The sequence below is a fragment of the Gossypium hirsutum genome, chromosome D13, assembly GCF_007990345.1.
Source record: "Gossypium hirsutum isolate 1008001.06 chromosome D13, Gossypium_hirsutum_v2.1, whole genome shotgun sequence".
NCBI lineage: Eukaryota > Viridiplantae > Streptophyta > Magnoliopsida > Malvales > Malvaceae > Gossypium > Gossypium hirsutum.
This window is the reverse complement of record NC_053449.1, coordinates 37433973-37506061: the sequence shown is the minus strand read 5'-3', so window position 1 is coordinate 37506061 and position 72089 is coordinate 37433973. Positions and strand designations below refer to the sequence as shown.

The following is a 72089-nucleotide window of genomic DNA, read 5'->3' as shown; positions in this document are numbered from 1 at the left end:
ATATGCTTAAAACAATATGTAAACCATGTAACTTAAAAAGAAGATCATCTCAAATGTTTAAACCATAAATCAAATTGATTTAATATTTAAAGATGTACCTTTTTTTTCTACGTTGAGCCTTGACGATTTTATCAAGAAGTAAACAAATTAAACTCCAGTAGTAGACTTTGAATCCAATCAAAATCTATTAATAGCAAACTTTGAGAGTGAATCTTATTTTCCAAGTGTACAACAGGTGCATAACCAATGACTTTTCATACATAAGTTTTCTCTCTTACAAGTTCTCATCAGTAATATTTTTTCACATAATTTTAATTGAGAATTTATTTTGAATACTGTAGAGTTATACTCACAGTTTTAAAAAAAACTTGCAACTTCAGATGCATCCAACCATAACGAGATTTAGATAGAATTACCATATTCTATTGCTCATAAGTAGATCTTTCACAGCCAAATGTTTTGCTTTCAACTCCTTAATGGGGATGATGACAAAAGTAGATCACAAAGATAGTCACAATTAATTCAATTTAATAACAAAAGTAATCAATAACTCAATCCTCCATTTTTTTCATCCTTTCAAAATAAATCTTTATAGCAATAGTGATTCATATGAAATATAATATTTTCTTCATTCACAATCTCAATATGATATCCATTATAATGAATATCTTTTAAAACTAATGCATTAACTATCACAAATTTTGTGCTTTTTAGATATTGATATATTAACTCTTCTGGAGCTGTCAACTAATTTTGTACTATAATCATATTTGTTTCTTTTAGTATCAAATAAGATAAATATTTTCTATCTGTAATGATAGAGTTTATTACTACATTCTCATATACTTCCACAAAGAATATTAACAGAAACAAAATATTTGGGCATATGCTGCATATGTGGCCAATAATCTTTCATATCACATTGATAACATAAGTTATCTTTATTCATTGAAGAACTATCTTGAGAACTCTCATTGTTCATTTATTTATTATCATGTTCCCACTTTTAGTGGTCCATGATTATATCTTTTATTTTCTTTATGTTTGCATTCACTTCAGGGAATGCAACAAATCTAGTAGGAAAAAATTCTAAACGCCTCCATTGATTCTTTATTTCATAATCACCATCGCAAACATATGTGGATTTCAAATCAGAATCTATCTATTCATGTTGTCATGATTAGTCTCTAGTTATAATAAACATGATATAATAAATAAATCATAGTAAAATATACCTGAAGATCTTTAACATCATCATCACCCACGTAAGGATTATATAAATTTCTTTGGATAATGATTACCCATAGTGCGCAGGCCTCAATTGAAGACTGAAATTGCAATAGCTCTAGAAGGCAATTGAAAACAACTTGAGCAGTAGATTTGGAGTGACCGTATTATAAAATAAAAGAGAATTGTGCTGATAACATGTTATAAAATAAAAAGACAGAAAGTAAAGAACAAAGAAAATAGGTGAGAAAAAGAGAGCGTATTTTATTGATCAATCAAAATAATCTAGAATGTTTCTCCAAAGTCTATATTTATAGACATAAGAAGTATAAATGAAATAGAACTCTACTTCTAATTACTATAAGAGTTTAAAGTACATTAAAATTTATTTAGATCTTGATGGACATCCACTTAATAATAAAATATTCATAACATTAATCAAATAAATGATATTTAATTTGAGAAATAAAAAAAATATTGAGTGGGATTAAATTCTAAAGTGTTGGGTCAAAAATTTAGAAAGCACATATAATTGGACCCAAATCCCCTCATATTACATGAGGGGTGACAACCTTGGTGTTATTATCTAGGGTGTTAACCAAAATTTTTCAATAGTTATCACATTAAAGTTCCTAGCCTTTGATAGCTTTAGTGAAATGTGGGTCGGACACTTGAGATTAACCAACCAAACACACTAGTGTCTTGCACTAGCAACACATTCATCCAAACACCCTACGAATAGGCCAAAATGCACTTATGTGCTATACCATAAGGCAACATGTCAAAGTCTTTTATCCACAATCTTCTATCACAAACGCATGCACTGACCCTCATGGTATGCTAATTGTATCCTATTGATTCTACTAAGCTTACAAAGGAAAAAAAACATACTAATTCATATTTATGCATATCACTAACTCATAACATATTTCATATTCACATAACAATTTTCATGAAATATCAAATTTCATATTATTTCATATATATCATAATTGATAAAACTAACGTCAATAATGACAATATAGAATGATCATAAATAAAAAGAAAAGAAAAATAAAACACAGATTTTACATGGAAACCCTTTTGGGAAAAAACCACAAGTAGAGAAGGAAAAATTCACTAATGTTAAAAAGTGAATAATATAAAAGGAGTTTTGACTACATCTATTTAAAGGTTGAAAAACCTTATTCTAATCACTGTCAAATAGAAGTGTAGTTCTATACGGATTCTAATTGTGTGACAAGGTCCGTACACAGATCCCCTTGTTTTACTACTGTATTTTATTTCTTTAACAAGGATTTGAGTCACACAACTCTAACAATAATCACACTTTAAATGCTCATTGAGTCACAAAACTCTAACATATCCACTTATCACATAGGTGAATCATATAACAGAATCTCATTCTCTTTCTTTCAGACACACACACATGTACACATGTGTACGTGTCTTTAATAACCATTTCACAACAGATTTTTATAGCCATTAATTGACAAATCCTCATTTACCACTTTATACATACTATCATTCTACCCCTCATACTAAATGTTCACATAACAATACTGGAATTAATATTTTATATAGCACATTTCTCCTTCCATTGCTTCAATTTTCACTTTTGCCATTATTTCATTTTGTTATATCACATTTTATAACTTGTTCAATTTTGACAATTAATTTCATTTTACTTCTTTTCATAATTTCTCTAATTATGACATATATTTAAAGTTCCCATAGCACATTCATACTTTACTCTTATACAAATAAAGTCAAGGCTTATTATTAACATTACTAATTCACTTATTAAATATTTCAATGCTTTAAGCAATGGGTTTTCACATTTTATTACACACATTCAATTAAACTATATATTCATTTAAATCTCATAATCTTATTCATTTTAAGAAAAGTTTGAAAACCCATGGGTTCTTACCTTTTGATGAACAAAAATCAACAAAAAGCTTCTCTTTTTCCTTCTCAACAAAGAAATCCCTTTTTTTGTTGTTGGCTTGAAGCTCTTGTTGACCAATTTCTCTTACTAATCACAAAAATATACACATAATGTTATTAGAACATGCTCAAGTAATTTTTATACACTAAAATCCTAAATAAAAATGGTGGATGTAGACACCTAATTTTGTTTGTGGCTTATGAACTTGACTTAAAATATCTCAAACATAATATCATGTTTTGGCCACTTACGCACATTTCAAACTATAGCTAGCATTCTCCCATGCATACCTACTGACCTCTATCGCACGTGTGCATAAAAACAAACAATTTTATAAAGCAATTTGAAATTACGGTGTTAACTGCAAGCGAACAGTGTTAGTTGTAATATTTACAATGTCAATGGAACACTAGAGTATTCCAAGGACCAAACCTAAGGGATTATTGGTAGATGTTTTTATCAAGTTAATTACAAGTTAATGAGTTACTAATCTAATCGAGTCGAAAATTATTAGTGCAAATTCCAAAATAAATTGTTTATAAAATAAATTTAAATTATAAATTAAACTAACTAATCTAATTTTGTTCCCTATTGCTTTAGACAATGTAAATGATAAAAAAATGGTCGATTAATTTGTTAATTGCTAGCTAAGCTAATAAACCTATACCAATTATATTGTTTATCACTCTTAGCTAAGAATCTCCTCTCGGTCTCATCTTAAACTAAAGGATACCACTTAGGTTCTCCTCTTGGTCTGACCTAGGCGTATAAATCTTCTTTCGATCTCACTATTCAACACAATTATATTGAACTATCTATTGATAAACTCTACTCTCGGTCTTGTTTATCTAGATTTTCCACTAGAGGTGTCAATTCTAGCGTATTAAGCATTGTAGACACCCATTTTGTCCGAGCCCATTTGGAGGCCAATTTAATTTTTTGTTCTCTCTTGTGCCATTTGAAGCCCACCCCGTTTTGGTCTATTTGAGACATTTTTTCCCTCTTATTTCCTTTTTGGGCTTGTCAAAGGCTTAAATTATTATTATTATCATCACTACTACTATTATTATTAAATATCATTATTATCATTTTTTACAAATAAAAAATATTAAAAATATATATATATACATGAAATGAAATGAAAGAAAAAAAAAGAGAGAGGAGGCTTTTCATTATTTTTGTTCTTAAAAAAAGGTAAAAAAAAAAAACACAAGCATTCTATTTCTTTTTTTTCTTTTCTTCTATATTTTTTTGCCATAGACATGTCATGAGGGAGCGAATTTTGGGCTCCGATGAAGGGGATGTCACCGGACCGTCGGTCCTCCGCCCTTAGGAGCCCCCAAAAGTCTCTCATTTTCCCTCTCATTTCTAAAACAAAGTTTTCTTTTCAAAAAAAAAAAAGCTTGATTCTAGGAAAAGTTTTGATTTTTTTAAAAATAGAAAGTTTAGATTTTAAAAAATAAAAATACGTTTTTTAGTCATTTTAAAGGAAAGTTTAAAATTTTAAAACAAAATTTTGATTTTTTTCAACTATTTCCAAATAAAAGTTTTAATCTTTAAGAAAAATAGTGTTTTTTTAAAAGGAGAAAGTTTAGATTTTGAAAAATAAAAATCTATTTTTTAAGTCATTTTAAAGGAAAGTTTAAGTTTTTAAAATAAAGTTTTGATTTTTTTAACTATTTCGAAATAAAGTTTAAATTTTTAAGAAAAGTAATGATTTTTTCTAAAGAAAACTTTGATTTTGCAAAAAAAAAAAATCCGGCCACCATATGTGGCGGCTCCACCACCGAAGGCTAGAGAGCGTTGGGCTCTCTGGTGGTGAAGCCATGGCCAACATAGAAGGAGGAAGATAAAGAGGAAGAGTTTTTTTCATTTTTCATTTTTTTTTTGAAAAAAATGAGGGTAAAATGAAAGAATGAATAGTTTTTTTCATTTATAGGTGCCAAACATGGGTAATTTTTTCTCACCCCTTACTTTTACAATACCGCCCTCACTCTCTGACCTATTTACACTCGTAATCCTTTTATTTTTTTTAAATATTCAATTTAATCCGAAATTTAAAAATTAAAAGAAAATTAATTGCTACACCAGCCATCTATCTTCTACATTTTTTATCTTTTAGTCCCAAAATCAAGCTATGCCATTCTGTTTCCATCTTCAATAAATTATTTACACTTATATCTTCCCTTTCATTTGCATTTATATATTTAATGTCAATTATGCACTTTATTTTAATGTTTTATATTTATTCACACTTGTATAATTTTTATTTATTTTCATGTCTATTTATATTTATGTTTTTTTTACACATTCCCCTTACATACATTTTAATATTATTTATTTATGTTACTTTGATTCTTTTATTGTATTATGAATAAGATGTATTATTGTTATTATTATTTTCATCATGTTAATGTCTTATTTTTTTTATTTAATCTTTCTTTTTATTATAGCTATTTTGAAAGAGTTTTAACTTTTCATTAACTTTAGCTAATTTAATTAATTTTCCTATTTTATTACTATTCATTCTAGAAGAAGGAACTTTAGGTTATTTTTCCATCTTATAATTGCTAACATGAAGTTAGTTAAGTAGGTATTATACTCTAATGAAACCATAAGGTTTTTACATTTGGATTTAGGTTAGTCTTTAAGATCTTACCTACCATTTACCTTAGAAAAAGTATAAATAATATGTAGGATTTTTTTAGGGTTTTAAACTAATTTTAAAATATCATATAGGATTAAAATCTTAAGTTAATATGTAAATATTCTTTAGGACTATATTCAAAATTAAAACTAAAGATTTTTGTAGGTGAATTGTAAATCATGAGTAGGTCTTTCTAAGTATTTTATTTTAGAAACTTGTTAAGAAAGCTAGTAAATGTTATTTAAGATTTATTATTTTAGGATTTTGATGAATTTAAATCTTAGATCAAGAATTTTAAAGTAAGATAAATCACAAATCCGACATAAAATACTTCTGTAAGATTTTGATAGGTTCAACATTATTAGTTAAATCAAATAATAATAATAAAGGATCGAATAAGTTATAGATGGATTTTAATATTTCTCTTGATTCATTGGTAATTTTTAGATTTTTTTAGAATTCTAAAATAGAATTAATTTTAGGAACTGAAGGTATTTTACTAGAACTATTTGGGTATCCTTTAGGGTTCCCGTTAAAACTAAAAATCTTTAATTTAAATTTCAAATTAGATAAATTTGGTGAACACATCTTAATCGAATTACAGCTAAACCGGAGGCATTTTCTTTAGAGTTTTTATTTAAGATTTCCATAAGATTTTAGCCTAGATTAAGATAATAATATGCTTAAATAAAAAAAACCTAGCTCCTAAGACCCTGTAGGACTATCCCCTGATAGGCGTTGTGGGGGTGCTATAACCTTCCCCACACATAACCGTATTCCTGAACCTGAAATTTGGTGATGAGATCGAGTCTAGACTTTTAGGATTTTTCGTAATATTAATTCTAGACTTTTAGACGATAGGTGGCTAACTTAAGTTTGAAAGCTAGGTTTTTTAGTATTTGTGCATATTAGATTTATTGATTCGTGCATTAAAATAATTGTCTAATGTCATTTTAAATTGTTGAATATGTGTTAAATATAAATTTATTTGCTCATTTCATTTATTTATCCTATTTTGACATGAATGCCAATGCGTTTGTTTATTCTTTATCGATGAAATTGATTAATATGTACATCGACTCTACCGTTGTAGGGCAGCTATAATTGTCATTTATGTTACATCTTGCTTTTGGTCCTACGCCCGGGCCTATCCTGTTTAGGAGGAGTAGCCTTAGGTTTTCATGTGGCAATATGTCACAGCATAAGTTTAAGGACTATTCCATGGTTAAGATGGACATAGATGTTCGTGTAAAAAAAAAGGTATTGTGTACGCTATGGAAGTCTTACCACCCAAGGGTCAATCCTTTTTAAAGGGGAACGCATCCATATAGATGTTGTATTTAAGCCTTGGGTTCCCCGTGCACTAGAGTCAGCCGTAAGCCAGCGTGTAATGACCATTTTAAATTTGAAGCCTAGACATAAAAGCCGTACCTTACCCCTCATAATAATACCCTATAAGACCTCATGAGCCATTATTCATATGTTTTGTGTTTGAATTTGTTCGCAATGCTTTTTGAGTTAATTTCACTTTTTTTTTCATTTGACTTTATTTTGTGTCTATGTCTCTCCATGACATAATTCATGCATCATGTAAATACCTAGGGAAGAGTGTCGCATCTATATTCGACATGAACACACTTCGAGAAGATTCAATTGTTCGGTATGGGGTAGAAAATATAGGGATAATAGCGAGAATGTTAGAGTATACTCAGAGCAGAGAAGGCGATTGCCAGATAGCTAGTTTTGACTCGAGCCTACCTCAGATAGTTTGCATGGACTATAAGAGGAATCACAAAGATGAGTTAAAGGGAATATGAAAATCATGGGATGAGGCTAAGAAAACACGCTTTTGGTACGAGAATGACAAGTAGCGATTTGCCCTATGGCAATAGGATCTATTAGGATTTTCTTGAAGTGTGAATGAAAAATGAAAAAAAAAACTTTGTAAGCCTAACAATTTTCGAACCTTCCATGAAAGAAAATGTTTTTATTCAAGTATATTTACGATATTGTGGCCCAATTTCAATCATTAATTCATTTATCTATTCATTCACTCATTCGCTCATTTGTTTATTCAGAAACATTATTTGAAAAAAAAAAGAAATAAGACCATTTTTTATAAAAAATCCAAATAATTTTCTAACTTTAGAAATAAATGCCATTTGAAAAAGGACCAAGGATAGCTCACCGGTTTAACACCCGCCTTGGACAACTGATAGCTCATATGTTACCTACTATCCTTGAGTCCTTCGAGATGTAATCGTTTTTAAGAGATTTTATATCAAAGTTTAATATCGTTTAGTTAATTTATTTTCCTTCAAAAATCCTTGTAATTTCTCTTTAACGAAATCTAATTTCTCTTTAATAAAATCAGATTTGGATCATGTCCCTAGTCACTTTTATTCATTCAATAGTTTTCATTCATATACCAATATACATACTCATAATTATTTCAGGGATATACCTCATGAATTGATAAATGATCCAAATGACGTCTTTGAATCAAATTCTCATAGTTATGTTCACTATAAAGATCATGAGACGGAAGAGGAGGAAGTTGTACCAAATGAGTTTTTAAGGCTAGTTGAACAAGAAAAGAAGCTTATAGAACCCCACTTGGAGGAAACAAATTTAATCAATCTGGGTGGTGATGAGGTAAGAAAGGAAATTAGGATTGGAACCACTCTCATGTAGAGCAAAGTCAATTGTTGAAGGATCTACTTGTTGAGTTCTCAAATGTGTTTGCATGGTCATACCAAGATATGCCAGGTTTTGACACCAATATCATGGAACACAAGCTACCTTTGAAATCAGATTGCAAGCCCGTATACCAGAAGTTGAGAAGGATGATGTAATAGCTTGATTTTCAGAAATGTTGAAAACAGTAGTTCAAAACCACCAAATTCGGAAAATAATCTCGTAATTTTTATTATTTAATAATTATTAGCCAAATATGATTTTTAAGAGATTTTTGAATTAGTAATTTGTGTTTTATAAAGATTTATTAAGTCAAGAAATTGAGGAAAAGAGGTATCGAGACCTCAATGTTATAAATCGAGTTGTAAATATTTTTATAAACATTTACGGATTGTCAATATGGTAGTGTTAAAGTTTCGTCAAAAAATTTTAACGTTTCAGTAGTCAATTAAATAAAAAAGACTAAATTGAAAAGATACAAAACTTGCTAAAGTGATTAAATAGCTTAAAAATTAAATAAGGATGGACTAAAAGAGTAAATGGACCAATTTAAGTGGCTGAGGCAGCATACTGTTAAAAAAATCAAAGATTTTTATGTATTTAATGACAAAATTGGAATTACAATAAAGTTTATGTGGCCAAAATTTATTTTAAGGATTTCAAGACCATTTCTTCTTGAACTTTCGGTGGGAAATAGCCATGAAAGAGGGTTGAGAGCTGGTATTTCATATTTTAACTTCAAGTAAGTTCAATTCTTGCTTTTCCCATGAAATTTTTATATTTTTAGACTTTTAGAATTAAGTCCAACTTAGTATTCTATTAGTTTTTGATTTTGTTGAAAGTTTTGGAAGATACCATTAATAAGTTCATATGATTTTTGTTATTTGATGATGAAATTGAGATGTCAATGGATGTTTAACGGTGTTTTATTAAAGAATGTTGGATGAAGACATGTTTTAGGGATTTAATTGAAAAGTATTGAATTTGTGAAAAAAAAAGAAACTTTGAAATTTCATGGAATTCATGGGTTGTTATTGATATGTATGAGAATGATTAGGCTTGTAACAATGATTAAATTGCAAGAATTTCATTTTCCGAGCCTAGGGATGAAATCATCATGTATTAAAAGTTTAGGGTTAAAATGGTAATCAATATTTTGCACTAAACAGTTTTAGGCAGCAGTAGTGGTCTAACTTTTAAAAATCACCAAAAATTTTGGGAATTGAATTAGAAGATGAATAAAATATGAAATTAAATCTTATTGAGTCTAGTTTCTCATAGAACAAACAGTGTAAGTAATGGAATTGTAAATCATGGGATATAATAAATTTTGTGAGACAATGTCAGAATGATTTTGGGTTCCCCTGTTCTAATTTTGGAAAATCATAAAAAATTAGAGAAAATAATTAGGTGCTTAAATTTATATGTTTTAAATTTTTAGTGAGTCTACTTTTAATAGAAACAAAAGAAAACATCATCCGAATCTCGTACGAGGAGATAATTAATTTTTAGTGAAGAAGGGTCGAAACTGTCAAACAGCAGAATAGGGATGACTTTAAAGAATACACTGTACTTATTGGCTAAACCATAAATTCTAAAAATTTTATGGTAAGAAGATATGTAAGACTAGTTTCAGAGGAATTTAGCGGATCTTAATTTGGAGTTCTGTACCTCAAGATAAAAATAATTTAGTGGCTATGACACGGATGGACAGCTTTGGATATACATATAAGTAAATAGGTAAATTATAGATCATGTTACTTATAAGCGTGTTATATACAATAAGGATGTGGAATGGAGAAGAGGGGGGAAATATATGAATGACTCGTGTATAAATTGGTCATATTCCCGATTACAATCAATAAACGTTGAATTAGAAATAATATAATGTTTTATTTCAAATAGTTATTATGAAATTATGATTATCGTTATGTTATAAAAATCGAATTGTAAGTTCATAGGGTTGAAATTCAATGATTAAATGTTAATTTCATGAATTATATTATGTATGATGAGATATATTTGTTGATGAATTGAGAATAAAATGGCAATGCGAAAATCGAATAAATGATCAAATTGAGCAGAACGTCGAATTTGAGTACTTTTAATCAGTAACAAGTGATAAGTGGTAGCTTTAGCTACACTTATCTGATCAGTGACAAGTGACAAGTGATGTGATATGTGAATTTCGTGTAAGACCATATCTTAGATATGGCATCGGTGTGATATGTGTTCCCGTGTAAGACAATAGCTGGGCTATAGCTTCAGTGTGTGATATCAGACGATGTACAAGACCATAGTTATACTATGGAAATGTGAAAATGAAGTACTCAATTCCGTAAGACGTTCTCTAATTTGTCAAATTGTTGTAAGTGTTAAGCAAATTTTATGTGATAAAACATATTGAACAGTGAAATTGAGTTCAATTATGTGATCTCATCATTCAGAAATTGTGATTGACAGGAAGAAATAGTGAATTGAATATGAAAATGTGAATAGAAAACATGAACTAAATGTTCATGAGATAAATGATGGCTCAATGTGATAGTATATGATGTTATCTAATGAAAGCCAAATTGAATTGTAGATGACTCGAATTATCCGAAAATGTTCTATAATATCTGGTAATGCCTCGAAACCCTATTTTGGCTATGAATACGGGTTAGGGTTGTTACAGATGAAGCCTGAGATGTTGTTGAAAATTAAAGAAGAGGTTAAGAAATAATTCGATGAGGGATTTCTGGAAGTAGCTAAATACCCAGAATGGGTGGCGAATATTGTACCAGTGCCTAAAAAGGATGGGAAAGTCAGAATGTGTGTCTATTATAGAGATTTGAACCGAGCCAGCCCCAAGGATAATTTTTTGTTACCTCATATAGACACACTGGTGGATAACACTGCAAAACATTGTGTTTCTTTTTCATGGATGGATTCTCGGGGTATAATCAAATCAAAATGGCGAGGGAGAACATGGAAAAAACCACATTCATCACGACCTGGGGAACCTTTTGTTACAGGGTCATGCCGTTTGGTTTAAAAAATGCTAGGGCCACATATCAACGAGCAATGGTGACACTATTTCATGACATGATGTGTAACATCCAAAAAATCGAAGGTTAGTAGAATCGGGTTTGTGAATCAAGAGAGAGTGGTCATGGCTTAATTTTTGAGATTATCTATGCATTTTTAGAAAATAAATGAGGTATTTATTTGTTGGTTAAGTGTTAGTGAAATGTTCCTTGAAACCCAATTTCAAATCCCTTCTCTCTCACCATTTTTATTATTTTGCAAATTTTTCCTTAAACCCTAGTTTGTAACATGTCTTATTTTTTAAAATAAATATTTTAAAATTATATCAAGAATAAGTTATTGGTTTGATGGTTAAACATTAGTGAATTTATCCTTGAGGTCCTAACTTCAATTCTATTCCCATACAAATAATTTAATTTTTTTGACAAAAACCCCTTGTTTTAATGCGTGGGCCATTCAAGCCTATTTAATCTAGGTATAAATATTAATTTTTCAATAATAATCAGCCTTTAATTCTCCTTCTAATTTCCCTAGTTGTTCGTCTCCCCTTCTCATTTTCATTGATTTTAATTTTTTTTCCTTTCCTCCATTGTTGTTGTCGACTACACCTAGTTTTACCATCTCTTTCTTTTTCTCTTTTTGCCACAAGATTTGTTAACGTATTCTCCATCATATTGCTGTCATTTTTACTCATTAAAATCAGCCCCAAATCTAAAATCTTGAACTCCAAGGTCGATCCTGAACATTGCCAAGAAAGTGTCATTGCCGTTTCTCTCGACTAGTTTGGGTAAGGTCTCGTTTTCTCCTCAATTTATTGATTAATTTTGTCAATTAAAAACCAAAATTTTTAGATCTGGAATTTTGGGGATTTTAAATGATTTTAAATTTTTTTTCTAAATTTTAATGAGATCTCAATCAGTTTTAAAATTCAGCCCCAATTTTGGCCACCACGGGCGGTGGTGCGTGCGCCTATGTGCAAGAAAGGGGGGTTGTTTTGTTTCTTGGTTCTTGATTATATTTTTCCAGCCTTAATTTGAGTTCTTGAACCCTCCTAATAATCTTTTAAATCCATTTCAATTAGGGAAAAACATTCTTGATCGATTAGCCATTCGAAACCCACAAATCGTGAAGCGTAAGTGCAATTAAGGGTAACTAGTTTGTTATTTCGACATAGTTTTTGGGTAAAGGTTATAAATTGATTAAATGAAGTAATTTAATAATTAATTAGCTACTGATTTTCCAGTATATTATTGAATTAGTTGCTGAGCCAAATGCCCCAAATCATCCGTAAAGGCGAAGAATGATTGTACATACGGTTCACATCGATACAGTGTAAGAAATCTAACTAGTTTGGATTCATAAAATAGTTATAATTTCAACGATCGGTTTGAACTCATAAGTGGGTGTTTGGAGGCTGGTTTAATGGTAAATTTATTGAATTTACACTGAATTTTGGTTTTGGTTCGTTTAAAGAATAATTAAGGAAAATTGGAAGATTCGCTAGTCTGTTACAAGGAAACAAAAAATAAGGTGTGGGTCCTAAACTCATAAAATTGTTTGAAAATGTTAAATATCATGTTATATTTGATAAATTAGATTGCTGATTGGATTGACTTAATAGCCAAATTATTGATTTTTTGAGTTGTCGAACCAGGTATGTTTCGAGCCTTAAAAGACTGACATGTTTGCAAAATTGCTAGTTTGATAGTATGAATGTTTGATTGAGTTTGTAATTGCATATTTGAGTTATGAGATATGAGAATGTTTGACTAAATGATACAATGTATTGAGATATTAAGCTTATGTATGATTTAAATGCATGAGATATTTGGTATATTGTATACTAAAAAGGGTGTTATATATGTACAATGAAAATCCAAAAAATATGTGAAATTAAACAATATTGATTGATACCAACACAATGGTAATTTGAAAGATTGGAAACTATTTCCATTTACTGAAAGTATGTTATTATTGAGGACTTGTTGAGCAAGTCAAATGAATGTGACAAGTATTGAGATATGATTATGTATGAGGTTGTATGACATATTGCATATGCATTAGGTTGGGACTTTGTGGTTGATAGAGGAGTTCCATGGAGTACCGTTGGCATATTAAGTCTGCATTATTCATAGTCAGTGCACTGTACCTGGAGTACCAAAGGGAATGACGATTTATCGCATTTTTATTGGCAGCTTGTCTGCATTTTTACTGGAAGAATTTTATGCATATTGTTATTGGTGGTTTAAACCACAACGGGCTTAAGCCCATAATGTTTTTGGAGTTCGGATGACGGGTTTTGGGGAACTCATGGTGTGTAGCGGATGGTATGTGTAGGAACCTTTCTGCATTGCATCATGCGCATGACATATTTGAATGTTATTGATTTATGCTACTATTATATTTTGTTGTACTGAATGGTGTCAGAATTAATGATACTCAAATGAATGATAACCCATGCTCATACATTGTTTGACATCGATATTGAAAATGACTATTTAATGATATGAAGTTCCGATGATGGTTTTGTATTCTTCTCTTAATGCTAATTTGTTTCACTGTATTTGATGTTTTTGTCTGTTTAAATATTTGTTTGACTCACACTGAGTTTTTCATAAGCTCACCGCCGAAAAGTGTTTAACTTTTTAGGTAAACATTGAAATTAGGACTGGACTCGGCATTTAGAGAATCACCTTGGACCTCGGACCATTTTTGATAAGTATTAATAAATTTCTATTAGTTTTGGTTTGTATTTTTAAAATTATTTTTGGTCTGTGGCTTGGTAACTTTTCATTTGGGGATTTTTTACATGCATGGATTACTCAAGCATAATAACCAGATAATACATGATATCGAGCTTAAGTAAAATTTTATATTGTTCCCCAGTTTCCACTACATTGCAAAGGAATCATTTTTGAAAAACAAATCGATAAGGCAACTAAGTTTCCAAAATGACTTGAAAAATGGTTTTTCCGCTGCTTTAGTTTAATATCGAGTTTTTTTAAAAGAAGAGAAATAAAACAACACTATCAAAAATAAAATGAATCCTAATTATACACAACCTAATGAATGAATGCTTTTAAGCTAACTCAAAGTACAACTACGATTTTCTGTAAAATGAGTTTATTTAAGGTATTCAAAAGTAACGTAAGTTATCTTAGCCATTTCGGTGGCTAATATAGCCTTCTCAATCTAGCCATAATGTCTAGGCTGGGTTCGGAAGGTTACATGATGCATAAAGAGATTGAAGTTTATGTTGTCGATATGATAGCAAAGTCCGATAGGGAGGAAAGTCATATGGAAAACCTTCGCAAACTATTTGAAAGATTGACGAAATACACATTGAGATTGAATCCAGCAAAATGTACCTTTAGGGTAAAGTCGGGGAAGCTGTTAGGTTTCGCAGTGAGTGAACGAGGAATTAAAATAGATCCGAATAAGGTTTGAGCAATTCAAGATTTGATAGCCCCTAAAACTCAAAAAGAGGTAAGAGGCTTTTTGGGATGGTTAAATTACATGTCTCGTTTCATCTCACAGTTGATGGATAAATGTGATCCCATCTTTAAGCTCTTACGTTAGGATAGTGATGGTGAATGGACTAAAGATTGTCAAAAAGCATTTGAGAAAGTAAAAGAGTGTTTGGCTAAGCCACCAATTTTGATTCCCCCGATGTCAGGAAGACTTTTGATTTTGTATTTGGTAGTGCTAAATAATTCTATAGATTGTGTTCTAGGGCAACTAGATGGTTCAAACAAGAATGAGCATGCAACCTATTATCTGAGCAAGAAGTTCACAGAATATGAAGCGAAGTATTCTAATCTGGAAAAGATGTGTTGCACTTTGGCATGGACTGCACGTTGACTAAGGTAATACATGTTGTATCACACCACCTTCCACATCGCAAAGTTGGACCCTTTAAAGCACATTTTCGAGAAGCCATCATTATCAAAGAATTGCTCGATGGCAAGTGGTATTTTCCAAGTATGACATTGTCTACGTGTCCCCAAAGACTATAAAAAGAAGTATAGTTGAGAAATTTCTAGCGGGTCACGCGAAAGAGGAATACGAGCCCATGAGTTTTGATTTCCCAAATAAAGAGATCATGTTAATTTCGAAGTGTGAAGAAGAAATTTGGAGGGTGTATTTCAATAGAGCATCCAAAATGATGGGGCTTGGGATTAGGGCAGTACTAATCTCCTCAAATGGCCAGTATTTTCCTGTTACAGATAAATTGATGTTAACCTATATGAACAATGTAGTTGAATATGAGGCATGCATTTTGGCACTTCAAATCGCCATTGAGAAAAATATTAGAGTTTTAAAAGTTTTTGGTGACTCAATGTTAGTTGTTTATCAAACATATGTGCATGGACTGATCAAAGAGTTTGATGATGCTCAATTTTGTCATTTGACAAGAGAAGAAAACCAGTTAGCAGATGCATTAGCTACTCTAGCCGCCATGTTCGAAGTAGGATCCAAAATAGAAGTGCAACCTGTGTACAACTAAGGGTCAAGGACTCGCCGGTCCACTACGCGGGAGTAGAATTAGGAACAGATGGGAAACCATGGTATGTTAACATTAAGCGATATTTGCAATACGAGTAATACCTAGATTGTGCCTCAAAAAATGATAAACGAATAATTAGGAGGTTGGCTATGGGTTTCTTCTTGGAAAGTGAGGTTTTGTACGACAGAGGACGTGAAAAAACCTATTGAGATTTGTCACCACAGAAAAGGCGAATCAAATAATGAAGGAAATCCATGATGGAGTATGTGAAGCACATAGTAGCGGACATATGATGACAAGGCAAATCATGAGGGCTGGATATTTTTGGTTGACGTTGGAACGAGATTGTTTAAATTATGTCTGGAGATGTCATAAATGCCAGATTTATGTAGACATTATTAATGCTCCTCCTACAAATCTTCATGTCTTAGTACCTCCTTGGTCGTTCTCAATGTGGGGCATGGATTTCATTAGCCCCATCTCAACGAAAGCACCAAATGGGCATCGCTTCATCTTTGTAGTGATTAATTATTTCACCAAGTGGGTCGAAGCAGGTTCATATGTTAATGCAACTCGATCGGTGATCTGTAAATTTATGAAAAAAGTCATTTGTCGGTACGGTTTACCAGAAAGAATCATCTCAGATAATGCCAAGAACTTGAACAATGCCTTAATAAAAAAGGTTTGCGCACAATTTAAGATCAAGCATCACAATTCTACACCATATCGTCCAAAAATGAATGGGGCAGTCGAGGCAACAAACAAGAATATCAAGAAGATCATTTCCAAGATAATAGAAACGTATAAGGATTGGTATGAGAAACTCCCTTTTGCTCTCCACGCATACCGCACATCAGTAAGAACTTCGACTAGAGCTACTCCATTTTCATTACTGTTTGGCATAGAGGCCGTTTTACCTATCGAGGTTTAAATCCCATCTCTACGAGTTATGAAGGAGGTGCGACTAGAGGAGGCTGAATGGGTGCAAGAGAGATATGAGCAATAGAAAAGAGAGTAGAAAAAGCATTTCAAAATTGATTTATCAAAATTTTTAATCCAATGGATTTTGAACTTAATTGAGGAAAAGAGATTAGTAGCTTTATGTCATGGCCAGTTGTATCAGCAAACAATGATGAAGGCCTATAACAAGAAGGTGTGACCAAGGTAATTCAGAGAAGGGGATTTGGTACTAAAGAAGACTCTGCCATATGTTCATGATCATCGGGGAAAATGGATACCAAAATGGGAGGGACCGTATGTGGTGAAGAAAGCTTTCTCTGGTGGAGCATTGATTCTTGTTGAAATGGACGGAGACAAGATGTCGAACCCTGTAAATTCTAATGTAGTGAAAAAATACTTTGCCTTAAAACCAAGCTTGATTGTTCTTAAAGAGTTATTCACATTAAGTAATATTGGCTTTTTTTGTTTTGCTTTTCTTTGTGCATTACGTTTGAGGTTACGTTTTGCTTTGAAATCTTGCATTCTCCTTAAGGTTAATTACTTAATAAGGCAGCCATGTTCAAAATGACGAATGGCATTTTTGAAATATCCTTCACTTGAAGAAAATTTCATCCTCTGTTAACCACTTTGGGCCATCTTGTTTGTTCAAAATTAACCCTTGCCGAAGGATCACCCTCTACGTTGGAGGATAATTTTTGATGTTTTGGGTATAGATTGATGATTTTACAACATTGTGAGACAAACATGAGATTATGCGTAATTCAAATTGAAAAGATGAGCACATTCCCAGGAATGACCTTTGTAATGAGATTAACCATATTTTGAATTGATAAATGACATTCTTTTGTTCTTCCTGTCACTTGGAAAAAAATATATCCCTTGACACCCCATTTTGAGCCTGATGTATCTTCTTTCTAAACCCTAATTAAAGTAATCCATCGAACATCATGGATTGACAAGAAAGATCATGAAAAATGAAAGCAAAATTCCAAATTCTTGACCTCATTCTGAAAAAAGAAAAAAGAAGAAAGAAGAAATAGGGAAAGCAGAAAAGAAACAAAAAGGAAAGGAAATAGGAAGGAGTGAGAACGAAGAAACATGATTGAGAGATGGAAGGACCAATCAAAAATTCAAAATAACTCCTCATGGTTTTTATACTCTTTCATATAATATATATTTTATCCTTGAAAATCTTTCTCTGATTGACCCTTAATCCTCAGACCACGTTACAACCCTTAAAAGACCATTTTGATCAAATATGTTTGTTCAAATCAAGAAGTTAATCCTTAGAAAATTGTGATGTCTTTAAAAGCATAAAAGAGGGAGATAAACTCTAGGGTGAAAACTCAGAAATGAGTAGTCTAGAGAGATTTCTAAACAAAAAAGAAAAAAAGATATGAGATGCCCTGAACGATAATGAAGATTTTCAAAAGAAATTTATCCTTCGGTATGAGCCCTGAAGTCATCTATTTGAGCCTATTTTATCTCTTTCTTTGGCACCCAAACTCGAGCCGACACTATAACCTTGGAACAAGTTCTGATTGCTCATGGCCAGTTTAAATTAGGGAATTAATCTACTTGGAGAATGTAAGAGTCTATAGAAAGAAGATTTTGCCTAAATAAAAAGAACAACAAAACAACAAAACAAAAAAGAAACCAAAAAATAAAAAAAATAAAGAGAGAGCAAGAGAAAGGAACTATATTGAATAATATCTACTTTAGGACACAATTTTGCAAAAGAGCATGGTACAGGGTTCATAGTCAAAACAGTCCAAAGCTTCACGAGAATTAACAAGTTGACTCTCGATGCAAGAAATTTATGTTTCAAGGGTGGATTTATTGAAATTTGTTGTACCAAGTTTGTTAATTGAATTATCATTTAAGAATTTAATTTATGAGTCATAAAATCAATTTGAAATTTGTTAAGGTGATATCCCATGAAATTTGATTTTCATGATCTGTTGTGTGTGGATAGAGATTTGATATTTTTCAACCTAAAAACATGATTCTCAAAATGATTATCTTTTATGAAAATTTCAAGAAAGGAAAAAAGGAAAGCATTCATTGCATTTAGAGGCCCATTTACTTTTCATTGCATTTAAAGATCTAGGTGTGGAGGTCCATTTACTTTTCGTTGCATTTAGAGGCCCAAGTGTGGAGGTCTGTTTACTTTTCATTGCATTTAGAGGACTAAGTGTAGAGGTCTATTTACTTTTCATTGCATTTAGATATCCAGGTGTGGAGGTCCATTTACTTTTCGTTGCATTTAGAGGCCCAGGTGTGGAGGTCCGTTTACTTTTCATTGCATTTAGAGGCGCAGGTATGGAGGTCCATTCACTTTTCATTGCATTTAGAGACCTAGGTGTGGAGGTCCATTCACTTTTCATTGCATTTAGAGACCCAGGTGTGGAGGTCTATTTGCTTTTTATTGCATTTAGAGGCTTAGGTGTGGAGGTCCATTTGCTTTTCATTGCATTTAGAGGCTTAGGTGTGGAGGTCCATTTGCTTTTCATTGCATTTAGAGACCCAGGTGTGGAGGTCTGTTTAATTTTCATTGCATTGTATATGAAGCCACAAGTGTTAGGTCTATTTACATTTCTTCTGCATTTTCATTTCAAAGATTTAGTTGTGAGGTCTATCTTGTTTCACTCTTCATGTTTTGATGATTTGGTATATATTTTTCTAGTTTTAGATAATGTAATATGTTTTGATCAATTTTAATTTTGGGAATTGCAAAAATCTGTTATTCATTTTACTGCGATGTTGAATGGAATTTGATAATGGTTAGGTATCTATGTCTTTGTACTTTCCTTGGTACGCAAGCCACGAATAAAAATGGCAGCTGTAGACACCCATTTTGTCCAAGCCCATTTGGAGGCCCATTTAATTTTTTGTTCTCACTTGGGTTGTTCGAAGCCCACTTTGTTTTGGTCTATTTGAGACCTTTATTTATTTTTTTCTCTTCTTTCCTTTTTGGACCTATCAAAGGCTCAAATTATTATTATTATCATCACTACTACTATTATTATTAAATATCATTATTATCATTTTTTACAAATAAACAAGATTAAAAAATAATATATATACTTGAAATGAAATGAAAGAAAAAAAAGAGAGGAGAGTTTTCATTATTTTTGTTCTTAAAAAAAAGGTAAAAAAAAACACAACAACTACAAGCATTCTATTTTTTTTCTTTTCTTCTAATTTTTTTTGTCATTGACATGTCCTGAGGGATCGGGTTTTGGGCTCCGATGAAGGGGATGTCACCGGACCGTTGGTCCTCCACCTTCAAGAGCCCCCAAAAATCTCGCTTTTTCCCTCCCCTTTCTAAAACAAATTTTCTTTTTTTTAAAAATGTTTGATTTTGGGAAAAGTTTTGATTTTTTTAAAAAAAGAGAATGTTTAGATTTTAAAAAATAAAAATATGTTTTTTTAGTCTTTTTAAGGGAAAGTTTAAAATTTTTAAAACAATTTTTTTATTTTTTTCAACTATTTCAAAATAAAATTTTTAATCTTTAAGAAATATAGTTTTTTTTAAAAGGAGAAAGTTCAGATTTTGAAAAATAAAAATCTGTTTTTCAAGTCATTTTAAAGGAAAGTTTAAAATGTTAAAACAAAGTTTTGATTTTTTTTAACTATTTCGAAATAATTTTTTGAGTTTTAAGAAAAGTAATGATTTTTTTCTAAAGAAAACTTTGATTTTGTAAATAAAAAAAAAATTTGGCCACCGTACATGGCGACTCCACCACCGAAGGCCGAAGAGCCTTTGGGCTCTACGATGGTGGAGCTATGGCCAACATAGAATGAGGAAGATAAAGAGGAAGAGGTTTTTTTTTCTTTTGAAAAAATTGAGGGTAAAATGAAAGAATAAATAGTTTTTTTTCATTTATATGTGCCAAAAATGGGTAATTTATTTCCACTCCCTTACTTTTTAAATTTACAAAAAATACCCTTTTTTTTGCAACACCGCCCTCATTCTCTAATCTATTTACACCCGTAACCCTTTTATTTTTTCAAACATTCAATTTAATCCGAAATTTTAAAAATTAAAAGCAAATTAATTGCTACATCAGTCCTCTATCTTTCACATTTTTTATCTTTTAGTCTCAAAATCAAGCTATGTCATTTTGTTTCCATCTTCAATAAATTATTTACACTTATATCTTCTATTTCATTTGCATTTATACCTTATATATTTAATGTCAATTATGCACTTTATTTTAATGTTTTATATTTATTCACACTTGTATAATTTTTATTTATTCTTATTTCATTTTTATTTATTTTCATGTCTCTTTATATTTATGTTTTTTTACACATTCCCCTTACATACATTTTAATATTATTTATTTATGTTACTTTGATTCTTTTATTGTATTATGAATAAGGTGTATTATTGTTATTATTATTATCATCATGTTAAGGTCTTATTTATTTATTTTATTTAATCTTTCTTTTTATTATTGCTATTCTGAAAGAGTTTTAACTTTTCATCAACTTTAGCCAATTTAATTAATTTTCCTATTTTATTACTATTTATTTTAAAATAGAAAATTTTAGGTCATTTTTCCATCTTATAATTGCTAACATGAAGTTAGTTAAGTAAGTGTTATATTTTAATGAAACCATAACGTTTTTATATTTGGATTTAGGTTAGTCCTTAAGATCTTACCTACCATTTACCTTAGAAAAATTATAAATAATATGTAGGATTTTTTTAAGGTTTTAAAATAATTTTAAAATATCATATAGGATTAGAATCTTAAGTTAATATATAAATATTCTTTAGGACTTTATTCAAGATTAAAACTAAAAATTTTTGTAGGTGAATTGTAAATCATGAGTAGGTCTTTCTAAGTATTTTATTTTAGAAACATTTTTAAAAAAGCTAATAAATGTTATTTAAGATTTATTGTTTTAGGATTTTGACAAATTTAAATCTTAGATCAAGAATTTTAAAGTAAGATAAATCATAAACCCGACATAGAATAATTTTGTTAAATCTTGATAGGTTCAACATTATTAATTAAATAATAATAATAATAATAATAATAATAATAAAGGATCGAATAAGTTATAGATGGATTTTAATATTTCTCTTGATTCATTATTAATTTCTATTTTTTTTTAAATTCTAAAATAGAATTAATTTTTGGAATTGAAGGTATTTTACTAGAATTAGTTAGGTATCCTTTAGGATTCCCATTAAAAGTAAAAATCTTTAATTTAAGTTTCAAATTAAATAAGTTTTGTAAACACATCTTAATTGAGTTACAAATAAACCGGAGGCATTTTCTTTAGAATTTTTATTTAAGATTTCCATAAGATTTTAGCCTAAATTAAGACATTAATATGCTTAAATAAAATAAAAACCTAGCTCCTAGGACCTCGTAGGACTATCCCCGGATAGGCGTTTTGGGGGTGCTACAATCTTTCCCACACGTAATCGTACTCCCGAACCCAAAATTTGGTGATAAGATTGAGTCTAGATTTTTTGGATTTTTCGTACTATTAAGTCTAGACTTTTAGACAATAGGTGGCTAACCAACCTAGCCCTAATTGGTTAGTAGGGACTAGAGGTGAGCAAAATTCGATTCGATTCGAAAAAGTTTAAAAAAAATTCAAACTTTGAGTTAATTGAATCAAGTTATTCAAGTTAACTCGAAACAGAAATTTTAGATTTCGAGTTCGAGTCGAGTTGAATTTTTACAATTTGAGTAACTTGAATAATTCAAATAACAAATTAGTATAAATACCCTTTTGGTCCTTATCAATTTTTAAAATGAGCAAATTGATCTCTATCTTAACAAAAATTACAAAAAAAAATCAAATTAATTTTCAAAAATTGAAAATAATTTTTAAAATTTAAAATATTTATAAAAATTCTAAAATTTGTTTTTTAATTATAAATTTTAAAAAATAAAAAACAATATAAAAAAACTTGAAATTTTAAAATTTTAAAAATTTTATAAAATAATAATTTTGGAATCTAAATAAGTGATTAATGATTCAAGTTTATCATACTAAAATATCTTTTATTATTATTATGCTTTAAAAAAGTTTTCAAATATATATGGTTTCAAATTTATGTGCTCTAACATGGAAATAGTTATATTGTAACAAGATTTTAATTTAACATTATCAATTTTTCTAATTTAACTCGAAAAATTTCACTCGATTTGACCGAATGCTCACACTTAATTCGAGTTATTCTAAAATCCAAATAAGAAAAGGCAAAACTACTCCGTTTAGATAAATGTTTACCTAGTAGTCTTACTTTCTTTCCCGAATCGCCCACTTTCCCTTTTTTTCATTTACTCAATAATCGGTCCATATAAATGCAACATTAAGTATAAATAATAAGCTTTGTTAACTCGACTCAAAATTTTTTGACTCGATTCGACTTGATTCAAAAAATTCAAATTGAATTCAGTTGCTAAAATAGGATTCGTCAATTCAACTAACTCAAAATTTTTTGACTCAATTCGACTCAAATTGATCGAATACTCACCCTTAGTGGCGACTCTACGTAAATTTAGGCCTTCCATGTCTAGCATTGCTTACTAGGCCCCTTTACCCTTATGTAGGCAACGTTATGACAAACATTTCAATATAATTGAACAATCAATTAATCAAGCATAAACATGAACTTAAGCTAACAAATAACTAACCAACCAACCATCAAACAATTTAGCACATAATCAAACTTAAATTCCAAACAAACATTTTATCAAACACATGGTAGGCATAAAATAAAAGTAAAGAGTTTGAGAAAATGCTCATTTAATTGATTGGAATTTGATGAAGCCCAAGAGTTTGATCCTCTCCCTTTTACATAGTCTTCAACAAGAAGAAATAAAACAATAAAAAGAAAATCTATTCTAAAAAGAAAAGAGAAAGCCTAATTTAAAGAAGTGAAAAGAAAAGAAAAACCCTAATCTAAAACTATGAAAACCTAAGAAGAGTGTTCAGCCACCAAAATCTCTAAAAACAAACGCTTATAAATTTGTATTTATAGCGTACAAACATTTAACCTAGCATTGACCATTATGCCATTAAATGAAAAACAGACTTAAACTTGTTGGACATAAAATTGCCCCAACAATTTTTTTCTCTCGTTAGGTAGTGGTATCGCAATACCCAGGCTTAGGTATCAAGATACCCATAATAGTCTTAAGATTGAGAGTCTTGCGGATCTCGGTATCGTGATACCCACTACTCGGTATCGTGATATCTCTATAGTTGGCCTCAATTTCCTTCACTTTAGCACTATTAGGGGTATCAAGACTTTCATGCTTTGATATAGCGATACCCCCTTTTAAGTGATATTTTTTTCATGTTTGGGCTATTATCAGCTCCCTACACCACTTAATCTCACTCTTAGGTCCCCTATGGTACGATTAGCCAATCTGGGTCTAAAAAATGGTATAAATCTAACAAAAGCAATTTATTAACAACAAAAGTAAAAATCAAAAAAAAGAAAAGAAAAGACACATAATTTACTTGAGAATAAGCTCTTTAAATGTAATGGAGAGCCTGATTTGATTTATCAAATGATGACAGATCACATACCAAGTCACTTAACTATGATATAACATATACATACCAACTTATACTACTTGTATGATGTCCAAAAGATAATATACATAGTACATGCTAAATAAGCTAGTGTGTGTACATAACCAAAATGGTTCGAAGTGTAGCATATATATTAGCTTTAGTATGACTTCGATGATGCCAGGTTCAACAACAATCTTCATGAGTCGATCCACAACTTACAAAAGGAAAAAAAAATTCACACGTTAAGTGTTATAACATGCTTAGTGGTGTACCAAATAAAATCCATTTTAGCCTTTTTTTTTCTTTATTATCAAATATTGGGGTTATAAAATACAATTAGTGAATTAGCCAACTTTGTATACCTATTTAAAACCATCACCAATTCTTATCTTATTGAAATTGTTATTACTCAACTTCCTAGGAGTATTTGATCTTGTTCCTATACTCAATTATATCATTAGATCTTGCCTTAGTTATACCTTTTATATTATGAGTTCCAAGTTTATCTAGCACTTACTTAAGCCATACCAATTTCATGTTTTTTTACCATACTTAGCATAGTCACTAATCAATTCACTTATACTCTTGTTATCCATTAACAATCTCATTTATCACTATTTACTCACATACCAATTTTTTACAACTTATACAAGTGTTTATTCCTTAGCTTATTATCCAAATCCTTTATCTATACATATCATTCTAATGGTAATAACATATTTCAGTATCAAAATCAATCATTTTTACAATTCAAATCGTAGCATTAGTAAAATACAAAAGAATTTTGGAGTCGAATATATGGGAATACATACCTATCCAATACTGAGGTTGCTGGGAATTTCACTCACAACCATCCAATACAAAGATATCTTGGGAATTGCCAATCACAATCATTTGGTGGTGAGATTTCTAAACACACCCATCTAGTACAAAGATAAGGAGTTTTTAACAATCAATGATCATATGCAGTACTACTAACCTTATTGGCATGGTAACTATATATAAAACTAATTCCTACCAATTTTATTAGGTCATTTTACAATATCTCAAGGTTTCTCATGTTAAGAACATAATCACATTATTTTTATTTTTGCATAGAATGCTCACTTATAATGCATTAAATGCATAAGGGGGTCGCAATATTCAAGTGTTTTAATCCATTGATCACACATTAATTCACTTAATTAAGCTCATATTCTTCATATACAATCAAACACTTGAAGGCATCATGTTTAACACATATTTTGTTAATGGCTCATTTGTTCATTCTTCCTATTAACCTCGCAGAATTTTCATATTTTCATTACAAGTCATGTTCTTTCATAGCTTCACTTTCCAATAACTTGCCTCTTTTAAATCCTTAACCACTTAGGCATTTTACGATTGAACCAATGATATCTATTATATCTCCATACATAATATAATGTCATAATACTCATCACATATCACATTATAAACTTGTTAAGCTAGCCAATTTTAATTAACTCACCTTAACTAAGTGTCTATTCAATTTTTTAGTTTTCATGCCATTTATCGTGCTTGTTAACCATATGACTTGGTCGTTTAATCAAGTAAAAGGTAAAGGGGAATTTATGGAGCACTTTCCAAATCTCCAAGCTTTGCAATAGAGGGTAAACCTTCAATCACCCATTCACTTACGGACTTTATCATTTCCCTTGCTTTTTTCACTTTTCTCTACAATTTTCTCTTCACAAAACACATGTACAAAAATAATCAACAATCATACCAGAGTAGATAACTTGAATTATAACAACAACTATATAAGTTATGCATGAATGTAACTTAACCAAATAACTTTTGTAACACCCTATACCCAGCTCGGTCACTGAGCCTGAATATTATGATGTCACACCACTGTCACACATCACATACATTAGCATGGTCCCATTATTAAGCAAACATCTTCCATTTTAGCTTTCGTAATAATTATAAGTCATACGTATTCCAATTGTCATTAAAACATGCTAAACATTTTTTAAGCGAACTTAAAATGAAAGTTAAACATGATTATAGACCACTAAATAGAAATTCTAAATTATTCACATAGGTATCGATACTGAATAAAATGTATCAATATTTCTCTCAAAAGCTATCGATATTGTTTTGAAAATCGATACCAAAATAGCATTCTGTTTCTCATTTAAAATCAAAATATTAGAAATTATTGGTACATTTTATAAAGTATTGATTATTTTACCTCGAGTATCGATACTCGTGATATGGTATCGATACCAAATTACGTTACTGACTTTACGCACTTTAAAAAATCATGAATGTATCATTTTTAAAACACGAATATCAATACCTCTGCTTTAGACCACAAAAATTCAACAATTTAAGGCATATAATCCATTCAAGATAATAACTACTCAACATGCAACTTTTACCTTATCAAGTAATTACCAAAATGACCACAATAACAGTTCAATCATCGAAAACATGTCTGAGTAAGCAAATGATATAACAATAACAATATCCATAAATCCTAAGAACAAATAAGCTATGAAAGTTATATATCAAAACATTATGACAAAGTTCATGCAACAGTTTTACCACATTATTCCACATCCACTAACTATACATACAATTCATGGCACTTCAACATAACAAATATTCAAACCAAAACAATACCAATGAAATAATTGTAACATCTATCAAAAGTGCTAGAAAACTAAACCCATAAAATTTCATGAGGACCACAGTAATAATCGATCAAAGTCTATAATTATAACATCTATCAAAAGTGCTAGAAAACTAAACCCATAAAATTTCATGAGGACCACAGTAATAATCGATCAAAGTCTAACCACATTGCCTTATCCCTACAGTTCAAAAAATAGTATTAATACCACCTATGCATATACTAAAGCCTAATTTGGATCACTTCCTTGGTATCCCCGCACTGCTCACACCGCAAACACGAAATATCACAATGGTTAGAGAGAATGGGCTTAAACAAGCTTAGTGAATGTCAGAGTAACCACAAAGTATACACAAGATCAAAGGTTAAACAAGAGCATACTACAACACGTTCACAACTATATTCTAACCAAGTCACAATAACATATTTACGCTTCATTAAATCATAAAACTAGCATATACTCTCACGTGCAACTACACTAAACTTATATACAAATATTTCATTTTACAATAATTCATCAAGACTAAAAATCATATACGTGCTTTAGTAACTCACAAGTCTAGCTTATATATGCACATGTATTCAAAAGTTAAATGAAAATGACCCAAACCACAATTACATATACAATTTATTATGAGAACATACTAACATTTTCATGAAACTTAAATAGACTCATTTAGCATATTATTTACTTGTTTATGCATCCATCTCACATCGTATTATCATAATAAATAAGATCACATTTAAACAATAATTTAGCACTTCAGGCTATGAAACATAAAAGTGGGCTCTATCACCACACATTGAATACACGGATCTCCAACACACCAAATGACTCATTGAGTCAAACATATCCCAAAAGTGTAGCACATAGCTAACACTCTCCAATACACCAATATATCCCGGTGAATGGAGCTTAACTAACATTCCTTTATCTCTCCAAACTATCTCGGGGCCTCAATGTCTAAATCACAAAACACAAGGGTGAGTACTCATAATCCTATGGTATGCCAAATATATCCAACGATTTCAAAAGATCACAAGGCCAAAATATCCACAATTATACATTTTTAATTATCGATTTAATGCACATCATCTCTGTTCATATTCATCAATTTACATAAAAAAAACTTGTACACAATGCATGCTTATCGAATTCACATTTAATTGCACTTTAAGTGCCACAATAATGGTCATTGAGCCATCACATATATCACATACAACTATTCTCACATATTACCTGTCATAATAATATCACATTCCACAATTCAGCACATAAATACTTACCGAAATTTCGCTCGCTTTCGCTATATATTTGCATTATTATCATATCATTATCATTGTCATTTGACATGTATATCACGCCTACAACACAACACAATTCACAATAGTCATCACACATGTCTCATATCACAATATCGCATCAATAATAATTAATCCATAATTATTCACATAATAATATAATTTGCCAAAATAAAGCAAGGTAAATATAAAGCTTACACTCGGAACTTAGGATAGGGGTTTAGGTTATTCCTAAGCTCCCAATTAACACTATGAATAATGTCTATAAGTAACGATTCCAAACACTCACCGTTCGTGTTTTTGCCTAATCACCGAAAGTTTAAACTAGTTTTTCCTTACCTTTATCTTTACTCGTTGAAGGTTCTAACAATTCTGAAGCTTCAAAAAGGTAAATCACACAACAACACAATCAACAATCAAACAAAGACTCACTTGAAACAATCAAAACACAAACTTAAGCTAAATTCTCTTGTAATCGAAACCTTCGACATAGCAAACTTGAAATTCAAATATCTCAGTTTATACTCTTTTTTTTGCCTAAAATGAATTCCATTCATATAATTATTCACCTATAACAGATTCTCAACCTTTAAACTATGCAAAACTACCCAATCCATGGTATCAAAATTTTTTGACATGTTATGGCAATTTTCACGAAAATTCATTAAATCCTTAGAAATCCTTAACGAAACTTCAAAGTAATTTTTGAAACCTTCTAATCACATCAAAAATAATTGAAAAGCACTTTGAAACCACGTCTTTATTCAAAATCTCGAAATCCACCATTAATAACCCAAATTTTCGCTTTTATTTGAAACATGCGATTGAATGGCTAAAAAATCTATTTAAAAGACTAGATAACATTAAAAACTAGTAAGGAATTGAATCGTTACCTTCGATGGAAGAAAAACAAGCTTTTGGTTAAAAACCCCAAAAACCCACAAGCTTGAGAGATGGCAAATTAATGGTGTTTTGGGTGTTTTTCTTGAAGTTCTATGGAGATTTATGGCTTGAGTGATGATAGAAATTAATATATTAAAGTTTAAGAATCAAAATTGTGTAGGAAGAGCTTTTGAAAAACAAGGGATGACCACAAAAACAAAGCCTGAAGAAACTAACGTAAACATGTAGGTGGGGGAAATATTAGGTTGATTTTTAAAATTTGGTTTAATTGCCTTATAAATACTCAAAATTTAGATCATTTTACAAATCAGTCCTTATTTTAAAATTGAAATTCGTTTCAATAATATTTTCAAAAATTGATTTAATCTTCTAAAAGCTATAGATGAAAACATTTATGGTTCCTTATGCTATGAAATTTCCAAGCACACTAGAGTTAAAATCCCCATTTTACCCTCGAAACTTCTAGGCCCAATTTTGGGGTGTGACAACTTTCTTACTTCACTCTCTTAACACTTCCACCTGAAGAACTTAACTTCTAATTTACAAATTGCTTCAATTCAAACATCTAACTTATAGGTATTAGATTCTAAGAGAGTTTGGTGACAAGATTTGACCATGATGTTTAATAAAAACTCATGAATTTTGGGCAGAATAGCTTACGATTTGCAAGGGTTCTCCATTTCTCTACACTTAGCTAATTATGTGAAGAAGAAAAAATTTAGAAACCTTCTCCACTTTTCCATTGTCAAGTCTCATAAGTTCCAACTTATTTTGATAAATGGTTAGACTCAAGTCCTACTAAATTAATGGTAATCCAATGGCTTAAAATCCATCTCATATTCCCTAGTTTTATTTTTTTGGTGAAAAATGATAAACAAAATTACAACTTAAAAACTACTAGGAGACTCTAAAAGCTTTGTGTTGTTGGATAGCCATAATCACCAAATTATGAGGTACTTAAAAGATCTGAAGGGAAGTCTGCCAAGAGAGACTAATCTTTGCCAATTGATCTACAATTAAGTTACACTCCTTAGGAACATACTTAATTTCCCACTAACCTTCAGAGCGCAAAAACCGTTTAACTCTTCTGAGCAAGGTAATATTGGAGTCCACTGATTCCTTAAGAATCCTGACTTTCTTGTAGCTATTACATAATAAAATGAGAATTCTATCAAGAATACCCCAAAGTTCTACATCCAAAAGCGAAAATCTGCCCAAATAATGATTCAAACGCAAAATCTAATTGCCAACCAGATCACGAACCACGCCACCCGCAGAAGTATTTCAAGAAGCTCTAGCCACTACTCCATTAGAAAATAAATAGACCCAATTATCTTCACAATGATAGTGAATTTCCAAATTGGGTGAATTAGGCTTGATCCAAAATTTCAAATTGTTAACCCAACACAGAAAGTTTTTCATAACATCATAAGCTATCCAATTGATGTTTTAGAAGATGAAAATATTCATGTTCTTCCAAATTCTCCAAGCAATTAACCCAAATAAGCATGACCAAGTAATTCCCTTATCCTCTATCTTAAAATGACAACAAAGATTAGTGGAAAACCAAATTTGAAAGGAATGAGAAAAAAACCTAGGTTGCTTCTCGGAGGGACTACAAGCATCCAAGCTTCTTTAACTGTTGAACAATCTCAGAGAACATGCATAATGTCCTCAGTATCCTGACCACATAGAAGGGGCACACTATTTTGCCCAATTCCTCTCCTAGCGCGTTCTGAATTAGTAAGAAGCCTCTACTGCTTGGCCACAAGCCAAAGAAAAAGATGAAATCTCTGTGGGCCTTGATATTTCCAAATAGGCTTCCAAATATCATCTTTAAGACCCCAAGAATCTTTTTTTAAAGCCCAGTAAGCACTACGAATAGAAAAAGACCTTGAACTAGATTGAGCTCTAATGATCCTATCCTCACCACTAGTAGAATGAGGACGGGAAATACTTACTATACGCTTTATCATGTCATCAGATAGCCAAATACGAAGCAAATCAACATTCCAAGAACCATCAAGAAGAACCTAATCCCTCAAAGTACTCTCCAAATCAAGGCTTGCATGAGCTGAAACATAAGAAAAAAGAAGGCCAACATGTGGTACCCAAGAATATTTCTAACCACGAATTGTATAGCCATCACCTACAGACTACATGTGATTCCCACAAAAAAGGGGGCCACACCTTTAGAGGGAACGCCAAAGATGAGAGCATTGATTTTTGTGAATAGAATCTAGAAGCTAATTCTTCCAACCATATTTCAAGCGAAGGACATGAACCCATAAAGCGTCCTTTCTAGAGACTAGGTTGAACCCAATTTTCATAAGGAATGAATTATTTTGGTCTTGAAGGTGCCGAAACCCAAGGCCCCCACGAGACCTAGGCTGACAAATGGACTCCCATTCTACCAGGGCTATTTTTGGATATCCAACAGAACTACCCCAAATGAACTGCCTTGCAATCCTCTCTATCTCATCACACACAACTTTTGGGATTAACAAAGACTACATGAAATAGTTTGGAATAGCTAAGAGAACTGATTGGGTGAGAGTGACACGTCCCGTAAATGAGAGTTTTCTAGCTTCCCAATTTTGAAGTTTATGCCTCACTTTATCAACCACAAAATTCAAAGTACTTTTAGTAACACATTCATGAAAGAAAGGCACCCCAAATAACTTCCTAGATTAAGAACTTTCAGGAACCCAAAAAACTGGCTAAGCTGGTCACACAAACTATTATCAACACCTTTGGAGAAATACATGTTACTCTTTCTCGCGCTGATTTTATGCCCAGAAAAGTCACAGAAGTGCTTAAGGATTTGCTTTAACAAAAAAACTTGTTCCTGCTTCGCTTTGCCGAAAATGACAAGGTCATCAGCAAAAAAAAATGAGATAAGGCTGGCCCCAACCTAGATAACCGAATCGGATGCCACCTACCAGCTGTGATTTTTAAGCAAATAATATGACCCAACCATTCCATGCAAAGAATGAAAAGATAAGGCGATAAAGGACACCTCTGTCTAATCCCTCTCACAGGCTTAAAGGACTAAGACAGAACTCCATTCCATAAGATCTGCATAGAAGAAGAAGAAATTACAACCATAAGCACCTTTCTGAGGAACTCGAGAATCCCAGCTGCTACAAGAGACGCATCAATAAAATCCCAACTAATCCTATCATAGGCTTTCTCTAGATCCAACTTGATGGCCATCCAATTTCTACCAACTCTCCTACTACGCTTTGGATGAATGAATTCTTGTGCAATAATGACATTATCAGAAATGTTACGACCAGAAATAAACCCCACTTGCTCAGGTGATATATAATTCGAAAACACCACTTTAAGTCTATTAGCGATCACCTTTATCACCAACTTATACAACAACGAACAAAGACTAATTGGCCAAAATTGACTGAAATCCTCCGATCGATCTTTCTTCAGAATAAGCACAATTAGAATGTTGGTAAGAGCTTCCTCAATTCTATTACCAGCAAAGATTCCCTGAACCCATTCACAAACTGCCCCTCCAACTAAGTCCCACTGACTTTGGAAAAAATACGCATGGAACCCACCACTTCCCAAAGCTTTCAACGAAGCCATGTCAAAAAGGGCCTTATTTATCTCTTCATTTGAAACTAACTTTTTAAAGAAATTGATATCATGCTCCTTAAGGTGGGGAAAGATATTAAAGGGAAGTTCACTCATGGGGGTTGGGATTTCACCATACAATCTCTCAAAGAACCTGATGGCCTCATTACTAAGAATATTCTGATCAGAACCCCAGTCCCTGCTACTAATGTGTGTAAGGCCATACTACGATTAAATTTCCTCCTTTGCACTGTACAACTATGAAAGAAATTGGTATTGCGATCCCCAAACTAGAGCCACTCACACCTAGCTTTTTCCCTCCAAAAAGTTCCTCATGGTTAAGCACACTTTCCAATTCATCTCGAACCTCTATCTCCAAGTTAACTAACCTATTGGAGGTCGACTGATCCATGGCCTTTTGAATGCTTGCAAGCGATCTCATAAGGTGTCTTTTGTGCGTGCCTATAAGCCATATACGGACCTGCTCCATTCTTTGACATGTGAGGTAAAATTGTATAAAGAATCTGCCATGTTACCTGAAAACCTCCACTTACTAGAGACCAAATCTTTAAAATTTGTATGCTTTGTCCATCCTACAAGAAACCGAAAAGGTCTCCCTTTGGGAATACTGAATTCAGGATTAGGTTTTAGAAGGATGGGCCTATGATCTGATTTAATGCACAGAAGATGATAAATGAGACTATGCGGAAAGGATGAAATCCAAGTATCATTAGTTAATGCTCGATCTATCCACTCGTGCGTATTACCTCTTTGCCAGGTAAAGGAGGGTCCTATGAATCCAAAGTCCTGCAAATTATATCTATTACTAGTAGAGTGATCACTTTTTTTTATCCTTAGGTGAGAGGATAGCATTAAAGTCACCCATAATCAGCCAAAGTAAAGGATCGTGAGGTAAAACCTCCATTAAATCAGTCCAAAGAGACTTCAGCTTAATTCTCTCAAGACTACCATACACAAAAAAGATAAAAAAAAGGAATTAGTGTGAGTACTACCATGAACACGAAGAACCATGAACTGGGGATGATTATGAGTAATGCTAATGCAAATATTATCCTTCTAACCAATCCAGATGCCACCTGTAAAACCAATAGACTCAATGCGGTGAGAAAAGTCAAACCCAATTTATCAATAATAGAATTAGCTTTTTTACCACTAACTCTTGGTTTCAGCAGACACGCTATATTCGGTTTATGCTTAAAATTATACTCACGAAAAATGCAGAGAAATTTACTACTTGCACAGCCTTGACAATTTCAAAAAAAAATTGATAAATTTAAATCCATGATAAAAAATAAACAAGAAAAGAATTAAAAAAAAAACCCAAGAAACCTTACTGTCCATAGCTTTAATAATCATTCCTGAATTCTTTTACCAGCACCTGGGTCAATTGAACTCGAATCAGCACTTCGTAATGCGGAAACAGACTGAGCCAACCTAGACATAGAATCACTCAAAGAAATTTTAGAAGAATTTCCAATTTTAAAATTATTCCCTTTCCCATGTGTAATTTTTTTTATTTTCCTTGTAGCCCGAAAGCCCCCATCTTTACTCCCTAATATTTTCCCCGAACTCTGAATTTTATTAACACCCGAAGCTGAAATAGTGACCCCTCAATTGAGCACCATCAGTTGAATCTTTCTCTTTAAACAAAATAGCAGTATGCCTATTGGGGTTTAAACCACCAAGGGAATCAACTACCTGAACTTCGACCGACTCTGACAACGAAGAAGTTGGCTTGGTTGACAGAGCTGGGCCACCATCTTCACTCACCTCCTGACCTACAAAATTAGATTAAAGCAAGAAATAGTCATTGGTGTTCAATTGGAATGGTTAGTGGAAGCTTTAAAAATCTCAGCACCAGTCGAAACTTTAAAAGCAGAATCATTGAAAAAGGGAAAGAACTCCCTGATTCGTTATTTTGAAGAGCAGACTGTGTGTAATAAAGGTCTAACACGCCGTTGGGCTGATTCATTGAGCTAATCGATGGGTCCATAACAACCTTGAGAGCTGTGGATCCGACTATTCCAATATCAAAAGCAGGTTCAACAGGTGTTCAGCCCGCTAAGGCTTTTACTTCTGGATTTCTCCTTTGTGGGTTTAAAAGCCCATCCCCTTAATCACTTATTCTATCTCCCACCGATTGCTCAATCCTCATTGACTCAGGGTTACCCCGTGTCTTAAACCCCTGTTGCCCAACATTCTCTCCAGCCTTCAATTTATTCTTAAAACCAGCCAACTTTCGAGTATCTTCCTTATTTAACTTATCTTCTAGATCAACCAAAACTTCCATATTAACTAGAGAATCAAATCAGGAACCCGATTTTCCTTTCTCCATAAAATCCATTTTTTTAACATTATTATTCCTAGAATTATGCCTTACTTTCCTTTTGACCACCATCCATTGCTCGTAAATAGTGCCTTCCCTTCCACTTACAGCCTTTGTCAGAGTAGTACCCTTCTGATCCTTCCTCACTGCCGAATCCGATTGCGGCGAAGCACACAGCTCTTTGGTATGTCTGTACTTCCTGCAGGTAAAGCAAATCGTAGGCAGTGCTTCATACTCAAGTTTCTTATGTATACCATTCACAAGAACTTAAGCGATCATAGGCTTGTCCAGGTTGACATAAACAGCCATCCTGGCGAAGCGGCCTCTAATTCTACTGTCGATATTGAAATCTAACCAAACAACCTTTCCAATGGTCTCTCCTATTTCTTCAAGAATTTTCATTTTGTATAGAGACCCTAAGAGGCCTAGTAACCGTATCCAAGCCATCATCATGCTTGGGTATGGTTGTAAGGGGTTTAATTCTTTGGTCCAAGGTTGAACAGTCAGATACTGACCATAAATCAGCCAAGGACTCTACGACGGAACTTTTGCATGGTCATCGATGGACTAAAATTTAGCCAGAAAGTATCCATTCTCTATGTCCATAAGAAGGAAAGGCTTGGAGGGATTCCATAATCTACTGATTCGATTATTTAAAGCCCCATACCCAATATTCCTACCAAGTAATTTCAAAACAACCGTGTGTTCCATTTCTTTGAATAAGATTTGTCGAATCCTCTCTGAGAAATCAATAGCAGGTATTCCATTAACAATGGATCTGTGAATATCTCCTTCCAAAAATTCCAGATCTTCATCAGCACCAGCACCAGAATTATCCAACCCCAACTTATTAGATGCTCCAGATTTATTCCCCAGAAGTTTATCCTTCCAAGCAGGGATTTAAATTGCGGTTGCGGTCGCGTTTTCGGTCGCATTGCGTTTATCGCGGTTGCGGACATAACGGATGCTATTGCGGTCATTGCAGGTATCGCGGTCGTGAATTTTACATTACTTATTGTGTATTGCGGGTATAGCGGGTTTCGGCAGTAGCGGTTTCGGACGGTGCCGCTACCGCTATATAACGGCCGCTATTTCGGTAACGGACCGCTATTTAAATCCCTGCTTCCAAGATAAAATTGGACTCGGACCAGATTCAACCAACATGTCAGTGATTCCCTCGCCATTCCTCTCTTTGAAATGGACTTTCTTTGTATTACGATCTACATCTGTCCGAGAACCATCACCATCCCCGATTTCCAGATGAGAAATGTTATAACCAGAGTTCAAAGAAATTTCCATCTTTTTTTTTGTCATTTTTTCCTATTGCAAGGGCACTAGTCGAAAGGAAATTCCTAATTTTCTTTAAACCAAAATCATATTAGATATTCTTATGTAATGTGTGACACCTTACACTCAACCTAATTGTCAAAACCAGATGTGTGACATCAAATTACATCATCAGAGCAACTCAGACTATTCAATCCATTATATAAAATAATTTGGCATTCAATTGCAAAAAAGCTCATGAAAATTACTATTCATTATAATGTCACTTTAATTTCATTAAACTTTACAATCTTTTTAAATTGGTGTCATATAAAAAATTTCGAACTTTTCAATTTAAATCCATGTAATACTTCAACTTATCAATTAATACTTTATTAATTTATCATATAACAATTACTCACTTAATGTCTCATCAATTTCATTTAAACTTCTCTTACATATTAGTAATTCCATCTCTTATATCAACTTCTTAGTGTTACAATTTTTCTATTACTTTCCTCCTCCTCCTCTCCATTCCACATTCTATATATACATGTATATGTATATAATAATCTTTGGCTTATAGTATAGCAAACCTGTATGTAACATTAATTAGTCTTTCACTAATTACACATACACTCTTAACATGACTGTCTACTTGAGTAGCAATCGCTAAATTATTTATATCTTGGACTACAAAATTCAAAATTAAGATCTGCCTTTTTTTTTTGAAACTTGACTTATTGAAACTTTTATATAATACAATATTTTCTTTAAATCTTCCCTTATTCTTTTGCTAGGCAGCTCTGACCTTTTTCTCCTAACAATTATTTATCTTTCAATACAAAATTCATATAATGTTGTTGTTTGTTTCTTTTGAAAATAGACTCATTAGGATTTTATACATATAAATTTCATCTCCTAAATATTTGTGTACAATTTTTAATGATTTTTCAAAGTCAGAATTGGGGAACCTGAAATTAATCTGACCTTGTCTCACTTAAATTTACGTATCTCATAATTTTCAATTCCATTGCTTAAATCGTTTCTTCCATAAAAAATAGATTCATTAATATTTAATTTTCATACTTGGTTCATCATTTAAATCACATTTAAATCCTTGCTTGCAGAGGCTCCCAAATGAACACTTTACATACACATCAAACAAAATACAAAGGCATTAAAAATAATAGCAAAAGAGATTAATTCATTCTAAAATAACATATCAAAGCCTCTAGATCATTATATCGAAAACTTAGGTAGTTTTGCTGAAAATACGATTTCACCACTCAAATCTTATTTCTAAACCTTAATTTCGATCATACTCTTCCTAAATATCATTTAATTACACATTTCAACCTTCAAAATTGTCCAATTACGTGGATCTCAATTTTTTGGAACAATCAAGCCAAATAAACTTTAAAGATAGGAAAACATTCAAATGCTTCAAAATTACTTAAAAACTTGTTAAATCAGGATTAAAAACCTTCTAATAAGATCAACATAAGTTGAATATAGCTTTGAAATGGTACTTTAACTCAATAAAACGGAATCCACCATTTTCAAGCTTGAAATCAACTTAAAATCAAAGGATTTATTGAAATCTTGATCTAATTGATTAAAACTTAGTTTAAACAGCTAACACATTTTGTTTAATCATGAAAAGTCAAAATGTTACCTTAATTTTGCAAAATCGATGAGCTACGAAGCTAATTTGAGTTTGAACATCTGAAGAAATTTAGTGAAATTGAGGATGAAAACCTAAGCATTCTTTAAAAAAAAGGACGAACTAATTTCGGGAGAAAAGCATTAATTTGGTTTTTCGCAATTTTTTTTGAAAAGGATGATGAATTGGGGGAAGGAGATGGTGGGTGATTTAAATAACTGACCAAATTTTAAAAATTGGGCATTTGTCCCTGTGACCACCTAGAGTTTCCCCTTTTTTTTCCAAATTAGTTCTTTTTTTTAATTAAAGCCAATTTCAAAATTATTTTCATATTCGATCTTGTTTTTAAATTCCGTTTAACCAAATAAATTCCCGAACACTAAATTTTAATTACTTAACATAAAATTTTTAATTCTAATTATTTTAATATTTTAGTTAATTATTCCTATTTAATTTAATTATATAAACTAATTACGATTTTTGATTCATTAACCCTGACTAACTAACCTAATTCTACTAACCCATTTTTCGGATGTGACAACTCTCCCCCTTTAAAAAGAATTTCATCCTTGACATTACTTGTGCCCACATCGGTTTTGTCTCAGTCTTGTGTTTCTCTAATTGCGTAGACCTAAGCTGGTCCTCCAGATTCGATCGGAATAGCTACGGTTTCTGCAAATGTCCTCTGCCTAACCCTTCTATTGTTACCACTTTTGCCTCGGTCTCTAGCAAGTGTAGGACTTCGTGTCTGAGCGATCTCAACCTTCTTTGAACAATCTTTGAATCAATGCTCCTTCGATCCACATCGGAGACATACTCCGATAAATCTTCAACACTTGTCCAAATGCCTACACCTGTAATGCTCACATGTTGGGCATTCAAATAAACCTCCCAATGCAACCATAGTTGTGCTCTAGGACGGGACTGGTCGCTCAAAACTCACGTTGAACACTTCTATCAAACCTCTACGATTCTCATCTCCTCTTATTTGCACACTCCGAATCACTTGATCAGTTAGAGCCCTTCTTTCCCAACTCAATTAGCACCGGTTTCAATGGCTCGATCAGAGCTTCCTCAACAATTTTAGCCTTCTCGACCATTTCATCGAAAGCCTTAGCCCCATTTCATATGCTCCAAAGTCAATACTTGTATCAGATTTGCTCAAGGGTTGTTATTTTATTATTTTTGTTTATGTTGCTTGAGGACAAGCAATGGCTTAAGTGTGGGGGAGTTTGATCTGCCATAATTTGATGTAGCAGATTAAATTAGTTTTCACACTTAGAGAGCTTGAATACAAACATTTTTGTTATATTTAAGTTAAGTTTCTTTAGTTTTACTTATATCTAATAAAATGTGCAAATTGAGTCTTTTATTGACCTTAAGGGCCGAATGAGGCCTAAGGGAGAGCTAACGTACTTTGTGAATGTGCAGGAGACCATTAGAAGGCATTTTAGGCTGATACTAGACACTATGTTGCAACACAGGAGGTCCGATGTTGCAACATAGAGAGCATAATAGAGAAAGTATGAAACTACCTCCGATGTCGTGACACTGACTAAGGGTGTTGCTACATGCCCCTAAAAACATCCCAAGGAAGAGCATACTAACTTCTATGTTAAGAAGTCTGTGTGTCACGACATCGACTCTAGGAAGGAAAATAAACACGAAACAAGGGTTTTTTGGTCTACACAATCAAACTTAAAGCACGGGAACGTCAGCTAACCTGGGGTTATGGACGACGGCCACCTGAAGGCTATAAATAGGCTCCTTTGGCACATGTTATAGACACCATTCCATTAGCTTAGGTTCTTTCTTTATATTTAGTTTCGCTTTTTTTTCTTAGGTTTTTTAGAGTTTAGTTTATTTGTTTGTTGTTTTCCTTCAAGAGACCTAATTTGTAAATATGGTCAACTATCAGGGATTCATGTTATTATTTATATAAATTAGGATTTTCTTAAAGTCTACACTTCAATTCATTCACCATGTTTTATTCTTCCATCAACTCTATGTTGTTTATGAAAGCCATGAGAAACTAATCCTTCTAAGGGGGATTAACGGGTGGAGACATGATCTATTAACTATTTTGTAAGGTTACTCAACAGATTAGCTATTTGGGAAAGGAAGAACGTGAAATAAACCCTAGGCCTGACAACCCTGGGGAGTCATCAATATGAGAATTAACCCAAAATTGGTATTACCCATCTGTGAACACCTTCACCCCAAGCCAGTCTGGACCGTGAAGTCGAAAGATAAGTAGTTCTTGCTGACTTGTTATGTTAGCGGAAGATTGAAAGATCCTGGTAGGTTAGCAACTAGTTGGTTGACAAGGAACCCAAAACAAAAATTGATTGGGTTTGCCAAAGCAAGCTAATCACCCATCAACAGATTTGATTCTTTCTACTTTTAAGTCTCTTGAAATTTAGTTTTCTTTTATGATATTTTGTTTTTATTATTAGTACTATAAAAATCCCAAAAATATCTTATTTATGTTTCCATACTATAACTCGATTAAAGTATTAATTAGATCTTTTAGTGTATAGGTTAAAATTGATCTAACTTTTGCCTCCCTTGGGTCCGATCCTCGAAGTACTCACCTACTTCATAGTAACACTATATTATAACTCGATTCGTATACTTGCGGATATCGCATTGTCATTCTATATTTTATTGTAGTATTCACACTCTGGAAGTTGGTACTTCCGAAGGTGGTCAGATATGACAAGTGATCCAAGGCAATTCCTGCAAAGAAAACATTTTTAAAGAAGGCAATGTGTTCCCATTCCTACCCCCAAAACAAGCAAATTCCATACAAGGGTATTTTCATCTAAAGTTTAAAATTCTCAGCTTTGTTTCAAAACTAAATTGTCATTTTAAATTTCCAAAACTTGAAAGCCAAGAGTTAATAAACCCTGGCTAACATGCTTTTTGTGAAACTTTTGCTACTAACCTATAACACCCTTAGCCCATATCTGTCGCCAGATTAGGGCTATGGAGCATTACCAGAAATTAACATCATACAACGTACATTTATTCAACATATACAAATCATAGCCAGAAAACATAGCAATATTAATCAAACTCAGCATATAGTCCCTTATACGAGCCCTCGAGGCCCTAAAAACACATTAGAAATGAGTTAGGACTAAATCGAAAACATATGGAATTTTTTAAAAAAATAAAAAATTTTAAACTGCAGGGACACACGCCCGTGTCTTAGGCAGTGTGGACATTTGAAGTAAGGACACACGACCGTGTCCCAGCCCGTGTTCGTGCTCGTGTAACTCTCTAACTTGGGTCACACGGACAAGCTACATGCCCATGTGCCAGGCCGTGTACCCCTCGAAATGGCCTCACACGCCTGTGTGCCAGGCCGTGTAACTGCCTAACTTGCAACCGTATGTAAGCTATAGAGTGCACACGACTGTGTTGCATGGCCGTGTGTCGCTCACGGCTGAGACACACGCTCGTGTCTTTGGCCGTGTGGATGAAAAATAGGCCATTTCTAAGCCATTTTTCTTACCCAAGGTCTAGCCACTTACACCAACCAAATGCACCTATTTTCATGCATTCAAATGGCACCTATCATATGCATATACAAGCTAAAACATTATAGTAACTAACCATTCAACCAATATGCCAAAATGGCACCTCAATCTCAACAATCAAACTTGATTAAACACTTACTAAATTCATCCATAATTCAATCAACCATTTGAATAACCTAAATGTTACATTTACCATAATGTTCACATACTATTCTCATACACAACAAATACCATTATGACAATTTCCACATCTACTATCTACCCTATTTAAAATTACCAAATGCCAAACACATTCAAGGTTATCAAAACTACTCATTAACAACTTTATGTACTATCTCATTCCATGTCAACCAACATTTCATAGCATACCATTATACTTACCATTTCACTACCATCATTTTAGTACCTAAATGCCAAAATAACAACCATTTAAAGTACCATATGCTATTTCATCAAACAAAGACACATATACATGCCATTATAACCATGACTCAAAATCATCAAAATCTACTGATATAGCCGATGGATAGTGTAATATAACTCTAACAAGCTTCCACACTGAATGAGCTCCGATTCACTACAAAACATTAATAAAATAACACAAGGTAAGCTTTTAATGCTTAGTAAGTTCGTAATTCATAAATAAAGCTTACCATTTAGATATATAAGCTTAAAGGATCCTATTTGATCCTTAGCACAAGCCTAGGTAACAAAAACAATTCAAGTTAGTGATAACCACATAACTTAGCAAATTCATTGCATAATATAATAGCTTTTATGTACATATAAGCATTCATACTTTCATGAACATAGTTAGGCATATTTTAAACATCATCAACTTATACCTTTTTCATGTTTTCATAGCATTAAATATCGAAATATTTGTCCTTCCTTCCCTTTGTATACCCGTTAAACCACTAGAATAACATCAAATACGCAAGAATTTCACACACTGTGTGCTAACATATGGTCAAAACCATTTCTTTTTCTTTTCTCATATAGATGCTCTCTCTTGAGCCATAAATAGGTCTGCTCACACAAGCTGTTGGTCGGAACGTAGCTACACGGTACTGCTTACACAAGCTATAAAGTAACTGCAATACATGCCAAAAACTCAGCCACCAGTAGGACGTTCAGGACCAGCACCTGAAACTCGGTAACCCCTAATGACATGTCATTTGTATCCTATATATTCCTAAGGATCAAATAGGATCTGAAAGTAGTCGAAACTTCGTTGGATATTTCTATAGAGTAGTAATATCATAATACAACATAATAGCATTTAATTTAAAGCGTATTAATACTTTAATTAAATGTACTAACTTACCTCAATCACAATCGAAGAAATTCGATCAACTAATTCGACATTTTTTCCTTTCCCCGATCTAAAACCATACGATGCTTTTCTTGATCTAAATAATCAAATTTAACTCATTCAAACTTCATTCTATTCAATTCAACCCAAACTCATATTTTAGAAAAATTACATTTTTGCCCCTATAATTTTGATTTCGTTTCAATTTAATCCCTAGCTCATAAAATGAAAAGTCATGAAATTTTCCATTAACCCACCATAGCCAAATTTCATATAAGTCTCTAGCAAGCCCTAAATTTCATTTATTTCATAATTTCACCATGTATATTTTCTATTTTTCAATTTAATCCCTAATTGATAAATTCATCAAAAATCTATAATCAGAAGTTGTGTATCTAACAACAACCATTCATTTTCTTCCATCAAACATCATAAACAATACATATACATTCATGGTAAAACCCTAAACATTTAAATTTTGCAAATTAGTCTCGAGCTAGCTAGATTAATCTACGACTCCAAAAACATAAAAATCATTAAAAACGGGACAAAAATGAACTTACATGCACAAAGAGAGAGATGGTCGAATGTTTGAGCTTGGTCATGGCTTTTTTAAGCCCTATTTTCGGTTAAAGAAGAAGGAGAAAGATGATATATTTCTTTTACTTTATTTTAATTTAAGTTGTTTTTATTAATTTACCTTTTTAACTTTATTAATTAACATCCAAATCACTTAATTTAATGTCCATATTTGTCCACTTAAATAAAAAATGGTCTAATTACCATTTAAGGCCATTCATTTTCCAATTTCATAGCAATTTGACATCTTTTACTTATAGAACTCAAATTTTGCATATTATGCAATTTAATCTTTTTTTATCAAATTAAGCATGCAAACGATAAATTTTCTTCGCGAAATTTTTATATGACACTACTAATATGCTGTAGATATTAAAATATTAATAAAATAATTATTTTGATGTTGGATTTGTGGTCCCAAAATTACTATTCTGATTTTACTAAAAACGGGCTGTTACATAACCTGTTTTTGCAAACCTGGCTCTGATATCACCAAATGTGGCATGCCAAACTCGGTCGAGACGCGTCGACCTAAATCTAGAACGTCACATTAGCCACTTACATGACTCTCCTTACCAGTCATCCAAACACACTACAAACCAACCATCACATCAACTAGAAACATGCTTAAACAAGTAATTTTAATCAAACAAGCCTAATTCATGTTTTGGCTAACATAATATAGCAAAATATAAATAGGGTAAAATCGTCATTTTAATCACCGAAAGTAAAACTCGTAATTCATGAAATTTGGTTCATTCAGTGTCTTGGGCATTCTATTTTAAACCATTTGTGAAAATTTTAGCTTAAAACAACATTTAAAACTCAATTAATTTCAAAACCAAATTTAAGGACTAAAACATAAATTTTATAAAATATCTAGATAAACCATTTTAAGAAACTAGAATTAACATTGTGAATTTCAATGTTAAAATCCATGTCATGTAAATTCTCAAAGCATTTTGTGGTGTTTAAGGCCTCCAATTTTATTGAGTAAAAATTTGGACTTATTTGCAACAGTTTCAAAATATGCCCAGAACAATTTGAACATCATGTCGCAACCATGCAATTCCCACATCACGAAATTGACCCGGTATCACGATATCCTATAGGGCTAATCGTGATAATAAATCGAAAATTTACAGAAAAATTATAGCACTTAAATATAACACTTTGACACTTTCATACACATACTCTTTCGTGATTTCATGCCATTTTCCCTATTCCAACATGTCATATAGCATACATAATACTCATAAAATCATGATCAAATACATAAGATCATACATTAACATGCTTTAGCATCCAAGTCAAACACCTATGCTAGTATGCTTTTGTAAAGTCTCAATTTAATTTACTCAATATACCAAGTTTGTATATAAGGTGGTACAAAACATTCCAAAAGATCATTTTGGACTTCCCTCAATGCTCAGAAAGCCAGACCACCTGCATTTTACATGTTAGCCAATAACAAGGACACAACACCTTACTAATTTAACCAACAACATACCTTCATAAACTATCCATTAAAAACATCCATCTAAACCAATATTAAAAGTTTCAAAAACCATTTAGGTAGTCCATAACGTCCATTTACAAACCATTAACAATTCAAAAACTAAAACCATTTAGATTAGTTCCCCATTGCCTTCCTTAATAAGTTGGAAACACATCAAACATACTCAAATCATTGCCTTACTTTGGATCACTAGGAAGGCTCACTTCTCATCCTCTTATCAAGCTATTTTTCTGTAAATTGTTCATAAAGAATGTGAGCTTTTTCAAGCTCAATGTGTAACAGCCCAAACCCGATCTGTTTAACTAGATCCAAATCTTGGGTGTTACCATATTTATGCAAACAAATCCTGAACTACTTATACAAATTTCAATCAACTATGAATTAATTATAAAAATTTTAACTTGAATCCGAAAGCATGTTCAAGAAGTAAATACAACTACAACACAAGGTGATCAAATTAAAATGTTATTTAATTGGAAAACCTAATTTGATACAGACACCCAAAGTGTGGAATTCTCATACAAATTAGCCTTTGGATGCACCGCTAAGCTTGCTCTATATACATAATATCCCGATATGCACTCTTTAGCATAATCTTGGTATTATTCCTCCTGGCACATACTCATAATTAGACTGAAACAAATGTATAAACTCATGTAAGCTCATAAGAATTTTACCTGCACAATTCTTGCACATTGTTACTGAAGAATCATTATGACTTTCTTATTATACTGGTCTTTCAAAATATTTCTAGCAAATGCTTTTCTCAAAATTTCATTTTTCATTCTCTATGGATATCACGCCTTACTCTCAACTCATTACTTACCCTTCTACATCTTCGATACGCCACTTACCTATTTTAATTTGATCTTTCATAAGTTTTTACCCATTTTCTTTACAAAGGTCCATACAACCGAAACACCGTTACTCTTGTATTTGTAAATTTAAGCCATTGTTTCACCACAATTCATGTTTGATCACATATACAGTTAATAGGTACCTTCCTTCAGGTATACAATTAGAAAAATCCTTATTGACAAATCTCGTAATTCGCAACAAATGCTGGATTTTGGTTTAAATAGTGAATTCTTTGTACATTAGTATCATCTCATACCATATCCCCGTACAGTGCGCAAATAACCCTATTGGCATGCTAATTGTATCCTATCCTTTCTTACGTTCATCCGGGCACATTTAATACATTAAATCATTTATTTACAATTTAGTTCATTTCTCACCTTTTTGTACTAATTCACATATAATTCAAATCACATTCAAGGTATATAAATACATAATTTAAACACATACATTACATTGACATATACAACTATACCATATGAACTTACCAGATAAAAACAACAAGCGAAATGTCGACGACAAATTTACAATTTTCCTTTTTCCTCGATTATTTATCGTTGGTCCAAATCTTGATCTATACGGTAATTCATTTCAATTTATCAGTTTCAATTACCTTATAACATCTTATTGTATGCACATGAAATTTTAATTTTAGTTTTCACAAATTCTCTAAAATTTTACATTTATTCAATTTAGTCCCTAAAACCAAAACAATCATGTCTTTCACATTTAATCCATGTTTGTCTATCTAATTTCAATCTCATTCCTCTACAGCTCTCTAGTACCTATATTTACAAAAATTTCAAGCTAATTTTGAAATAATTACACTTTAGTCCTTACATTCAAAAGTAACAAATCTCTCTTTACAAATTAGTCCCCTTTTTCATTTCTAAGCTTATAAACTAACAAATTAACACCAAAAAATTCAAAAATAATCAATGGAAACATTTTAAAGCTTTAATGGCTTTGAAAAATAAAACACGATTTAGCTAAATCGAGTTACAATGATATCAAAAACATAAAATTCATGAAAAACGACTTAGAACCACTCACCATGCAAGGTCGAGAATTGGAGGATTTTATAAAGATTTTATTCCTTCCTTCAATGGTGAAGAATTAGTGAGGGAAGATGAGAATAAGGTCCTTTCTCTTTCTTTCCACTTTTATTTCTTTTATTTATGTTATAATTTCATTATTTTAACTTTAATTTTTAATAAGACAATGCTAAAACATGCCCCAAGTGTCCACTTACAATTCAAAAATGGTCTAACTATTATTTAGACCTTAATTTAATTACTAAATAAGTCCTTAAGCAAATAAAAGTCTATAGTGATTAAATTTTATGATTTTTACGATTTAGTCCTTGTACATTAATTAACTATCAATTCAATAAAATTACTGGACCAAAAATCAATATAATTCTCTAATATACTCATAAATATTAATTAATAATATTTACGGTAAAAAATGGGTTGCACTATTTAGTTAGAGCCATGGTTTCAAATTCCCCCAACCTTCTCTTCTTAGAAAGAATATCCTTTACAAATTTCACTTAGTTGGGCATTTGCTCAAGGGCTTCCACAAGTGGAATATTGATATCTAGCTATTTTAACACATCTAAAAATTTCTTAAATGTAGTATCTTTCTTTTGCTTTTAAAATCGTTGAGGAAATGGTGGTTGCTAAATTTTTAATCTATCAGGATGGCTTTGCTAAGACAATACTTCAGCATTGGGAGCAGGTGCAAATTTTAGTATATTAGGATTTCCAACATTTTCTTGAATTTTCTCACTATATTGGATTGTAGAGGGTTCACACTTAGCTTCAAATTTTTTTTTTATCTTCGATGTCTTTCTATTTCTCAAAGTGACATCTTTGCAATGTTCCTTACCAACATTTCTCAAATTTTCTGTGTCACTTGGTAAAGCACACTAGGATCTATTTCTAATCTCATTAGCTAGCTGCCCAACTTGATTTTCAAAATTTCTCAATGTCTCTGCTTGGCTTTGGATAAATGTATCATTCTTGGCCATGTAAGTCTTTAACAAATTTTTAAGAGTACAAGAAGATTCTGCTTGTTGAGGTCTTTGAACTTGTTGAGAATACTCGGGTGGATAATTTGGTCGAGAAGGCATAGATTAGTTGCTAGGACCAACCCCTTAATTACTCCATGAGAAATTTGGATGACGCTTCCATGAAGGATTATAGTAGTTCAAATATGACCCATTCTTATTTTGATTTCCCATGTAATAAATAGACGTCGAATTCGACAGACAATTATTGAAGATATGGCCATTAACATAATACACACAAGAAACATTCTCAAATTGATTTAAAGGCTGCCCTATCGAGTTACCATTTGATAAATTCATGTTTATGTTTCTGAGATTAGTCGACATAGAGGATACTTGGTTTCCCAAAGATGTAAGTGCGTCTACTTCATGAACTCTAACTATTCTTCTCTCGATAGGTGCTTTAGTATTTGACCACTGATAATTGTTGTTGGAGATCCTTTCAAGAATTTCATATGCTTCATTGTAGGACTTAGCAAGAAGAGCTTCATTTGTATCTATCACCATTCTAGTATGAGCATTGAGACCGTTATAGAAAGTCATCATTTGAATGCAGTGAGGAATGCCATGATGGGGATACTTTCACAATAACTCTTTGAACCTCTCTCTTTCCTAATATAAAGATTCTTCATCAAGCTACTAAAAGGTGGTAATTTCATTGTGGAGCTTGGCATTCTTACTAGGAGGAAAGTACTTCATCAAGAAATGTTCAACCAACTTTTGCCATGTAGTTACGAAATTTGAAGGTAAAGAGTTCAACCATGCTCGTGCTCTATCTCTTAAAGAGTATGGAAACAATTTCAATCTCAAGGAATCTTTTGTAACTCCGGCCAATTTAAAGAGCCACTCACTTCCATGAATAGGCAAAGATGAAGGTGCGGATCTTCAGTAGGCATCCCATTAAACATACCCACAATTTGCAGCATTTGGAACATTACTGACTTTAGTTCGAATTGTGGAGCCTCAATCTCGGGTCTTACAATACCCGAATTTGAGCATTATTAACAAATGCTCCCCTTGAACTTGTTGTGGAGGATCCATTACTACAATTGTCCTTAAGATACTTATTCTCTTCTTCTTCTAAAATTATGCTTAATTTCAGGATCAAAAGGAAGTAGTTCAGGGTCGTGGTCATTGTTTATAAACAATTATAACCTGAATAATTATGAGAATTAATAAAGCAAGAACAAAAGAAGTTTAAACCAAATTGCAAGATAATTAATTTCACAAATAATGACTAAATCAGTCCTCGAAAATGGCGCAAAAAACTTATCACAAATTTTCTTATGATGTGCAAGTGTACACAATTGCTATCAAGTAATATAGTAGTAAATACTAGAGTTATCGTCTCCACATAGACTGATTTTAAAACATAAATTATAAAATTAACAAATGGCAACTTGAAAAGTAAATAAAAATCTGATTGAATGCAAAGAAATATGCAAAGAAATTTAAAAACAGTAACACAAATTAATAACAATGAATTGCAGAGCCAGAATAATTATTTCCCCCTAATATTCAACTACTAGTAGTGATGCTACAACAATGCTGCGGCATTATGACAGTTTATTAATCTGGAATCGACAGTTTATAGGCTTCTTTCAAAGTCACTATGTTCAATCCTTAAACTAATTTAAAATATGTCTATGCCAATTTAATGTCAAGAAACAATTGCAAACACCATTCCTACAAGATTATGCACGGTAACAATAAATGTCAATATCGTTACACATTTAAAATCAAAGAAATTAAACATGCACCATTCAAGTTTTACAGCCATTAATCACAACCTTTTCAGAATTAGCAATTAACTCAATTACCCACTGATGTTGATCAAGCAATTGCAAGTATTAAACATGAATAACACTTGAATGAATAAACCTCATATTGCAATAATCATCCTTAGTAAATTACCAATAATTCTATATTAGAGTCTCATAATTATTCTAGCTAACAAATGCTTAGCCCATAATCACAAAATTAAAAATGATTAATAAAAACTCAACCATGATTCAAAATAGCAAAAGAAAAGAAACAAAAGACAAAGAGAAAAGTGTAGAGATTTTAAGCCAAATAAAATGGTTCTCCTCAATTCATTCTTCTCTTTTTTCCTCTTCTTTTCTCTTTTTTTTTTCAACTTGCTTTCTTCTGAAAATTGATGATTTCTTTAAGCACCAGGAAACTTCCTCTCTATGTTCTAAAAGTATGGTATTTATATCCCCCAAAAGATTGTAGGCTAGGTCAACTCCCCTTTCTATTTTATTTTTGTCATCTTGGGAGTGTTTGAGCCTTTACATTTTCGCATAGCCCTATTCTTTCTTATTCTTAGTCATCATCAACACTTGATTAAGAGATGGTTTAAGCCCAAAAACTGATGTGGCGTTATTTATATGTGAAGTCTCCAATTTGTTCCCGTTAAGCTTGATGCTGAGGTTTTGCTACAACATTGGTGCTTCAGATGTTGAAATTTGATATCTTCTTTTCTCTACATTTCCAATGTTTTGTTAGCCACCTTTAGAAATAAAATTTCACATTTCTAGTGTTTAATTTGACAGAAATACATTATTAAAATAAGAGCTTGAAAGCTTAACTACTTAACATAAACATAATTAATAAAATTATAAAAACACTCTAAACCACTCTTATATTGATTGAAATATAAGCTTAAAAGTAATAAAATAACTCTATATCTTAAAGTTATGAAGATACATATGCTCTTACCGAATTCCAAGCTAGAATTCACTTGGTGTTGTTAAGTCTTCTCTATTTTAAAGAAAGAGAAGTCTTTAAGTTTTATAATCTTTAGTGAACGAAAGAAATGGGATAATATTATATAAATGGAAGATCAAGAACAGATGAGAGAATGACACCATGCTTAGTGATATTGAGTCTTTGATGCAGCACATGGTGATGATCAAAGCATCATACGAAGATAATTGAATTTAACGTGAAGTCAAATAGTAGGTAGAATTGGCCACCACCGGCCTTAACCTTCCTATCTCTTTAGCTTATTGGGTTTTCATTCTTATTGTCTTCTGTAAAATATAAAAAAAAACTATCAAAATTTGTCTACTAAAGCACAAATAAAGTAATAAAAGAACTTATATTTAAATCTTGTATTGACTTAAATTCTGAATTCATAACCTACATCTTTTTATTCTTATAAACAAAGGGTCAAAATTAAAGCTTGTTTGATAAATAATAAGGTATATATTAGGATTCTTTTTATTATTTTTTTAAAAAGATGTTTGTTTTATGTGAACTAAGGCCCTGGCCCAATTTAAAACCAAACCCACTAAATTAAAAGCAGACAATGTTTCATAGGAAGAAAAAAGGCCCATCATCAAACGAATTAATATTACAAAATTAGAAAAATGAAAAGAAACGAAATATCCTGATCTGGATGTGGAGACATGGAGGCATTTGAATCATTGTTTGTCTATTTGAGTAATTAAAGCCAAAAAAATCTAGTCTCAGAAAGAGGCCATAAAATAGGTGTCATATTTTAGTGCAATAAAATATAACATTGTTTAGTCTACTCTTAAACCCTCCACTCTCCCAAAGCTCTTGGGTTTTTGGCGGCTACCCCTTCTCCACGCCTTCCTTATTTTCTTTCCCCAACTTTCCTAGTGTTTACAAGTCTAGGGTTTTTCTTCTCCTTCTCTCTCTAAATCTTCACCCTTGATTTTGATCATGGCCAACTCTGATCGTATCCTTTCTAACTTTGCTCCCCTGGGCATGTTTTGTTTTCGTAGATTTCTGGATAACTATCCCTGTTTCTCTTTGTTTATTGCTTCTTAGTATTTTCCTTTTTAGTTTTAAGGATTTCCTTGTTTTGAGGAGGTATTTGATTTTTTGTATGAGTTTTAGTGGGGTTTATTCAAAAGTTTTGTCTTTTCCTATTGGTTTCTACTAGTTCTTTTTGGGGATTTAGATTTGGTTGATTCTTGAAGTCACGAATTTGAATGTATTTTATCTTTGGATCTTTGCTGTTGAGGTTTGTATGTAATTTTCTAGATGGGGCTTACTAGTTTTTACTAGAAAGGTCTTTTAGTTGGTTTATGCTTAGGTTTGAGGGATTTGGAAGCTTATGAATGATGTGTTTAATCTTTGATGATGCTATTTGTAGATTAATATACAATTATTGGATTGTTTATATGATATTGTTAGCTTAAAATCTGGATCTTTGTTGCTTTAAGTGACGTGCTCTTGATATATCTGAGAAGTTGTGAAGTCCAATTTTTAAATTCTCGGTTTTGTTCTTATCCTTTACATTTATAATCACAGAACTTGCAGATTCACTAGGGAAATTGTCTCTAGATTCACAAGCCGTGACTGCAAAAGTTCCCGATACCGTAAAGAAGGTAATGCCTATATTGTGAGATGCTTATTTCTTATCCTTGTTGATAAAAGTACTAGTTTTTATTTAGTTGGTTATTCATTTTTTTTATTCTGTGCAATTCAAGCCTCTTAATTGAAGTTGGTTTCTTGGTTACCTGTATACACTAGTTATTGTCCTCTTTGTGTGGGTAAAGATGTTTGCTGTTATCCTAAGTTACTCGGATTTGGATGTCAGCGTTCAATATGGGTATGTTTCTGGCAAGGGTGTGGTCAATTTTCTTTTAAGTTTTCCATGTATTTGGAGGATCTTTAGAATGTCATATCTCTATTTTCTGGTCTAGATTCGGCCATGGATACCTCAATTAAAATGAAGAGTTGGAGTAAAGTAAATCCTACTGCATGCCATTAACTCAAAGATTATAATGTTTGATAAGTGGTGATGAGAATAATTCATAATTCATTGAGAGATTAATGAATATATGTTGCAGTGATTATCAATGTATGATGGTTTGATTATAACATTTAGATGTTATGGAGTTTGTTTAACGTGACTAATTTTTTGTTGATTGATTAGGCCGAGTATCGTATTTGATAAGCTTAATGTTTATGGGCAGGATCTTTATGGTGATAATGGCTCGTACGTGTACCAGCAGACTTACGGTTATATGCCATATGGGGCGTATTCTATGCCCAGTTCACCTCTTCCTGCTATGGGACATGACGGTCAACTTCATGCTCTGCAAGAATACCACTATCCAAGTCCTTATTACCAGCCACTGCCTCAAACTAGTCAAGCCAATGTTTCTCAAGTTGAGGTTTCAACTTCTGGCGTAGGTGATCAAGCTTCCTTATCCATTGAAACAAATAAGGGAAATACAAGTACTATCACAAATGGTGGGGGCTTGAGTGGTAATAGCGGATCAGGTTCATTGAGATCAACTTTCAAAAGCTCCTCATTAAATCCGAATGCTTCCTACAAAAGAGGAGGCTTGGCAACAGGTAATCTATCCCTAGGCTTTAGCTATGATGGGATTCAGTCAACAATTCCATGGTTAGATATGTCGATGTCTTCTAATGGGCAATCAAAACATGCTGCACATGGTGGATTCTCCTCATATATGAACAACGCTTCATCGGGCAGGAATCAGAACCTTCACCATTTCCCTCATGTTATGGTATGTTCAAACTGCTTCATTACTTAGATCCGAATTCTAGTCTGGAGTCTGGACACATGCACTGCTTAAGTAGATTGTATATACTAGATATATAAAAGATTTTAGAGTCTCAATTATGTCATTGTCAATTGGCCTAATTGTTTGAGTGATCTGAATGCAGAATTTGCACAATGCAAGGCCATCATCAGGTGTGGCCCAAGCATATGGATACATGAACCACATGTACCCTAGCAACATGACCTATGATCACTATGGTAATGCCATTAGAGGTGGTTCTGGTTTTGGATCATATGGTTATGATGCCTGGAAGAAAGGACTAGGGTGGTATCCTGTTGGTAACAACATCAAATCTAAGGGTCGTGGTTATGGAAAAGAAAGTATGAATGGTTTAAATGAGCTGAACAAAGGACCTAGAGTGAAAGGATATAGGAGTCAGGATGGTGTCGAAGCTCCAACACTAGCTGTCAAAGAACCGAACCTTCCACTGACAGAGAGCGACAAGGAGAACAACGTTTCTCTTGTTCCAGATATCGAGCAATATAATAAAGAAGATTTTCCTGAGAGCTATTCAGATGCGAAGTTCTTTATCATTAAATCCTATAGTGAGGATGATGTCCACAAAAGTATCAAATACAATGTGTGGGCCAGTACATCTACTGGCAACAAGAAACTTGATGCAGCATTTCACGAGACCAAGGGGAAGCCTGATAGCTGTCCCGTGTTTTTATTGTTCTCGGTGAGTATGATTACCATTTATCCTCTGTTTTGATTTAGTCAGTACGTGATTTACTTGAATTTTTCTAAAGCTTGATTTGTTTCCAGGTTAATACCAGTGGACAATTTGTCGGATTAGCAGAGATGGTGGGCCCTGTTGATTTTAACAAAACTGTAGAATATTGGCAACAAGACAAGTGGACCGGTTGCTTCCCTGTGAAGTGGCACATCATTAAGGATGTGCCGAACACTTCATTGAGGCACATAACACTTGAGAACAATGAGAACAAGCCTGTTACTAATAGTAGGGACACCCAAGAGGTATTTTCTGTGTATATTTGTGTGCATATGATTTACCATATTACTCGGTTTCGGTATGAATGTCGGGTATGGGTATATACTCAAAATGGGTCAATTTTCTAAGTTATTTTATATATTCAGAGAATCATGCTCCCATGTCCATACCCTGATATGTGCCAGATACGGGTGTTAGGCACTGGTAGTTGAGGGCAGAGCAGCATAGGTTATATATTTCTCCTTTTCGTGATTCTTTTCGTCCTTCTTATTGTGAAATGGTCTGTGGCTGCTATAGGTAAATTTTGAGCAGGGGGTTCAAATTCTCAAAATATTTAAGGATCATTCCACTAAGACATGCATTCTCGACGATTTTGAATTCTACGAGGCTCGTCAAAAGATAATACAAGAAAAAAAGACTAAGCATCAGCTGTCACAAAAACAGGTATTTGTAACCCTTGGTTGAATCTTGTGCCGCTTTTAACTTGCTTTTTGTCCATTTTTGTTTGGCTTTGCATAAACTGCTGAAATATTAGTTACTTTATATTCTTCAGATCCAGGTTTCAAGTGGGGAGCCTAAAGATGTTGTAACTGATAACAAAAAAAGTGCAGCAATAGCAAATGAGACTTTGGAAAAATCCGTAGAGGCAGCTTTGATAGAAGAACCAACTGTTGCATCGAAAGGTGAGAATGGAAATATGAAACCCGTAGAAGAGAATGGATCGGTTGCTGCAACTGAAGACGACAACCCCGCAAAAGCAGTTAGTGTAGGGAATGCTTGCTAATTTGGCTTCTTAGATTATAGAATAGAATTGTAGTTTTGGGATGGTTATTATTAACAAGCTTAGCTAATTCATATCTACCGATCAGCCTTTACTCGTAGCAATTAAGCTTTGCATCGTGAGACAATCTCGATTGAGATTTTTTCATTTTGTTTGTGATTTTAATCTGTTTCCTTTGTTTCTATTAATGAGAAAGAGTTGAAGAAGAAGAAAGAAAGAAAAGGCAATGAGAAAGAAGCTAGTCCTGTTTGGTATTTGATTACGACAATTTGGAAGATCATGCTCATATGATTACTCTTAGAAGGTGGTCTGCTTGTGTTTTTGTACACGAATGATTTTCATGTATAAATTATGTGGTTATGTGACGGATGTAAAACCAATAATTTAGAGAATTGAACAAGTTAGGAGGGTGGGGCAGAATCTGACTGTTCAATATAAATATCATGTATTTCTTAAAATATAAAATACACAATTGTTTACTTAAAATCTCCGGTTTCAGATTAAAATAAAAGGAATCACGATATTCATGAGAGGCGAGGTCACCCTTAAAGCAGATGAGAATGGAGTGAATAAGCACATTCTAATTTATGCTAGAGAAGTATAAACCCAAGTCTCAACAATAACTAGTTTACTATCCTCGCTCGCAGATAAATTAAAAATAATTTATTTTTTAAAATACGTATAAGATTTTTTTATTAAATCAAATGACTAAGTATTGTATTTGGAATTAATTGTTTTAGGTCAAATTATGGTTAAAATCTTTATACTATGTTTAAATTTAGGATTTAGTATTTATAATTTAATTTGACATTATTTGGTTCCTCTACATAATATTATTAGTTAGTCGAATAGTTGATACCTTTAATTATTCTTGTTAAAATAGTGAGATTGATTTTTTTATTAAAATATATGTTTCAACTTATTATGTAGAAATATATTCTGTATGTGTTAGAATGGTGCTTTTAATAGAAGCTGACATCATCGGTTTTTATTTTTATTTTTTTGAAAGGTAAATTCATTAATTCATTTAATGAATGAAACTATACAATTCAAAAAGAAAAAAATAGCAAACACTCGTCGTAGATGGTGGACAAGCATCATTAACACAACAAAGGTTTTAGTCTCAACATCAATAGAACATTATAACACGTTGACAATTTACTTTGTTACAACTCAAGTACGACATACCTGGAGTGATTGCAAGCAATTAATATGATAATGAAATCAGCCTTGGATGGTCCAAAGCTATGAGCAAAAATCAACAAAAGAATCGAGCATTCACCAAATTAGAGAGGACAATAATAAAATCATCCCTAAAGTCACTTGTAAAACTAAAATTACATGCATAATCAAGACTAAAAAGCGTGCTACAAGAGTAGACAAAAACTTCTAAAATTGAAGACTTATTAAACAATGAAAAAACAAACAAAAAACATACAAAACTTAAGACAACACGGGTCCAAATCAACACGTGAAATAATTTATTATTCTGAAATATTCTCAAATCAGAAACAAATTAAGAAGTTGACGAAGAGCCACCCACTTTCCAAGAAAAACTATTGGTGGCCAGTGGAGTTTTAGCGAACAACGGGCATTGTCATCTGTTCGTCACAACTTGTGAAGACAACAAAATTACTCACATAATAGATCTGCAAACTTAAAAGAAAGAAGACGTGTATAGTGAATGAGAAGAAGAAAGAAAGAAAGGGTTGATAGGAGAGGAAAAAGGCGGGTGATAGCCAGCCCAGAGGCTGACACCGCTGCTAAGTAAAACTAAAGATAAGAAGCAAACGACTTGGAGAAAAAAAGAGAAAAGTTTTTAGGATTTTTTTCTTAATTGGCATCATCATTTTAATCGCAATGGTTAAGGATGCTAACTATTTGGACTAACTAATATCATTGTAAAAGCAGATGATCAAATTGTGTTAAATTAAAATATAAAGACTAAATCTAAATTTGAGCATAGTAGAGGGAGCAAAATTGCAAATTTATCATTATCTTATAATGATTGATAAAAGAGAAAAAAGAGATTTCATTATTTAGTCTAAATAATTAGTAACCTTCATGATTTTGGTAGGGGAAATATTTTTTAAACACTTATTCCAACTTAACATGCCCAAATAAATTTTTAGCATAATGTTTTTTTTAATCCACATAAAAAATTTGATAAAAATAATTAACAATATTAATTATTTGGACTAATTAATAATATTATAAAATATAAATTTAAATTATGTTTAAAATTAAAATATAAAAATTAAATCTCAAATTTAAAATAATAGAGAGATAAAAATGAAAATTGACAAAATTCCTATAATGTAAATAAAATAAAATAAAAAACCTAATGAGACTTTTGTGTTTTCTCTTTCTTTCCCTAGTCTCCTCTAGTTTCTTCCCTTTGAATAGCCGACCCACAGCCCAACCAGCCATAATAATCTTCACAATTCTAAACCTTTGGACATTCTTTTCATATATAGTTTATATAGACAACAGGATAACAGAAGATTTAGAAATTCAAAAATCATAAATTAAAAGCTGCTAACATCTATACCATAACTAAAAGTCGTCCCCTAAAGCATTATAATTGCAGAATTTTGAATAGTGTCTTATTTTGCAGCAGCTAAGTTGGAAAAGATAGAATTGGATGGGTAATTACGGCATTACACCTTAAATTTTTTAAGGGTAAACTACTTGGGTGATCAACTAACTTTTGGGTAGGAAAAAAACATATAGAGCCATTGTTTCTGGGCAACCCGGGGTGACAAAATTAACAGGTTGTGAAAACCATCGTTGTCGGGCAACCCAAGGTGGTAGTATGTATATATTAGCGTTATCGTTGTTGGACAACCCGAGGTGACAGATTTGCGTATCTGTTCTGAGTCCATGCCTGGTTAATAGAGTTATAAACATATGAATTTGATTAAATGATATGTGCAATGGTAAATGAAATTGAAATGCAATATGATAAATGAATTGAAAACGAGCCTTGGGGCCCGATTAAGTACGAAAGAGCTAATATGCTCAGGAATAGTTGAAATGCATATATGCAATCGAATATGTATATATATGTAAATGTTGATATTAGAAAATGAATAAGTATAATATATTTAATGACATTATGAATTGATTAGGTATCAAGTGAAATGAATGGTGATTAGAAAGTTTGTATGTATATTTGGTAAATTGATATGTCAAATGATATTTTACATGTCTATAACGTGTTATAAGTTGTATCAATTTGTATAAGTATGAGTTCTGAATTGTGATTAGATTAAATACATGCATATGCCTATAATTTTATATTGTTTTGGTTTGAATCATGGAAATACCACTGAGCGTATTTGCTCAGTGTACGGTTTGTTTTCTATATGCACAGGTATAGAGGACACCTGATACTATAAGCTATTGATCTAGAATCCTGGAAGCAATCCCCGTCTCAACAAAGTTTGTATAAGTTTTGTTTTGGTGGAAAGTATGGCATGTACCTAGGTTGAGTCAATTTTGGTATAATATTATTGATCTACCGTAATTTAATATGGCAAATTAGGCTTTCCTAGTACACTTGAGGAGCTTGTTTTCAAGCATATCAGTGTCTTTTCTATAGTTTTTCGTAGTTCTTATGTTTTAATTTCATAATTTTTAATGCCTCATTTTTACTTTTTTTGAGACCCAAATTGGCCAATAGTGCCATTAGAGGACCTGACATGTGGTTGAGTGTCATAGGGACGCGTTGGAGGCCAGAATCGAGTGAGAACATTACAAAAGGAGAAGGTATCATGATATCCTACCCTTGACATTGCGATACCTCCAACAGGCCTCAAAGATGAAGACCACCTACAGTTGTATCGCGATATCCATTTTGGGTATCGCGATACCCATTTGCTAAGTAGCACCCCCAAGTTCAAGACTATTGACAATATCGCGATATCTATTCCAAGGGTATCGTAATATCCATATCGTTAGGGGACAAAAAATAACACAAATGATAGTCTTTGTCCAATCGAAGCACCAATCATTGAAGGCCCATTCAAGGGTATTTTGGGCAACACAATAGGGTCAGAATAGTTGTTTAAATCAACCAAAATTTGTCTGAGAGAGAGAAAAAGGCCACATTAGCTTAGTTTTAGCCTTATTTTCGCTAGGTTTTCTCTTATTTTTTCTACACTTTTTTAGGGTTTATGTAATAGCCCATTTTTCAGTAGTGTTGAAAATAGTAGTTTTGGGACCACAAATTCGATGAGTAAGTTTGTAAATATTATTATTTAATATTTACGAGTCAAATATGATTTTTAAAAAGGTTTTTGATTTGATAATTTATGTTATATAAGCGATTTATTAAGTTCTAGTGGTTTAACCCTAAGGTCAAGTGGTTTTAGAAAATGAGGTATCGGGACCTTGCTTCTATAAATCGAGATGTAAATATTTTTATAAATATTTACAGAGTGTCATTAAGGTGGTATTATTGAAAATTTTTAACATTTCGATAGTTAATATATTAAAAAAGACTAAATTATAAAAAGTGCAAAATATGCTAAATATAACATTTAAGTGATGAAATAGCTTAATTAATAAATGAGGAAGGACTTAAGTAATAATTATTCCCTAATTAGTATAGGGGACGACAATTTAATAGAAAATGATAAAATAATGTGTTTTGGGTGGCAATTTTGTAAATTAATGAAAGTTTAAACTAAATTAAAGAATGAAATACATAATTACTTTCATTTTTCTTTTTCAATGGCCGAAAGCCATAGCCAAGGAGGTGAAGCTTTGGTTTTGGGTGTTTTCTTTGCATGATCAAGATCGAGTGGAAAATCAAGGAGAATGGAAAATTACCAAATAGCTCTTGTACTTTGACATTTCTGCGATTTGGCTAGGTAATTTCGTACGGTTAAAACTTATTATTTATATATATAGGTGATTGGTATTACATGATATAATATATATATGTTCCATTATTGGAAATGAATCATTATTTGAGTTATAATATTAAATTTGATGCTTGGTTTAAATTGAACGTGAGATAGAGTACATTCGTGTTTTGGTGTATTACAGGAGTTTGGAGTGGAGATGTTATTGGAGGGAGATATTTGTATATTACCCAAGTAAACCGAGCTTTAGCATTTGTTGCAAAATCTCGTGTTATACTATTTTTTTGGCTTGATTGGAATGGAACAGCTCTTATGAGCTTCTGTTCAGCTCTTACGAGCTTCTGTTGGCGTGTTTTAGGTGGACCAACTCTTATGAGCTTCTGTTTGGCGTATTTCGGTTGGATCAGCTCTTATGAACTTCTGTTGGCATGTTTCGGGTGGACCAGCTCTTATGAGCTTCTGTTTGGTGTATTTCGGTTGGATCAGCTCTTATGAGCTTCTGTCTGGTGTGTTCGGTCTAGTGATGATGTACTCTTATCCGTAAGTCGTTCTTCGAATGGAAAATCTTGGTAAGGTAATCTATTTAATGAATTTGAAAGATTTTTTATTGATTGAATATTGATCTGAACATAAATAAATTCATCAGTGGAGATTGTGGATGATGCTTAGGTTTGTGCTAAGCTTATGGCTGTATTATATCATGTTTAATATTAATGATATACATTGAAATGGTAAGTGCCCAAATGGAAATGTGCTTTTGTTCATGAAAAGGTGATAAGATTCAAAAGGTGTATTTTTTTAATAAATGGTTTATCATGTGATTGACCTTAAGTGAGTTATATTCATAAATACACTAACTTGTGTATTGATGATGGAGATTAGGCTTACGTCAAGCTTGAGATTATGATTGATGTTTATGCTTATGTCTGGTATTATACAAATGAAACGGATAAGAAAAGATAAGTTCATTATTGAAATGTGATATGATGAAAAAGGGATAGATGAATTGAATGATGTATTTATATATGAGAAATTATGTATGTTATGGATGAACTTACCTATGATGTGAATAACTATATTAACTAGTGAATTGATGTTGTTATTTAAGTTTATGCTTAGTAAATGAAATATAAAGCAAGTAAAGGAAGTAATTCATATTTTTATGAAAAAGTTAATGATGGTGTATAATGATTTATAAAATCCTATGATGTTAGGAATTAAAAATATATATGATGTGATAAACTTACTCATTTATGAGTTGATGGTTATGTAGTTGATAAATAGCGAGGCATTGGTATAGGTTTATATTTAATCTATTAAGTTCATTGTTGAAATAGAATGTTATGTTTAAAGTTTATACAAGCTTACTAAGCATTCATTACTTACATAGTTGTTTTCCTTTACTTACAGATTATTGGAAGCTTGGTCGGATTGGAAGCTTGTCGGAGATCTATCACACTATCCAGCAATTATATCGATAGATTTGATATCTTAATCAATGTTATAATGGCCTATATCAGTGAATTGTGTTGGATGAGGTGTTGTTATGTTTGGCTTGTAAATGTGGTATTTTGGTTGGTGTGCTTTTGGCATTTGATGTCTTGATCGTTGGTGTTTTTATCGCTAAATTGATATATGAATTGAATGGTTTACTATTTCGTTTGTTCGTTAATGCTTCATAACCCTGTTTCGGTGACGAATATGGGTTAGGGGTGTTACAGTTTATATTTTCTGTTCTTCTTTCTTAGTTTTAGAGTTTATTTTATTTCACTTTCTTCTTGTTCTTAGTGTTCTTGTAGTTAGTTAAGTTACTTATCACTATATCTTAGGTTTATTTACACTTTCAATCCCCGTACCTTGGTTGTAATGACATTTTTAGCTTTAGTTTAATGTATTTCAGTTTTCTTTACTTTAAATCTGTTAAAGTTTGTTCCTTTTATGTTTCTTACTTTAGATTTTCTTGTTGAATGCTTCTCTTTACGTGTATTTTAAGTTTTCTTGTATAAAAATCCAAGCTTTTACCTTTTTCTTAAGCTTTTCTTTAATGGCTTCCATGCTTTTCATTTCCATGTTCATTAGCTTTATTTTCAACTTGAGTAACTAAACCTTTAAAGGGGGTTGGTTGATGGAGAAGTGATGAGCTTATTTTTAAATAAGGGATCAAATAGTAATAAATTGGACTAATTTGAATGAACCTAAAAACTTAGGATTTACGACCTTAAGGGAATATCTAGGCAAGTGAGATCGAGAGGAGATCTTGTTGGGCACCAATTCATTAGTCCCAAGTTAACTGGTGAGATCAAGAGATAATCCAAATTAATTTGTCTAACTTGTTAAAATTGAGACCGAGAGGTAAAATAGAACCATTTTGGGAGTTTACGTGATCTGAATCCCTAATTTGAGGATTACTAAACCACTTCAAGCTCAACCAACCACCGTTTGTTATTTAATTTTTAATTTCGTAATTTCGTAAGTTTACAATTTAGTCCTTTTATGGTTTGTCGTAATATAATTTTTTGTGATTAGTTGGTTAGACTCTTTATTTCACGCACGTTATTTAGAAATTGTTCAATCCACGATTCTCTTGGGTTTGATCATTGGAATACTCTAGTGTTCCATTGTAACACTACAAATACTACAACTCATCTGTCACACTTGCAGTAAGCCACAATAATTATATTTGTTTTAGTGAACGTTGATTTCTTCTTTCCGTCATTCGCGAGGGCGATGCAATGAGGGCGGTCAATTATAGTTATATGCACCTTTGAATTATAACTTGTTGTATGAAATTGGTCAATTGGATGAAATGAGTAAATAGATTTCAAATAAGTTTTAAAATGGTATGAAAAGTTGCAATTGTCAATGGCTTGGTAAATAGATATGTATGTTTGAGGTTCTAAATGAAATGTTTTAGTTAGATAACTTAAAGATGTAATGACATTTGTACATTATTGAAAAAGGTGTTCTAATTCTAGAATTGAGGTTTGAAGATTTCAAATGTGGCCTGAAATTATGTATTGAATGTGTATTGAGATTGAATGGGAATTCCAAGTTGTTGTTATTTAACATTTAGTAGAAACAGGATGTCACGTCACGACGTCAGGTGTTTGTAGTTGCAATGAGATTAGGCCACCATGCTACGACGTGATGTCGAGCATGGGTCATTGAGACAAGACATTGACAGTTTGTTGCGTTGCGACGTCAACTTAAATTTGTAGAAACATTGCAGTTTAGTCCTAATTCAATCTTGGGTTTGCATTAGAGCTTTTGTAAGCTCGTTCAAGACCTGAAAACAGTTTTATATTGTATTCTATGCATGTATTGACTAGAATTAATACATTTAATGGTGTAATTTTTTTAGTTTGATTATAGTTGATTCGGTAACAAATATGACACATTATAGCTCGGGATTGGCGATCGAGTTGGGTATGGGGTGTTACAAAGTCGTGGAAAGCCAACAAAGTGGCTAATGTGTTGAGTAAAAAAGTAGAGTTTGCAGCAATCAGCCAGCTAGATAGCTCTCTATTAGAGCACAATAGAAAGGGATTGTCCTATGATCCCACCACCAAAGCATTGATAGAACTTGCTAGAGAAGGGAAAACAAGGCAATTTTGGCTCGAGGGAGATTTTTTGTACATTCAGGGGCATTGTCTTTATGTGCCTCAATATGGGAAATTGAGCAAAGAAGTCATGAAATAGTGCCATGACTCGAGATGGGCTAACCATCCAGAAATGCACCATAAGTTGACTCTTTTGGAGGACCATTATTATTGGTCTCACATGGTAATGATGTTGAAACCTATGTGAAGACTTGTCTAGTGTGCCAATAAGACAAGGTAGAGTTAAGAACTCCAGCCGATTTATTACAACCTTTTCCCATTCCGGAATGCCCATGAAAGAGTGTATCTATGGATTTTATTATTGGTTTGCCTAAACCTTTATTCTAGCAATCAAGGGGTGCCCTACTGAGGAGACAACTCGTTTGTTCCTTAAACATATGGTGAAATATTGGGCAGTGCCACAGTCTATTGTTAGTATTGAGATGGGTGGTTTACGGGATAGTTTCGGACAGGGTTGTTCAAGTTGATGGTTAGAATTGAACTTTTAGATAAATTTTAAACTCTAGATTGTAGACACTCAGACAAATAGGTAATCCTTGAACTTGTTTTTGAAAATTTTAGATATACTTTAGATTTTAAATTTTTTATAATTCACCATAAATACCTAAGGTAGATGTGATAGGGGTAAGCCGCGTAGGGCTGACCTACTGAGCCTCCCACTATTCAAGATGAAAACCCAATTCCCGAGGAGGAATAAATAAAAAATTCAATTGCCAATGGTGGCAGAGGTTGAGAATGGAAATGATGTAGTGTCACAAGCAATGCTGAGGGAACCGTGAACCTATTACTGGGAGGCTCTGATCGAATGGGGCTAAAATATTCAAGGGTGTTGTTGGAACGTTCCCTACTGTGGCTGAGTACTGAATGGAGTCTATAAAGAGGATTCTAGAGGATTTATATTGTACTCCAAAACAAAAATTGAAGGTTATTGTGTCCTTGTTAAGGGATGAGGCCTATCGCTGGTGTCAGTCTATTGTGAGGGGTACACAGGCAGAACGTTTCACCAAGGGATATTTTTAGGAGGCCTTTCAGAAGAAGTATATGGGCACTAGGTATGTGGAGTCTCGCAAAGTCGATTTCATCGAGTTGAAGTAGAGAGATAGGACTATGGTAGAGTATGAGGTTGAATTTCTAATGCTCAACTGCTATGCTTAGGGTATGTTTCCATTGAGAAAATATAAATGCGTGAGGTTAAAAAATGGACTTTGTTTTGACCTCAAAATACATGTTGCTCCACACTAAGAAAGGGTGTTTGAGACCCTGGTGGAGAAAACCAATATTGTGGAGGAAATCAAGTAGGTGGAACTCAAGAATAAGGTCCTATTTAAGAGAGATTTTGGTTCCACTGGCTCGAATACTCATCCCACAAAATGGGCCAAAAAAGGTAGACCACAACAAGGGTTTCTATAGCTAATTTTGGGGGTAAGAATTCCAACTGTCGTATTGTGGTAAGTGCCATCTGGGCAAGTGTTAGAGGAAATTGGGAGTTTGTCTGAAATTTGGATTGACTGAGCACTTTATGAATGATTGTCCTCGTCAAGTCGAGTAGATGCAAGCTCCGACTCAAAATCAGGCCCAAAATTAGAGAGAGGGCCAGTTACATCTAAGGGGCTGAATACAAAATAAGGTCACTAATAATGTCGTGATTGGAAATTAGGGTGCAAACTGAACTAAGGCTAGGCAGTCTGCACTTGTTTATGCTGTTAGAGGTCGTGAGGATAGAAATACGTTCGATATCATGACAAGTACTTTTACCATCCATTTTGTTCCATATTTTGCCTTGATCGATATAGGATCTACCATTCTTATGTCTCTTGTGATATGTTCGATAAATTGGGTATTGGGGTATAAAAAACCAGCAGTGATGTTACCATAGTTAGCCCTTTAGGAAAATCAATTGTTGTAAATAAGATCTATAAGAGATGTCTATTAGAGGTTCAAGGTGTAATGTTTTCGGTAGATCTTATGGAATTAGCTCTTGGTGAGTTTGATTTAATTCTAGGAATGAATTGGTTGGTAGAGCACCAAGTTAGTTTGGACTGTGCCTCTAGAAGAGTGACTTTGAAAATGGCTGAGGGTAGTGAAATTGTTATGGTTGGGAAGTGACGAAACTATTTATCTAATGTTGTAACACCCCGAACCCGAAACCGACACCGGAGTCGAACACGAGGTGTTAACTGACTTTAACCCCTTACAAAATTTATTTTCCAGACACTGCCCAATCTGTGTACTAGTCGTTTTAAAAATCATATCTTGAGTTTCGTAACTCAAAAATCAGTTTTGTAATTTTTCCCCGAAACTAGACTCATGTGCCCATCTATGTATTTTTTTCTAGAATTTTTGGTCGGGCCAATTAGTACAGTTTATTAGTCAAAGTCTCCCAAGTTGCAGGGATCGACTACACTGACCTTTGCCCATTACGACTTGGATTTCTCCCTACACGGGGCTTCAATACTGATGCCGTTTGTTTATATGAAAACTAGACTCAGAGAGAAATCTGTACATATATGGTACGACCCCTAATTATCTCTGGTTAATTTGTAATGAATTTCCAAAGTCGGAGCAGGGAATCCAGAAACCGTTCTGGCCCTGTCCCACTATAATCTGATTATCTCATAATATACTGCCCATATGATCTTTTCGTTACTTCCTCATGAAAGCAGACTCATCGAGCTTCGATTACATAATTTATTCATCAATTAATTCCACTCCTACTATTTTTAGTGATTTTTCAATCTCATGACACTGCTGCTGCCAGCATCTGTTACGAAAGTAACTAGGTCCATCTCATGCCTACCCTTGATCCAACTCAATCGAACATTCGTGCCATTTTCACATGGCTTAAAGTTTACATGTCAAAATTCAAACACAACGTAATAGCTTATACATGCCAAAATGTTCTTCTAAGCCAACTAAGAAGAAAATACCAAAACTTGCTATCCGGTGTGATGACTTCGACGACGGCCTGACCCCGCAAAAATAGATGAGTCCAAGCAACCTATAATGGGTGACAAGGAAACACCGAGTGAGTTTATAACTCAGTAAGTCATAAGCAATGCACTACCGTCCATCAATAACATTATCACAAGAGAAAACAAAATGGAACGAGGCTAATTACTCCATCCATTCCGAACCATACCATAGTTCCTCCAACCTATCGATTCAATTTCATATCAATTCATGCATTCACATTCCATATACTCATCAATAGGACATTGAAGCATTTTCATAAATCAATTTATTTTCGTTACAATCAAACGACTAAACGGCCTTTCACCCATCCTACGATAAATTTTATGTACGTGACTTCAAGTATAGTTGTCACATAGGTTCAAACTTACCGAGCTCAACACCAAGTATAAGCATAGCACCTATTAGCCATGTACTCAAGACACTTACCCGATCCGCTGTCCGCGATCGACTCAACAGTGTCGCACACATAGTGTCCATAATGATTCACGAATGTATATTGAGTCCGCACCCTCAGTGCTATATAATCAACTCGCACACTTAGTGCTACGTAATCAAATCGCACACTTAGTGCTACATAGTCAAACTCGCACACTTAGTGCCGCATGGTCAATTCGCACACTTAGTGCATCATATTCATTTCGCACACTTAGTGCAACATAGTCGAATCGCACACTTAGTGCTGTACAATTTAATCCCGCACACTTAGCGCCAATCTCATGGTCATAAATGGTTATCCCGCACGTTTAGTGCCGAGATCAACAACTCAGTACATCTTACCTCTTTTCTTTCATTCAACAATTTCATCATCACATACGTACATGCATATATATATGTGTATATTTATTCATTCCATTCAGCATCAATACATACACATTATGACCATTTGAAATAATACCAACTACATGCTTAATGACTTACCTCGTGTTGGGTAAGACGGTTCCAACTCGGCTACTCGATAACCTTTTCTTTGCCTTTGCTCGATTCACCTCCTTTAACTCCTTGAGCTAAATCAATAATTTAACTAGTTTAACCACCTTGCTAAATATTTACAATCCAATTTCACATGTACATGTATGTTAGTATATTCGGCTAATAACCTCATGCAACTACCAAAGCCGAATCAACTAAATATACTTATGAATATATATATCATCATCGAAATCACCTAAGCTTAGACATCAATTTTTAATTCCAAGCAAGTTGCCGAATGCAACCTTACTAATTTTTCATGGATTCAAGTCATGGATTCAATATACCATTACCATGAAATCAACAACCAAAAATTCATAGACAATTTAGGAAAATCACATTACAAATCTCAAATTCAAGCAAAGACCATGGCCGAAATGCACATATAACCACATAACAAAAATATTGAACCTTTGGTTGCCTAACTAGCTTAACATCCATCAAATTTAAAATCAAGAAACTCACCTCATCTATAATCAACCCTCAATACCCTAAAGCATCAAAAACGACATCAAAGAAATACAACCATCCATGGCCGAATGTCATCTTCTTAACTTTACAAAAAAAACATTTGCCATGAGCTAGCTTCTATACTTGATGGTCACTCCAAATATACAAAGATTTTCAATGATAGAGCATTAACATACCTTAATCCACTTAAAGGTGACCAAATGCCTTAACTTCATTTTCTTCTTTTCTTTCTTTAGGTACGGCTAGAACCCAAAAACAATGAAGTCTCCCCTCCTTCCCTAGCTCATGGCACTTCAAGAAAAGAAAGAAGGTGAAGACTTCCTCTTGCTTTCTTATTTTATTCCCCCCTTTCTTTTCTTTTTTTTTGATCTATTTTAATCATTTACTAATAAAAGCATCATTAAAAATTCAACTTAATGGAAGAACCATCCTTGCTTGGCCGGCCACTACTTGAGGTTTGGGTGATTTGACATGCAAACCCAAGTTTCCTCACTTTGTTATCATTTGATCCTTACATATTCCCCTATCATATTTTCTTAGGTTCTCAACTAAGTCAATCACATGAAATTCACCTTCATAAGTCTAATTTAAAACATCAAATTTTCACACATGCACTATGGTTTAAATTCATGAACAATTACATAGAAATCACATTAACATACCTTTGATTTATGAACTAACCATGGCCGAATGCCTTGGCTTCTTCTTCTCCCCTTTTTTTTTTCTTTCACTAGTTACGGCAATGGGGAAAAGAAAGATGGACATACCTTGTTTCTATCACTCTTTCCTTCTTTTAATTATTCTTCTTCCATAATATAAAGCCATTAACTATTATCATGCTATAATAAAAATGCATATAATATCTATCAACTATCATTATGGCCGGCCACTAATTAAAAGTGGTCCATTTGACATGCAAGTCCCTCATGTCAATAACTCATGTATTATTTGGCCACTTTAAATTTCACCTATCACATTTTCAAGTCTTATCACATGGGTCCTTTCTTATAAATTAACACCGCCTTGATAAAAATCAAGGCACGAAATATTCACACATACAAATTCCACATACAATAAGCACAAAATATAACATCTAATTATTTTTGTGACTCGGTTTCGTGGTCCCGAAACCACTTTCCGACTAGGGTCACTTTAGGGGTGTCACAAATGTGATCTCCACTATGGTAGCCAAGAAGTTGGTGCGGAAAGGGTGTGAGGCCTATTTAGCTTATGTGTTAGATATAAGTGCTAGTAGTGCAACTGTAGATAGTATCCAAATAGTTAAGAAATTCCCAGATTTATTTCTCGAGGAACTACTACGGTTACGTCCAGATTGTGAGGTAGAATTCAGACTTGAGTTGTTGCCTGGCACCGCTTCAGTGTCCATTGCTCCCTATCGCATAGCACTTAAGGAGTTTCAGGAATTGAAAGTCCAAGTTCAAGAGCTTTTGGATCATGGTTTTATTAGACCTAGTATTTTTTCGTGGGGAGCTTCGGTTCTATTTTTTAAGAAGAAAGATAGTCCCTAAGACTGTGCATTAACTGTCAACAATTGAATAAACTAACCGTTAAGAATAAGTATCAGCTACCCAAGATCGATAATTTATTTGATGAATTTTGTGGTGCAACAATGTTCTCTAATAAATTTAAGGTCTCGGCATTATCAATTAAAGGTGAAGGAGACGAATGTGCCCAAAACTGCATTTAGGACTCGGTATGCTCATTACAAGTTTCTTGTTATGCCTTTTAGATTAACTAATGCTCCTGTTGCATTTATGGACTTGATGAACCGAGTGTTCCAACCCTTCCTTGATTAGTTCATCGTTGTGTTTATCAATGACATCTTAGTTTATTCTAAAACCGAAACCGAACACGATGAATATCTTAGGAAAGTTTTTCAAATCTTTCGAGAAAAGAAAATTTATGTGAAACTAAGTAAATGTGAGTTTTGGCTTAAGGAAGTAATGTTTCTACGTCATGTGGTATCCGTAGAGGGTATCCGAGTAGATCCAAAAAAGATAGAAGCTATTTTGGAGTGGAAACAACCCAAAAATGTTTCTGATATTCAAAGTTTCCTTAGTTTAGCCAAGTATTATAGGAGATTTGTTGAAGGGCTCTAATTGATTGCTGCACCTCCAACTAAGTTGTTGAGGAAGAATGCTTCGTTTAAATGGGCAGATAATCATTAAGCTAGCTTTGAAAAGCTAAAGTCTGTGTTGACTCAAGCCCCTATGTTAATTCAGCCTCAGTCGGGAAAAGTAGTCACCTACACGTCAAGGCAGTTGAAACAACATGAGTGTAGCTATCCAAATCACGATTTGAAGTTGGCATCCGTGGTGTTCGCATTAAAAATTTGGGGGCACTACCTGTATAGTGAGAAATGCTACATAAGAGTCTTAAGTATCTTTTTAGCCAAAAAGAGTTGAACTTGAGGCAACAGAGGTGGATAAAATTATTAAAGGACTACGACTGTGTGATTGAATACGACCCCAGAAAAGCCAATATGGCGGCAAATGCTCTAAGTAGAAAATATATGACTGGTCTAATAACGATGTTTGCTAAGTTGAGTCTAGTCGATGATAAAGGTTTATTAGCGAAACTGCAAGTGAAACCCACCTTGGTTAGTGATATTATGGATAAACAACCATTAGATGTGTCCCATTTTGCCATGGATTAAGCCAGTGGAGGATGATATTCTATGCTTTCGAGGGAGGTATTGTGTGCCGAATGATAAGGAGCTAAAACAATCCATACTTTGAGAAGTGGATAGTAGCATTTATGCTATGCATCCTGGAGGAAATAAGATGTATCAAGATTTAAGGAAACTGTACTGGTAGCCTGGACTGAAATAAGAAGTAACAAATTTCGTAGCTAAGTGCCTAACGTGCCAACAAGTGAAGGTGGAATGCCAGTTTCCTTTTGGCTTGTTACAACCGATTAAGATACCTAAGTGGAAGTGAGAACAAATAACAGTGAAATTTTTTAGTGGGTTACTCTTAACACCCGCTAAGAAAGATTCAATTTGGGTGATAGTAGACCAATTAACTAAGTAAACTCATTTCTTACATGTCCGTACATATTATTCATTATAAAAGCTGGCTAAGTTATATATTTTGGAGATTATGCGACTACATGGGGTACTAGTATCAATTATTTTAGATCGAGATCCCCATTTTACATCTCGATTTTGGAAGAAGCTACATGAGGCACTAGGTACTCGGTTGGATTTTAGTACTACCTTCCCTCCGTAGACTGATGTACAATCGAAATGGGTTATTCAGATATTGGAAGATATGTTAAGGGGTTGTTTTATCGATTTTTGAGGAAGTTCGGAAGAACACTTGCCTCTAGATGAATTTGCCTATAATAATAGCTTTCATTCGAGTATACTAATGACACCTTATGAAGCTTTGTATGTTCACAAGTGTCGAACACCATTGTGTTGGACTGAAGTTAGTGAAAGGAAAGTTTTAGGTCTCGAAGCAGTATAGGATTCTGAGGGGAAAATAAAGTTAATCCAAGATAGACTGAAAGTGGCTTCGCATAAGCAAAATTCATATGCTGATCTTAAAAGGAAGGAAATTTAGTACATTGTTGAAGATCAAGTCTTCCTAAAAGTGTCTCCATGGAAAAAGTGTTGAGGTTCAGGTGAAAGGGCAAGTTAAGTCCTAGT

General features: G+C 32.8%; 1 protein-coding gene, 1 long non-coding RNA gene and 1 other non-coding gene across 8 annotated transcripts; 2 read left to right on the top strand and 1 right to left on the bottom strand.

Moving 5' to 3' along the window:
- Positions 1 to 24517: 24517 nt before the first annotated feature.
- On the bottom strand, positions 24518 to 36000 carry LOC107920306 (uncharacterized). 6 transcript variants are annotated; one of them, XR_001690556.2, is made up of 4 exons: positions 34760 to 35127; positions 34396 to 34495; positions 34054 to 34137; positions 24518 to 28606 (listed from the first exon to the last, which is right to left on the bottom strand). It is a non-coding gene; the product is annotated as an uncharacterized lncRNA (long non-coding RNA). The 6 variants fall into 6 exon arrangements; XR_005923321.1 differs by having other exon boundaries at positions 34391 to 34495; positions 34760 to 35123; XR_001690557.2 differs by having other exon boundaries at positions 34391 to 34439; positions 34760 to 35121.
- Positions 36001 to 48768: 12768 nt separating this feature from the next.
- On the top strand, positions 48769 to 48875 carry LOC121225876 (small nucleolar RNA R71). The gene has a single exon (XR_005923780.1). It is a non-coding gene; the product is annotated as a small nucleolar RNA R71 (small nucleolar RNA).
- Positions 48876 to 51597: 2722 nt separating this feature from the next.
- On the top strand, positions 51598 to 55877 carry LOC107919314 (YTH domain-containing protein ECT3). Its single transcript, XM_041109739.1, has 7 exons — positions 51598 to 51915; positions 52494 to 52570; positions 53162 to 53722; positions 53883 to 54458; positions 54545 to 54757; positions 55029 to 55175; positions 55285 to 55877. Exons 1-7 carry the CDS (start codon positions 51900 to 51902, stop codon positions 55513 to 55515), a joined length of 1821 nt encoding a protein of 606 aa, XP_040965673.1. The 5' UTR covers positions 51598 to 51899; the 3' UTR covers positions 55516 to 55877.
- The last annotated feature ends 16212 nt before the right edge of the window (positions 55878 to 72089 follow it).

Coding starts and splice junctions, on each gene's coding strand:
- LOC107919314 (XM_041109739.1), top strand. Junction 53,723..53,882: donor ACCATTTCCCTCATGTTATG/GTATGTTCAAAC, acceptor ATCTGAATGCAG/AATTTGCACAATGCAAGGCC. Junction 54,459..54,544: donor CCGTGTTTTTATTGTTCTCG/GTGAGTATGATT, acceptor ATTTGTTTCCAG/GTTAATACCAGTGGACAATT.